Genomic DNA, 72,089 nt, shown 5'->3' on the forward strand with positions numbered 1-72,089 from the left:
TATGTATAAATCAAAGCAGAAAATATTCCCAGACTTCTTTGCAGGAGCAGCTCCCTCCATGCCAGCCCCCTCCCTCCCCGACACACACACACTCACACCGTAAAGACTTCCCATGTTGATGTTCTTCAAGGATGGGTCCATGGCTTGTGTCCCCATAACGCTATATATTTTCGAAGAAGTCTCTAGGTCAATGAGTCTAAATACACACCAAACACAGACTTATGTTTGGATTGTAAGTGTACCTTAAACACAAGTTTCCCCAAACTGAAAGGATCTTCTCCCCAGAACTGATCTCTTCCAGGGTCCTCTGTCTTGGTGGATGGCACCATCACTGATTAGGCACAATCCTGGGACACTGACATCTCCTTCTCTCTCACCCTCCATATCAAACTATTACTAAGTCTAGATAATTTTATGATCTGAGTATTTCTCAAATCTGTACATTTCCCTTTATCACCACAGACATCACCATAACCCAAGCCACCAAGTCACGCCTCAGCCCCTGCAATAGCCTTGTAACGGCTTACTCTGCATCCTCCTTGGTTATCTTCAGATAACTTCCCAGGCTACAACCAGAAAGTTCTTTATAAAACTGTAACACCTCGCCTGCTTGAAACTTGTCAGAAGTTTTCCACTTCTCTTAGAACAGAGGCAAAATCTGTGTATTTCCTATCATGGCAAAAACTGCCACCTCATTTCAGCCCTTGCTTTATGCCCTCCAAATTTCTCTTTCATTCAGTTCCTTAATTAAGCCAAAGTCACTCCCACCATGAAGCTTTTGCATTCTTAGCTCCCTCTACCTTTTCCCCTTTTCCTCTTATTAATTCCTACTAGGACTTCAAACCTCAGTTTGCCTGTCAGTTCCTCAGAAAAGTTCATCCCAACTATCCAGAAAAAACCTAGTTATACATTCTCACAAAACACTTTCTTTTCTTACAGAGTTCTTTTTGTAGTTCATGTCAGTTTATCCTTATGTCTTGGAGTCATAATTTTATGAATAGCTATCTTCCCCAAGACTCTAAGCTCCACGAGACCAGAAATGCTCACAGGACAGAGCAGAGTGCCTGGTTCATAGTAGGTTCTCAATAAACATTGCTGAATGAATGGATGGATGGAGGGATAAAAGAACAGATGGATGGATGAGCAGAGGAATTAACAAGGCAAATGAAAAATGGAAGGAGAATTAATTCTCAAAGCAAGATAGGGTAAGTTTCTTGAGGTCATGGCTTTTGAGCTGAACCACGAGACTAAGAAACAGGGGAAAGCTCTTTCAGGTTAAGGGGAGGGAAGCTTTTTAAAAGTCAAAAGCCATAAAACCTTTTAGATATGGTTGGCATGATAAGTTAGCCAATGTGGCCAGAGCACGAATCTGTGAGGCATTATATATATATATAAAGGGCATATATATATATATAAACTTCTAAGAATCTTATTTTGTAGACAGTGAGAAACCATTGAAAATTCAGAGGGGGAGTGTGCCACTATTTAACCTGTTGAAAGATAAATTGAATTTAAAGCATGGACTAGAGAGTCAAGAGAATGGAAAGAGAAAAACTAGTGAAAGGCTACTTGGGAAAGAGAGTGAAGGTCTCAGCCAAGGCTGTGGAATTGGAGATGGAAAGGAGAAAAGGGCGAGGTACTTTTTAGGGAATGAACCAATTGTACTGGGTGACCATTCAAATGGAGGAAGAAGGTGATGAGATTCAAGGTGACTTTGATTTCTTTGTCCCACATTTTAGAGGGTTTACCCTGGCCCTGGTCTGGATATGCTTCCTCTTTGGTGCAAGGAATCCGCAGATCTAAGAGGGATGTCCCCTGGGGCCCACTACCCATTACCAAATCAGCTCTGGATTCCTGAGACTGTAGATACCACACCCAAACTGCCCCAAATCCACTTCTGTAATTGGTGCAGTCCTCCTCATTGGGTCCATCCTCTGATATGCCTCTTTTAGCCTCAAGAGATGCTCAAAAGATAGCTGTTTGCAAGGGTACAGATGCAGCCTGCCCCTGAGGTATGGGGGTGCACAGGGTATTGGATGCAGCCAGGAGGTCAGGGAGAAGGAGCAGGTCTGGAATGGTTCTCATCCTTTGTTATGCCCTGGGGAGGAATTCCCAGAAAGCTGAGAGAAGTTTAAATTTGAACCTGACCTTCAGGATTTAATGGAGACATATTTGCCAGAAAAGGAGAATCAACTATACTCAACTGTTAAGATATCAGGTATCTGTTAAGAAATCAGACCTAGAGACACAGACTCGAGGGTCATCAGTGTGGAGCTGTTCACTGATGCCACAGATATGGAGGAAGTCCCCTCTGGACCAAGCACAGATTCAGAGTCATTACAGAAGACTGGATGTAGGACAGGCAGAAAGAATGGAACCAGTGAATGAGACATAGATGGAGCAGTCATAAACGTAGAACGCTTCTCAGATGAGCAGTCAGAAAGGTAGACACTTGAAAGCCAAGGGAGAGTTTTCAAAAATAGCAGGATTATTAATAACATCTTTTTATAGAGAGGTCAAGCTGGATGAGACCTGAAGAGTGACCAATAGATTCTAAATGACCTTTTAAATAATTGTTGCAATGTTTTTTATGGGCAGTCGTAAGATCTTAAGGGATTCAGAAGGAAATGAAATATGGAGAAAGAAAGGGTCATGAGTAATGAACATTTTCCTGAAAAATTTAGTAGTGAAAGGAATAAAAGAAAGGAATGGGCAAGTTTTTATTAGGATAGGGGACAATCAGACTTGTAGCCAATGATGTGGAAGACATGAAAGGTGCTCAGGAAAGGTACATAATTGATGGAGAATGTATCAACATACCTGGGAAGTAGCAGTGGGTTAAAGTGGGTTAAAGGGGCACCAGAGTTAGTCTGAAAAGCAGGGGCTGCCATTATAAGCGAGTTAGAAAGGAAGTAAGTATTAGCGATTGAGAGAATTTGCATCTGGTGTTCTCCAGTTTTTTCTGTGATATATAGAACATGTTGTTGGAGGATTGTTATATGAGTGGTTTAAGAAAAGCAGAAAACTTCTGGAAAAATCACTGTAGGAAAAAAAGTAGCAAGTTACCTCATTAAATGAATCAGTGAGCCACACTGATTGGCTAGCAAAGGCTGCTCTATGCATTGTCATCAAATAATTCAGGTTTGGTCATGTCTCTCTGGGCAGACTCAATGAAATGAGAGTGGACAAGTGAAGACAAGGAAATGGCAGCGAGAAAGAGATGGAGGCAAATCTTGACTATATCTTCCTGTTCTGAAATATGAAATATAAATTTGGGACAATCCGAAGGAATCCAGTTTTCCACTACAGTGGAGGAGCTGTAGGAGGCAGAATAATGGTCCCTAAAGATGTCCACGTTTTAATCCCCAGAACCTGTTAATATATTATCATACAAGGCAAAAAGGACTTTGCAGAAGTGATTAAGCATAAGGATCAGAAGACTGAAAAATTCTCTCGGATTATCTCGGTGGAACCAGTTGAATCAAATGTGTCCTTAAAATTTGAGAACCTCTTCTGGTCGTGGTGAGAGATGGCAGTGTGAGAATGATCGGACACCTCATCGCTGGTTAAGGGAAGTAAAGGACCACCGGCAAGGATGGAGAGAGGCTTTCTCTAAGGGGGCCTCTCAGCTGACAGCAAGGAGACAGCGATCTCAGTTCTACAACTGCACAGAGTCCTCCCTCGGTATCCACAGGGGATAGGTTCCTGCACTTTGATTCTGCCCTGGTGAGAGCGATCCTGGATGTCCCACCTACAGAACTACGAGATAATAGATTTATGTATGTTGTTTAGGCTAAGTTTGTAATCATTTGTTATAGCAGCAATAAAAAAAATACAGGGGCCATTATAGACATAAATTGAGACTTTATAGTAGTTTCCTGACAAAAGAATGGGGATTTTAGGGAAAACATAAAATATTTAGGAGGACGTCAATAAAGACTTTTCAGGTTTCCAAAAATGCATGGATAATTGATTTTTTTTAAAGTCATACACTCGTAACATTACACAGAGGTAAAGGATCTCACATTACATGACTTAAAAGAGAAATTACATAATAAAATGTGAAAAATCAGTTTGACAATTTGTCCTAAAAGAGTTTTTATAAGTTGAAATGAAAAATATTTCATATCAAGAACTCCACCACAAACCATTACTTTTTGTAATTAAAGAAAAACATTGTTTTGAAAATAAAATGGGATGAATTTCTACTGTCCTAGGAGATTGACAAAATGAAAAGGACTGACCTCTTGGCTCCTATTTAAATCTAGAACGGGTCTAGGAAAGCCTTGGTCTTAGTCCTGGTGCTGGGTCCAGCTCATATGGCAGTGTTGAAAATTGTTCAAGAAAAAGAAAGAAAGAAAGAAAGAAAGAAAAAAAAAAACCTCTTGGAGCCTTTTGTGATTTCATAGCAAAGATAAGTTTCATTCCATCCTGTTTCCATTCAAGTCCTACAAGTCCCGCTGGTCCGCGAAAATTGCTCTTGACAGAGGACTGAAAACAAACGGGAGCGGGCCTGATTTTGCTGATGTGCAGCAGAGAGGCTTCCCAGAATTTCCTCTTGGCAAAAGCAGATCTTTCAATTTACATAAAAAGTGACTGTGTTTTTCCTTTCACTTGTACCCTTTTGATTTACATTCTTCCTTATTGACTCACTTCTTCCTGGCGTGTTAAAAATCAGCCCTCAAATTCTAGAGTGACTAAGAATGCCTTTTGGCTGGCCCTTCCTCGGGCAGTGCTCCTCCATGACCACACTCTTGCTGGTCCCAGCTCCTTCACACCCATGACTGGTCTGAAGAATGGGGCTCATTCTGGGGTGGCCCTTGTGGACTCCTTTGCTCTGCATGTGGGGAAAGTAAAAACTTATTTATGACCCAAGACCCTGTGTGGTGTTTTAGTGCCTAAAATATTTTAAAGAGCATAATTTTTGTTAAAGAAAGCAAATGTAGTGAAATTTTAGTATACAAGGAAGTAAAGTGGCAATTTTTAGGAATAATGAAGGAGGATGGTATGAGGAAGACTTACCAACAAAATGAATTCTGTAAATTTGTGTCCATTTAAACTGATAAAGGGAAGCAGAAAGTAATAAGAAAAGGACCATAGTTTTGGGGACTAGATAGAACTACCTTTGATGTGAACACAAGTTTTGTGACATTACTCTGTGATCTTGGACTTAATATTTAATCTTTCGGAGGCTCAGGTTTATGTTTTCTGTTGTTCCCATCTGTAAATAGGTATGGTGACACCTACCCTACCAGGCAGTCATTGTAAGGATTGAAACACCATAATTCCTGACACATTGAACAACTGCTTGGCATCCTGCATGATCGTTGAGGGTAGGAAGGACGTCTTCTCATTTTGTTCTTTCCATGCTAGACACACAAAAGATACACACTGACGGGCTGAACAAGGGCAGCTACGTGAATAATCTAGAAAACAGACAATTGGAATGAACATATTCCTAGTGGGGAAACTTACATGTGGCTTTCCATGGAATGAGACTTAATTCATGGATAGCCAATATTTGCAATTGGGTTGCATACTGTGGGAAGATACAGGTTGACCAGAAAGCTACTCAAGACCTTCCTTTTAAGGTCTTGCAATTAAGAGACAACTGGCCTGGGACTAACGTCTTTATAAAAATAAATAGAAACCCTTTATACACATTCTTTTCTTTTTTTAAACACTAGAATCAATGGATCTAGGCTGTCATCCATTTAATATTAAACTGCATTAGGAGTTTATATTAGACAATGGGATTCTTCTCCTTGAATACCCAAATACAGTGAATATATTTGGTAGGGCAGTTTGGTAATTTTGGGGTTTTGATTTTTTCCTCTAAGAAACCCCTGATCCCAGAGTCCAGAAAAACTTAAAGCTAGAATTGACCAAAGATTAACTGGCATGATGGCTTGACTTTATTCTGTCTAATTCCCATGGTTCTTACAACAACCTCTTAACTTATTTGGAACTCTGTAGTAAGAATATTGTTGAGCTAAAATTTGGGCTCTTTCTCATAAATAAATATGGTAACTGGGAATAAGAAAAACACATTACCGGTAATCAGTAAAAGACTTGACTTGAAAATACATGGATTATCATTAGCATTATTTTTAATGTATTTTTATAGCCAATGTGGCTTGCATTCAACCAAAAATGATTCATAAATATTTTAAGGCCATATGTTTTGAGGACAGTCAATCAAATTTAAATAAAGCACTTGTTTTAAAATGGCATCTTTAAATGTTCAACTAAAAGAATAAGGGCTTCCTTTAGCCTTAAAATAACATCATGCTTGTTTTAGTGAAGCTAACTGCACCAGGGAGTGAATATGAATCACTTCTAATTTCATTAATCTATTTATGTTACTGCTCATTGTCTGAATCATCAAAGTATGATGATGTTCGGGCTTTTAAGGAGCATGAGGTTTTGTTCTTTGTTTTGCAATAGGTTAAGAAATTTATATCATGTATTACTTGTGAGTGCCTACTATGAGTGGAAAAAGTAATCAAAGACTTGCAGTGGCAAAACATTTCTGTACCTGATAATGTAAACTCAATGGATTTAAGTGATTTAAAATACTTAGCTTGCTATTTTGTAGCAGTAAATATGATGAAGAACAGAATTAGATTATAGTTTTTAACAGAAAACAGAACAAACTTGTTTGTATCTAATTAAATTGATTCATTAGCTATGTTATAATAACTAACACACTAAGGAAAGTATTGTTAAATAATTAAATATGGAGGCACTCAATATTACAATATTGCATTGTTTTAATCAAGGTGTCAGTTCCAGTAATGTAGATGGCCCTGGGTTATGGACCTGGGACAAATAAAGCTGAAGAGATTTAAGGGACAGAGATGTTGGAAAAGCAGAGAAGTAGATAATGAAGAGATGATTCAGTGGTGAGGGCTGAGCTAGGGTTCTGGAAGCAGGTCAGAAAATTGGGGAAATGGAAGAAGAGAGGTTTATAACTTTTATTATTAAAAGAAAATGTGGTGGGGAGAGTATAGCTCAAGGGTAAAGTGAGTGCTTAGCAGGCAGGAGGTTATGCATGAGGTCCTGGGTTCAACCCCCAGTACCTCCATTAAAAATTAATAAATAAAAACATAATTATCTCTCCCTCAAAAAGAAAAAAAAAAAAAAAAAAGAAAATGTACCTTGGAAATCAACATCCATCAGCTCCAATCTTAGTTCCACTGATTGCTTACAGCCTGACCTCAGGGTCACATCAGAGCCAGCTCTCTCATTTGGAAACTGGAGATAACGCTTGCTTCTTATGGCTGTTTCATGTGTACCCACCATTAGGCATTATCTTTGGACTGATCTCTTCTCTCCAGGAACTTACATTTTAGTAGAGGAGAGAACGTGCACTCAAGTAAAGACAATAGAGTGTGATGTATGCAGTGTGTGCACAAAGTCCTCCAATGACAGAAAGATGGGAGGGATGAGCTCCATGTGGACAGGGGAGGGTAGCCTGCACAGAGAAGGAGATACTGAAACTTCATCTCATTATTGATTGTCTAAGGTAGGGACCTGTCTTTGTCTGCTTGGGCAATAAAATACCATAGATTGGTGGCTTAAGTGACAGAAATTTATTTTCCTACAGTGTTGGAGGCTGGAAGTCTGAGATCAGGGTCCCAGCATGTTTGGGTTCTGGTGAGAGCTTCTCCTTCTGACTTGCAGACCGCTGCCTTCTTCCTGTGTGTCCACATGGTCTTTCCTTGGTGTACCTACTGAAGGAGAGAAGCTGCCACTGTCTCTTCCTCTTCTTAGAAGACCACCAGTCCGATAGGGTTGGGGCTCCACCCTTATGATCTCTTTGAACCTTCATTTCTTTCTAAAATGCTGATCTCCAAATATAGTTACATTGGAGATTAGGGCATCAACTTGTGAACTGGGCTGGGGGTAGGGGGTGGGGAATGTGATCCAGTCCACAGAGCATCTAGTTAGAGGCAGGCAGCAAGGCTGCAAAGATGAAGGGACAGTGGATACAGAATCCACAGAGAGAGGCTGAGCAAAGGAACAGAAGCTCAGGCAGGCAGTCTAGTCCACGGGCCATTCTTCACCAGAGCTGAAGTTCTTCACAATAAGGTAATTTTTCTCAGACTAGGACTTTTTGCATATTTCCAATTTTTTAGGGCAAAAGGGTGTCTCTAAGTGCAGCTATCTCAGGCCATCTGGTGTAGCTCAGTGGGAACACATGGCTGAAGAAATGATGCCAATATAGGAACAGATGACAGAGAAATGGGAAAAGCCATTGTCCTCTCCACCTTTGATTCTTCCATGGGGCCGGACACACTAGCAGATGTTCAATCTGAGCCAGTTAAATTAGCCTGCTAGGAAAATCCACAAACTATAAAAACAAACTTGAGTTTTTGGTCCAGTGATGATGGAATGTATCTTCTTTTCAGAAAAAAAGAAAATAAAATTACTGCTTAATATTGCAGGAAAGGTGAGGTATTTGTTTGGGAGTTTGAGATTTGCAGATACTCACTACTACATATAAAACAGATAAATAACAAGTTTCTACTATAGAGCACAGGGAACTACATTCAATATCTGGTAGTTACCTATAATAAAAAAGACCATGAAAAGGAATCTATGTATGTATACGTATGACTGAAAAATTACACTGTACACCAGAAATTGATGCAATATTTTAAGCTTCAATTTAAAAAAATCCAAATATTTTAAGCTTCAATTTAAAAAAATCCAAAGAAATTACATATTCTCCAGAAGCTCAGAAATGTTGAACTCAGGGAAGAGTGGGTGTAAACAGAGCACTGTGATATGAATGCCCTTTCCACTGTCTCTTCTGTGTGCACAAGAGGACTGGAATTCTGCCGCCTTCTTTCAAATTAGGGGCCAATGACCAAGCATTGGCCAATGGGATGTGGGCAGCTGGGTTGCAAGCTGCTTCCAGGCCCGGACCTTAGATCTCCCTTGAGTGGTCCACATACTCTTTCTTCACTGCTGTAGGTGACACCCTGTCTTGGAGACCACATACTGTACCTTCTGAAGTTGTGAGATAGAGGCAGCTCACCTAACCCAAACTGGCTTTATATGAGTGAGAAGAAAATTTTTTATTGTGTTCAAACCACTTAAATAAAGTATAAGTTAGTTTATCTAACTTATTACCCTCTCCATGTGTGAGGAAATGTGTTTTCTGTTCTGCTTAGTTCTATTTTATTTTAGTTTTCAAAAATGCTGGTCCTGACCTACTCTGCTGATTTAATGACCCCTAATGGTCCTGAGCTTTAGTTCAAAAAGCATCCCTTTAAAGAATGCTAGAGTTCAGGCAAAGTAATGCAATGCTTGCCACTAAAACAGTTGGTTTGAATCACATTCTTAAAGACTTTGGGGCCATGGTTCAGACTGATCACAATTAGGAGGTTTCATCATCTTCTTAGGTGGTTAAAATCCTACCTCAGTCTTCTCACTGATTGCTAACAATGGGAACTAACTCTGAAGACTTGCATTTTTCAAAATAAGGCAAATACCATTAAAACATTATAAATATTCATGACACACTCCATAGAAAAGACAAAGGAAATGAGATACTAGTTTTGAAATGATAGCGTTTTCCCCTTTCTTGATCTGTGAAGGTTCAGACTGCCTTATTGGGTTTCATTTTCATGCACCGTCTTCTTCAGTCTAGGATTCCAAAGCTTTCATTCCTATCTAAAGCTTTCTGGAACAGTCTGGCTGAGGCACATCTCCAGGAGCTGTTATCCCTCCAGCTGCTCTTCCTCCTTGAGGCTTACGTCCTCCAGGACAAACATGAGGCCAGTTAGATGTTGACCTTGTAATTAACTCAAATACTTAAGCTCTGAGAAAGGTTGTTCACTCTCTAGACATGTCACCGGGGAGCCAAATCTTTTCTCCCTGTGCTCATGGCACCCCGAGCCATGACTCTTTCATGAGACTTTGAAACTGTTCACAAAGAGAAGAATGTTGTTAGGGTAGCACCCTCTCACCCCCTTTTGTTTGTTTTTGATTCCTTGCTTAAAGGAATATACTGGTCAAGCAAGAGGGTGTTGGGTTTAGAGACAGCAGATCTCTATCGCTTCTGAAAAATGTAAGAAGTCTGGATACCCTGGTGTAGCCCAGGCTTAGATCTGACTCAGCCCGCCCCCCTATCTGTGGGTTTCAAATGATTTGAAACCCTAAGGAGATTTTTTTTTGGTCTATCCTGTGTCTACGTAAAACGTTTGATGACAAGGAGCCAAGTAAACTTTCTGTTGATAAGAACTTTTATTTAAAAATTTTCTTTCATTAAGCCACCTTATTATTTCAACATAACATTAGGAGCAAATTTAAAACAGATTTTGACCTCACTTCCTCACAGGTTAAAATTCTCTGATGTTACTTAGTTTTGGGGGAAAATGATTAGTAAATCTTTTTGCCTGAGTAGTTAAAAGCATGTGGTCATGGTCTTATGTGAAGATTCCATATTCTGTGGATTTGCAGAACAGGAAGAGAAATATAAGAAACTATCTAATAAAATCACAAAATGCTAGATAACCAGCAAAGTACAAATGAGGAATACTCAACTGTGATGTTGTCATTTACAACAAGGCAGAATCTACTAAGAGTAAAAGTGATCCATTTATGTCAGATATTTAAAAACAGAACAGAAGTCATGGAAAAACTTAAAGTTTTTCCATGCCATTCTGGACTTATTCTAACTGCAATAAATTAACCTCTAGTACTAGTTCCTACATTGATTATGAAGCATGATTATTGTTTAAGGCCACTGATATCTGGGATGAACCAGAAGCAAAGATAATTAGGTTATTATAGCCATGATGGCTGCTGACATTTGGGAGGAAGTAGAAAGCAGCAGAGTTAGAAAGGAGTGGGAATCATCTGAAGCACACAACCATGGAAGTCAATGGAGTTTTCACTGTAGAGAGCAAATGGGGGACAGAATCAAAGACTCTTGAACATCATGTCAAATGAATTAGATATTCTTCCTTTTACATGGAAAACCATCAAAAAGGCTTTAAAGCAGTGTAAAGCCCTATTAATTTAAAATTTAGATAGCAAGCCTCATTGTCAAAGACAGATTGGACGGCTGGACTGGAGGCCAGAAGTCCGACGTAGCAACCTAAACTTAGACGGGAAAAGTAGAAATGGGGAGTAGTGGGTAGAAAAGGATATGTAAGGCAATGCAAATGGAGAATTACCAGAACTAGGGGATCAACTGAGTGTGAGAGTGAAGAAGTGGAAATTTAAAAATGATCCCAAGTTCCCTTTCATGGTGACTGCAGAGATGGTGATACAATGAAAAGAACACAGTAAACAGATATAAACTAGATAAACAACAAAGACCTACTGTATAGCACATAGAACTACTTTCAATATCTTGTAATAACCTATAACGGAAAAAATCTGAAAAAAGCTGAATTGCTTTGCTGCACACCTGAAACATTGTAAATCAACTCTACTTCAATTAAAAAAGAAAAGTGAGTTTGGGGATAAAGATAACCTGTTCAGTTTTGAACCTGTTAAGTTAAATTGTCAAATCAGACCCAATTCATAATGGTTTTTGAAAACCAGGTCAAAGAATTCAAATTTCATACAGTAATTAGACAAGAGCTGCTGAAGAGCCAAATTACAGAAAAATAAAGATAGTGTTAAAGTATAATTTATTGTATATATCCATATATATCTTTTAAGAAGAAGAAATAGAAACATTCATCTTTGAGAAGCTAGTGATGTAAGCATGGTGATAGCAACAGAAAAACTTAGGAAGGGACCACAGAGGAGAGATTTGACATCACGTCACGTAAGGAACCCAGATCCCCTGACCTACATAACATCTGGGTCTGAATAAGGTGGCTTCTCCAGGTGGACTAAGTCCTACGGGAGGAAAGCTTCACGAAAATGATAAAAGACGTCCCCCCCGTGGTGGTCTACAGTGTCATGCTGCAGCTCAACACGTAGCATGTAGAGTGTGGCCTGAATTTCAGCTCCCACTCACAACCTTTGACCTAGTTTCCCTTGCAGTGTGGGTGTGGGTGCCAGAGGGAGGGAAGGTAAGCCTGGAGGCATTTGACCAGATAAGAGAAAAGGAAGGGAGACTTGTCTTTAAGAAGATAAAAGACTCTCTTGGGAAAGGAAGATTAGATGTTTTCAAATGGCTTTACTGGGCAGAATTTTGACCAGCAGACAACTATTTCAAAATAGCAGGTAAATGTTTTAAGTAAATAAAACTGCTCAAAAGCATGGTTGACTTTCTTTGGAGACAGTGAGCTCAGTCATTGAAAGTCATAAAATGGACTCTGGGTGCCTAATTGATAAAGATTTTATAGAGGAATCCTTCAAAAAATTCTTTCAAGGCTGTGATTTGATGATCACGTGGGTGTTACGACCAGTAAATCTATAAGCACAGAGGAGAGCTGAACCCCTGGGATGGAGGAGGCAGAACTTGGTTTGGTTCTTGTAAGAGGAAAGTTTTCTCAAATACAAAGATTCGGGAAAAAAAATAGAAGCTCCCCCCCAAATTACCTTTTAATATTTGCCTAGCTGTATAATGTCTGCAATAATTGACTATGATTTAACTAACGGTATCAGATCAGCTTTGTCCTAAAAGTCCTACTTGGATTGATGGATTACTCTAGGAGAAGTTGGTGTGGATGAAATCCTGATTTGACTTTGGCTAGATTATGTGTCTGCATTCCCCAGAATTTTCTAGTGTAGGTAACTGGAGAGCTAGTGTTTGCTGTTTTGTGTTTCTGTATTCAACCGCTTTGATTTGATATACTTCACATCTTGAACATCAATTTTATTTCAAAAGGGAGGTCTTCAGTATGATCTGACTGTAAGTAAGTGTACAGGTAGGAAGTAACTGTATTTAACTGGAGTAAGAAAGTAAGAGTAATAAGTATCAAACACCTTGTTTTTATTTAATGTTAAATTCATTGGCCAACTAATTTAAGGAAAATATGCCTTTTTTGAAAAAAAGTCAGTTGATAAAAATCAAGTTTTTTCAAAGACTTCAGCAATGCAGGAAGTTGAAAGAAAATGGAGAAAGGATAACAGCTCACCAAGAAGGACAGAGGGGGACCTGAGCCAGCAGGTCAGTTACACAGCTAACGATGCTTCTGTCTTTTCAAAGGATAAATAGAAGGTCAGGAAGATAACCATCCTGTTTCCTGGTTCAGGGAGTTGCTGTACATCTTGGAACATATTCTACCTTCCAACTCACAGCCCTCACTGGCGACTACAAACAGGTTCTAACAGATCAGTGTGTCTAAGAGTTAATGTTACAAGCAAAGTAGAACATCAGGTCTAGCAATCATGTAAACCCATACCTATTTTAAATGACAGCAAAATAATCAGAATTGTAAGAAATGGAGGAAAATGAACTTTCAAAAGATCAGTGGGACAGTAGACCCATGAACTCAGTGCAACCCAAATACCTCATCACTTTAAAAAAACGGATTCTCATTTAATTTATGAGAAATCCACTCATCAATCCTTATTTCTAGGATGCATTCCACTTGACAGGCACTTAAGATGAAACAACAGCAGCTGCAACCACCACCCAGTACCATTTTTTTTTTAAATCAGTTGTTGTCTGCCTGATATAACAAGCTAACTAACTGAAGTGCCATTTCAATTCAAGTAGCTTCATTAAGTGACCAGAAATGTGCATCTTTATCATAAACCATCTATTACTGGCTTTAGGATACTGTCATTGCTATTTAATTACAAGTTCTTTATGTCAACATGCAGAGAAGAAATTAAAGTAATTTCAACACTGCCTTACGTGGCAACATTTCATAGTCTCTTCCCATTTGGCATGAGTATAGCCTAAAACGAGGTTCAGCCCTATAAGGTACTATTGTATGAGTTATCTATTGCTGTGTAACAAATGACCATTTGAATATGGGGCCTTGTTTGCCAGTTCCCAGAGCTGCAAATGTTTGAGGTATCAAAATGGTGCTGACTCTTTAAGTACTCATCACATCAGACCCTTGCTATGCTCCCCGTAAAGACAAGAAGGCCTCTCTCTCCACTCTGACCAGGTTTTGTCCTTCAGGCCCCAGAGCAACATGGCTTATGCCTGTGCCTGACAGGGATCTTCTGGAGGACATTTCTTTTATCTTCTGCAAGCAGCCCCTCTATCACAGGGTGTGTTGGTTACTCTGATGTGTCAACTTGGCTGGTACCATAGTGCCCAGGTATTTGGTCATTTTCCTGGTGTTTCGGATGAGATCAACATTTCAATTGGTGGACTCTGAGTAAAGCAGAATTCCCTCCCTAATGTGGGTGGGCCTCACTCAATCAGTTGAAGATCTGAGTAGAACAAAAAGAACAGCCTTTCCAGAGCAAGAGAGAAATCTCCAGCCTTGTGGCCTTCAGATTGCGACTGCAGCATGGGCTCTCCTGGGTCAACAGCATGCTATGCACTCGGCAGACTTTGGATTTTCCATCCACTATGATGATGCAAGCCAATTCCTTATAATAAATCTCTCCATGTACATAAAAATATATATTTACATACACACATCCTATTGGTTCTGTTTCTCTGGAGAACTTTGACCAATACATAAGGTCTAGTTCATGAGAATGGGCAGGACACAGTGCCATTCTCTCCCTCCTGTCTTGGCTCCAGGGCATAAATCCTCTCCCTCTTCTTTTTGGACTTCGTTAAAACTCCTCAAGTGACTCAACATGCATGTCCCTAAGGTTTATTCCAGTTTGGACTGCTCTCCTAGGATAGATTCTGAGAAGTGGAATTCTTGGGTCAAAAGCCATGAGTATTCAAGACTCTTCATTCATATAGGGAAATTGGTCTCCTTAAATATACCTTCACTGGGCCTCCATCAGCAATGAATATTCAAATCTATATAGTGCATTGTTATTCTGATTAGCATTTATTTGATCGCTGGCCAAGATGAATATATTTTTATGTTTATTAGCCATTATCCTTTCCTTTTCTGAGAATTGGCTTTTCATGTCTTTTTACTCATTCTTTTCAGGGGAAAGGATGAGGACTGAGAAAGGACATTAACTTTTTATCTTTCATGTAATGTGAAAATATTTTTCTCACTTTGTTGCTTGCCTTAACATTTTCACGAAATTTTTTCTTTTTATTAAAGAAATATATATTTATTGTAGAAAAAATTTTAAATGTATAAAATCACATAGAAAGAAATAAAAATTACCCAAATTCCCCAGAGATGGCTATTACCAACATTTTGCTGTAAGTTCTTCTGGTCTTTTGTTGTGGATATATACAAATACATGCACATAAGTATTTTGCTTTTAGGAAAATATATTTCACATTTTACTGCTTACATTTTCAAGTTTAACTCTAGAATATATAATGAACATCTTACCATGTTATTAAATGTTATTTTATAGCATGATTTGTTTAACTTACTTCCCGTTGGAGATTGCTGATTGTTGCCAGTTTTTACCATAGTAAATAGGAATGAACATACTGGTAAATAAATCTCTCCAAATATCAGTAGTATTAAATAACAGAATTATAATTTCTTGTGAAAAAGGAGACATATTTTAAACACTTCTGATACATATAACCAATCTTTTCTCCAATGCTATGTATAACTTCTACAATAATATAAGAAAATGCTCATTTCTCTATACCCCTAGCAATATTTGGTATGATTATTAAAAACAGCACCACCAGAAAATAACTTTGACAATACGTAGGTAAAAATGTGCGTCTCTGATATTTCACCTTTTTCTTGATATTCATTCTTCTATTCATTCCACTAATAATTACTGAGTACCACCACAGACCGGGCACAATGTTGACTCCTGAGAAAACGGTAATTCTCCCTCCCCTCCCTGAATCATTATCTTCATTTTCTGGGTCAAAAGAAATTCTTGCCATGGACTCGTCCTCTCGAGTATCCAAGAATCTCAAGGATACGTTGTACCTCCCCTATTTCTCAATTATGGTAGAGTTACTCCTATAGGACAGTCTAACCCATGTCTGCTCTGTTATGGTCAATACTGTAAAGGATAGTTCCATCTGAGTAACTTTTTTTTTCAGATACATTCTTGATTTTTGTTAAGATCAATGTAATACAGGAGGTATGGGCAAATCAGTCAAACAATGAGCTTCTGGGAGAAATTATGAAATAAAACTGAAAGGCAGTTTGGTCTTGTAGAAAGAGGATAGATTTTGAGTTAAGAAAGATGTTGGTTCTCACACCTGCACTGTAGCCGTGAGCAAATTATTTAGTTGCTTCTTTTGTGAAGTCTGGCTTATATATAACACTTTTCTTACTGAATAAAAAAACCTAGAAGAGTACCAGCCACTGAGTAGAGCTAAGGGTTTTTGGTTTGTTTCAACTAGACTTTGTTACTTGGGTGCCCCCTTTCATAATCTTCTCTCTAGTCTTGCCGCCCTGTGTCTTCTGAGGAATCCTTAACCTTCCCTGTTGGCCCTGGAAGACTTGAGGTTGTTAATCTGCACTTTCTTCTTTAGATGACACCTTGTGTTATGAACCTGTCTTTGCCCGGCTCATGCACAAAACCCTGGTCTGACCAGACCCTGCTTTCCATGGTGATAAATAGTTTTCAGGAAATCTGTGAGTTCCTTGTGGGCAGAAAACATGTCCTGTGTTTCCTCTGTGTTTCTATCTTCAGCACCTCCAAGTGCTTAAGGATCATCTATTGAATGACTATTCATCTGAACTTGGATGTTAAGGGCTTATGTGTGAAATCTCAAGAGTAATTTTTTTTTTTTTGCATTTCAATGCCCTTCTTTTGTTTCATCTGAAGATATCCTAGCTACCTACTGAGAATGAACCCAAATGGTACCTTCCCCAGGAGGCCCTCCACGCGTCCCTGATGGAAAAATTACTCAGTTCTCCACACTTCCCATGCACTTAGTCTATTTGCTTTCATTGTCTCCTCCTTTGGTAGACTCTGATCTGCTTATTTTTGGATTTCCAAATGCTCAATGTACTGAAGAAAGCATTCAATAATTGTCTGTCTGAGTAGGAGAGGGAAGCTGTGTTTAATCCTCCGTATGCTTTAAAATTCAGTTTGTATAAAGAAGAAGCTGATTTAAAATGTCCTTGAAGGACAGACAGCAAAAAGAGGCAATGAGCAATCATCGGAGAGAGCAGGGGATGTGGAGACAGAGCAGGTTTGATTGGTGGTGCCGAAGTTCATGGGTGTCTGTATGGAGGCCAACTTTCCCCTATCTCCAGCTGCCTCTGGTCTCTGCCTGGTACCAGCAGGAAAGCCACTAGGGGTGGCAGTACCTTCCCTGTAATTTAGCAAATTAGAAATAATCCTCTCACTTTAGAGACATGTACTGATGATGGAATTCCAGGCACCACGGCAGACTCACGGCAGATATGTATACTTTTCAAAACACACTTGGAAGCCCCTGCCTAGAATGGTCCTGCTGAGACAAGTCCACGGGCCTTCCTGATGTAACTCATTAAAGGAAATATGTAGGTAACCAGAGCTGAGGTGGAAGGCAGAGGGGTAGATAAGGACCAGCTTCAGCATCTAACTGGTTATCACAAAAATCTGTCACTTCACCCTTGCAGTACCTCGTGGCTTTGTATTAGGAAATTTAATTATCATGCTTTTGATTCAACTTCTCAATCCAAAGACTGAGGTGTTTTTAAAAAGACTAGACTTTAATTTCCTAAGGTTTTTAGGAGATATTTAACCTTTTCCTTGCCAGCATTTCTGAGACATTTTTCATTGATCATAGATGACCTTAGAACATCACCCAGTCCGCAGGCCTTTTTTCCCTCTTAACGCTTTATTTTATCCTTAAGTGCCCATTTTCCACTTGTCAACTTCGCAACGCTGGACAAAACTAAACTCAGAGTGTCAATGGAGGAGACTTTCCCAAGGATCACCATCAGGAGTGCCACTGTTAACTGAAACACAGCCACTTTCTAACGGCCCCTTCACTCCCTCACTGCGGCTGAAAAGAGAAGGAAGTACACACTATTGAGGAAAAAAGATTCAGTCTTAGAAAAATTTTGTTTCTCTTAATGTTTCTAGTTTGACTTTGGGAAAAGGAATATGTATTATTGTTTTCAGACATCAAGTCATCTGTGCATTTTGAATTTTCCACCAGTTATCTTCCCACGTGTGGAATGAACAAATGTGGGAAAGAATTGGAGACTGATGATTTAATTTTTTAAAAAATAAAACTGATGAGACAGCAAATGATATTCAGTTCTATTAAAGGGACTAAGCACAGACCTTAAAAAAAAATCCTTACATTCCTTGCATTGGGATTGTGTGATATGGTTCCACAATTCAGGGAGATTGGAAATTACAGAACATCTGCAGCGAAATTGGTTTTCTGTGGAAAACTGATGAATCACTTACTGCCAACGACTAGAAGGAAAAGCACTTGTTTATGCCCTTATGTAATGAATTTTTATGAGGTGAAGTTTGCTGTTTATAAAAAATACACTTTAAGCTGCTGTAGATGTAAAATAATAGAATTCAGAATTCAGAGCAATGCATTACTGCAAAGACAGTCACTAGCAGAATATTATCTGCTTACAAAACACCAAAACAGGACTATTACTTCTATAATGGAATTAAAAAAAAATCTCATCTACCCAGTTGGATTCGAGAAGAAAAAGTATTTAAAGAGACATAGCTGAAATTGACAGCTCCAAAATTGCATGTATTTTCAAAGAAAAGTTATTAATTCTCTCATTGTGCTTCTGAATTCCAACTGTGTTTTCCCTCAAAGCAAGATTGCCACAGAACATTTTAAATTAAAAATGGCACTCCTAAGTTTCACCACAAAGACAAACTGGGAGTGCTGGCCGCTCTGTGGTCTTACAGAAATGTATGCAGAAATCTCAAAATACCCTCAGTTGTTCCGCTCAGCGTGAAGGGCTCCATGGTCAAACCCCAAACTCTCTTGCCTTCTCCACTTAGTGAGCATGCGTGTTGTGCCAGTCACTGTCTGGGGATGCAGTGTCACAGAACGGTGAGAAGGATACGGCCTCTGTCCTCCCTGAGCTCACGGTCTGTTTTGCCACTTGAAAAAAAGTCATCTGATCGAAACTGAGGAACATTTTAGTAGCTTTCAGAAGAGGTACTAAGAAATATCGCACACAATATTGGATGGGGGTCCTTTGCATGCCCTTTGTATTTGGTGGGGAGCTAAGCATTTTTAAGGCAATTAACCATCATTTCCACGAATGGAAAACCATCGTAGTATTTTATACTTTTTGTTGACTAAAAAGGCACTCCTGCAAACTGTCGGGGAGTGACGAGCACAGAGGCCGTCAGGGAAGGACGCTACTTCCTGAGGGCTTAGGGATAACGTTTACCGGGGAACCATCCCAGACACCTAGCAGGACGGTAAAGCCTCTGGCTCCACAAATTCAGAACTGTGACTATTTAGACAAAGTCTCAGCTGAAGTTCAAGTTTGCGTTATGTCTTATAGGCACCCAAACCATAGAAATACCTCAAAAATGTCAGCATCTCTGTGTCCACATCTGGAAAGAATACAAAAATCCTGGGTGAGACCCTGTGTCTTGACTCTTATTTGAGGACATATGGTCACCTTACAGGCTTAGGTGAATTGATAATATAAAGTATTTATGTCAATTGTTTTGATCTGGTGTACTAGTTTCAGATATTTTAAAGTAATTAAACTACCTTTGTTTACAAATACTGTACATTTATTTTTAAATACCATAGAAATGCTTTTGGAAAAGGAAGTGGGAACTTTTTATCTTTTTGTTGCCTACAGACTTCAACGTGGTTAAAAAATGTATATACCATATGGAGTCAGAGATATAATATGTAACTTAAAATGCATAAACTATTCAGACTCTTTCAACAGTTTGTGGTTTGCCATAAATAAAGTCAGGCTTTATTTACTGTAATGCAAAAATAGGCACTCTAAGGTTTTTAGGGTCTGATATCTCCTCAATTCACGCATTTAAGGACTTGTTTACTAGTTGTGCAGATGTTTTACCTTTGAATTGAACTGAGACAAAATTGGCCATGAGATTTTACAGACATAAGTAACTTGTTTCGGTGTAATTAAACAGTATTATATGCTGTTGTAGAAAACTTGGGAAATGTAGAAAAGTATAAAGAAAAAAATCAAAACTGAATTACTTAGACGTTTATTATAAGATACATGCGCTTGTTTATCTCACAGTTGAGATCATATTGTACTTAATTTAATATCCTACTACTTTCATTTTAATATATTGTAAGTACTGCCCTATGTAATTAAAGTTATTCGTATGTATTTCTGCATCAAAGTTTTTTCCATGGTATTTATAATATTGTTTGAGTCAATTAAAATGCTATACCAATTTATTTGTTTCCCCACGGTTGAACATTTGTGTTGTTTCACATCTTTATTACAAATAGAGGTATCTTGAACATCATTTCAATAAATCTGTACCTAAAATCTTATTATGATGTCCTTGAGACAGATTCTTAAGGTCAATGGACATAAACATGCCCACATAGCCACATCCATGTGATTTTCAAATCAGCTTTAAACAGATTTTTGTTTTACTGGCTCTGGGATTTTGTCGAAGGCATGAACCAAAACTGTTAATGAGAAAAAGTTACTTTCCTGTGAGTGAGAAGGAACAAGAACTACCTATTGAATACCATACTTTTGGGTTTCCTGGCCTCGGGAGTGACTTGGTTTGACCTTGTTTGACTTGTTTTAATTGCCGGAGTAACAGCTCAAAGCAAGATTCCATGAACACCTTTGTACAAAATGGTGCCTACCTTTAAAAAAATCTTTTTTAAATGACATTTTAAAAACCAAAAGATTTTCCTTGAAAATATCAAGAAAAAAAATAACAGATGACCCAGAAACATAAAGGTATATCCTGTCTTGTTTCATGACTGACGTACTCTTAGAAAGAAAAAAAAAAAAAAACAACATAGAAGCAAAATACTTGCCAACTTACTTGCGGGGAATATAAGTGTAGATGGCACACTCATTTTAGCTGCAGAGAACCACTGGGCAGCAGGACCGGAGAGAATATGGCCTATTGGTTTGGCTAAAAAAGTATGTGTGGAATTGTTCTGTTGCTGAAAATGTCTTTTCTTAATCCAGTAGCACTTCACTTACTGAGCGCTGTTAGGAAAAACAGCTTTTTTAAAAGCCAGTGTTCCAAATGAATCAAGTTGTTGGCTTTGAGGGCCGACACATTTTCAAGGTTCCTTAAATACAGCAATGCTCATGTCGTAGCCTCCTTAACCAATGATACAGATTGTAAAGTCACTTTTATCGATGATGCAAGGTCATTTTTTAAACCATAATTACTATTCAGTTAGCCCTCAGAGCCTGTGTGTCCCTACTCTAAATGCTACCAGATCACACTTTTTAAGTTTTTTTTCCATCGATACCAGGTTTTCCCTTATTTCTTGTTACTGTAAACATGCTTGCTTTTTAACAGTTTCCTCCCCCTCATCTGTTATTTTTAACCTGTCAGTGAAAGTTTATTAGAAATCTATCCAAAATAAAGCAGCCTCTAAGTGAAGACTCAAGGAACTACCCCGGGTGGAGAGCTTTGGTGCATGGAATCTATGAAAGTCTGTTTTGACTTCCCAAGGCTTGGCTGACTTTCGGGTCTCCGACCATTTCAGACAGTGGTGCTGTTAAGGTACCACAGACTGAGCAGAAATAATAACAATCATGACTCGTATCGATGGATTATTTGCTATAGCCTTTGATCTGGTTTCCTTGCTCTTATTCATACCTTCCCACATGTCAGCAACAGTGAGCCTTTAAAAGAATGTAAGTTTGATGGTATTTCTCTGTTTAAAATCTTCCAGTGGTTTTCTCAGACTTAGAATAAACTCAGGTATTTTTTCATCCCATCACGGGCTGGCCCCGGGCCCCCTCATCTCACTGCCTCCCTTCCTACCTCTCTTGCTTGTTCTGATTTCTTGTTGTTCCTTGAACAGGCAATGGGCTCTCATCTCTGAACTCGAGCGCTTGCCATTTTGATCTCCCGGCATTCCTCCTCTGCTTGGCTTTCTCTCTCATTTCATTCAGATCTTTTCAAATCTCAGCTTTGCAGAGAGGACTTCCAGGAGCATGTAATTCAATACAGCATCCCTGTAGTTCCCTGTTCCCTTAGTCTGCTGCATTTTCCTCAGAGCACTTCTAACGTCTGAAGTGATCTTACAACATGTGTTTATTGTCTAGCACCCCTCCAAGAATGTAAACTCCATGAGAGCCAGGGTTTTATTTTATTCATGAACGCATCTCTGGGTACAGAAGCAGCATGCCTGTAGGGGCTCAAGGAAGAATCAGTGAAAGGATGGTATGTTATTTAATTCCAATTCCAGTCCTAAGAGGTAGACAGGACTGAATGCTCATTTCATAGGCTGATCCAGCTGAAACTCAGAGCAGTTATATAAACTTGTTCAAAACCCACAGCCACTAAGTACTGAAGGCAGGGGTGCTGGGAACAAGGGAGCAGGACATGCCTCGAGTCAGCCTGGACCAATGTGCGAATTTTAGATCCAATCACTGAAGCCACTTAGATACACTAAATACACAAGTAGGGAACCTGACTTGAGAACCAGCTGCATGGGAGAGGAAAGAAAAATGGGGCTGGAAAGGTTCTTGTTTTCCCAAAGGGGGACACTCAGGGTTGCATGTTAGCGTCTTGTCGCTAAAGTGGAAACACATGATGTAGCTAAGTGTGACCCAGTTGTCGTGAACCTTGAGCCCTGAAGCCGCTAGGGAGCACGGACAGAAGCACCAGGGTCAAAGCGAGTCTCCCGGCAGCCCGCAGGGGCGCAGGGACCATGTGGAGTCTGGGGCTGTCACAGCAACTTGGCCTCGGGCCCGCATCTCTGCGGCGAGGTGAAGCTCCGAGGCAGCACTTGGATGGTCTCGGTAGTCCTGATCCACTGATTAGCAGCTGACCACCACCTGTCTAGGGTGTGCTCTCTGCCAAGGATCCTCACAAGCAGGAAAAACAAAAACAGGAAACTCTAAGGAAAAAGCATGGAGGGACGGTAGCAGGTGTGGGCCATGCTGGGGTAGCCACCTGGCCCCTCCTCCAAGGATGGCCTCACTGCCCGGCTGCGGGGAGTCAGGTCAGCAGGCAGCCTCTAGCCCTTTGGTGTCTCTCGGGTGCAGAGCTTCCAGGCCTGAGGTGGTGTCCTTCCCGGAGCAGCCACATCCAGCGTCTGAGAGGTGGAGGTGGAAAGGCCTGATGACTCTGGCCCAACCCCGGGGGTCCTGACAGACCGCACAAGCTCCCCCACTCTCCGTGCGGTGGCTGAGGCTGGCGGGCCTGTGTTGTGATTCTGTCTCGTCTGCTTCTTCGCCATTTCCTCTCACAGGTGTGGATCCCTAAGGGGCATCCTGCACTTCAAACCCCTTTCAAGATCTGCTTCTGCAGAACCCAACCTGTGAAGCTGGGTTTAGTCATTAGCTGACAGAATGTCTCCATTGGTTCACTGGGACTGAGACAGAGGCTCTGGTTTCCAGGGATGAGCAGAACAGCCACGGTCTCCAATCTCATGGCAGGTGGTGGTGGTGGTGGGGTCATTACTAGTCGGGGTAGCAGACGTTAAGTAAAAATAAAAAATTTAAAAAGAGACATTGTACCAAGAGCCATTAGGTCCGTGGGGGAAGAAAAAAACAACTCCCATAACATTGACAACTCTATTAGCATGCACGTAAAGCACTGTGTGTTCATGGTAAAATCATGACAGTGTGCGTACCTACTCGGAATTTGCTATCAAAATAACAGTTAACAAAATCGTTGGTATAACAAATCTTGCTGACTTTAATTCTTTCAGATCTTCAATCTAAGGCAATCATTCAATTACTTATTAATGTCCTTATCAAACTAGGTCACTGGTAAAATTAAAGGCTGCCCGTAGACCACTGGGGTAAGGAAGGTGAACATCGACACTAGTTGGGTTTTACTGTTTCCACCTGCCAGGCAGCCACCACTCTCACGACAGCATCCTGGTTTCCTGGGGGGCACTGCCTCCTCTCCCACTGTGGGTTCACAGGTGCTCCAGAGGGGGCGCCATCCACCCTGGAGTCACTGGGGGCGTGACTTCTCCGTCTTGGTTGGGGAATGTGTACACAATCCCAGGCTGACCAGTGACTGTGAGCTCCTGGACTTTGCCAGGACTATCAGGCAAGAAGCTCCAGGCCAGTGAGATCAGAGTGCTGGCAGAAGGTAGGTCCTGAGCTTCTGGTGGCCACCGTTTTGACCAAGAAAGAGGCTGACTGAATCCCTTAGAAACCGACTTTAGAGAGAAGCTTAAAATGACAATTGGGACATCAGATCTTCAGGTTTAAAGCAACAGGTCTTACTATTTGTCATTTTATGATGTTATGACATCATTTCTGAAAAGAAATGCACTCATCCCAGAACCTTCACAGTCTTTTATTTTTAGACTCTAACCTCTTTCCAGGAAGTGGCAAAATGAGCATTCTTAGGAGTCACTGGATAAAAATGATCCATTATTCCTGACATTAAAAATGAAATTTAACGATTAAAAAAATACATTAACACTCGCATAATCTATTTAGAATCGTGTGGTTTCTAGTGTGAGTAGAACTTAGTCATGCCTGGAAAGGAACAGAAGGCAGTGGCTGAGAAGCATGTGTCCTCGTAAAACAGGCCTATATTGTGTGCTCAGGATGACTAACACCAGGGACTTTAACATGACACAGTTTTTCCCAGAGGAAACAGTTCTAACTTCTAAATGGCATTCACTTCAGACATCTCGATCCCTGATTTCAGGGGCTGCAGGCTGTGCACCTCTGTGCCACACTTGGGACAGGCAAAGGACACGTCAAATAAGCAGCTACTCTTGATGCAATAGTAACAGAAGATGTGCTCGCAGCCTATGGTGTGGGGCATGGTGGGCCACTCCCCACACAGGGAACACTGCTTGCCGCTGGTGGCCAACGTGCTGTCACCGTTAGGAGCACCGGTCAGGGGGACACACCATGAAGAGAGCTTGGCTTTCAACTTCTGGACGTTGATAAGTGGCAAGAGAAAAATCAGAAACTCAGCGAAACCATGCCAGAGGAGCTCCCGGTTCATATACTCGAAGCCCACTTCCCGGACGTTTTGGGGCTTGCAGAATACGGAACGGATGCCGAGCAGACGTTCGGTCAAGGTCGCGAACTTGCCTTTATGGAGGAAGAGCAAGAAGTTAATCAGCCCACCGAGCTTCAAAAGTCCCACCACAAAATTCACGCACTGCTTGGCCTTCCTGAATGATGCGAGGTGACGGTTTTGAAACAGATCGTAGCATCGCTCTTCCAACCACTTTCCCCCAATGGTGCAGAAGGCGTACCAGAGCTTTTGGTTCTTACTCGGCGGCTGGTATCTCAGGCTGGGGGAGAAATCATTCTTGTACTGAATATTCAAAACCGACTGTCCCACTGTGGCATTTTTAGAGTAGACGGTGAATCTCCACAAGAAAAGCCACAAGAATGCCTTCACCTCTGGCTCAAAGCGGGCTAATAGCCCCGGCTTAAATCCATGAAAGCACTGAGTAAACTGGGACCAGACGAGCTGCTCCAGGGCCTTGTTTAGTTCAAGTGCATCCAACTGACTTATTCTCAGCACTCTGTCTGCCCCCTTCGTCTCCTCGTCTCTGGAAGCCATGCCTTCTCTGAAGGTCTCTAGGAAAAAGGACAATTAGAAACTATCATCAAACAGTCACAATCTTGTCCTGTCTTCTCGCCTTACACTTGGAAAACGGTGGCGCAGACGACCCAGGGCAAGAGATGCGCTTCAAAGCAGCACAGTGAACAGTCACTGCTTACATGAACCTCTTTCTCTTTCTTCTCTCCCTCTCCCCCTTCCTCTTTTCCTTTCTTTTCTTTCTATTCTTTGTCATCCCCCTCCCCTCACCAAAGGAATAACAAGTTTTTGCAAGTTGCATCCAATTTCCACAAATGTTCCTCTAGGTCAACCTCCTGGAGTGGATATTTTAACGGGAGATGATAAAATCCTGACGCTGACAGCGACGAGGCTGAATAATAACATGACTAATGGAGAGATACACGAACTTAATAAATACAATGAAACATGGGGAACGTCACGATGGATGGTAAGTCAAGACCTCTGTTTAATTTCCAGCACTTTTACTGACTCCAAAGGAATATTTTCAATAAGTCGTTTAATCTTTCTCAAGCACATTTTATGTTTGTAAAGGAAGTTAGGAGAAAAAAATAAAGGAATAAATGTTTATTATTCTAACACACTACTGCAGAAAAGAAATATGAGCACAAAGCAACACGAATGCAAAAATGTCATTATTAAGGTACTGGAAAGGTGCACATAGTTTTCTATGATGTAAAAACAGACACTGAGATCATTTTATAAATACATTTGGTGCTACAGAGACCACAATCTTATTTAAAATGCAATAGAAAAAGCTGATTAATGGTTAGCTGGGTATGACTGACTCACCTGAAACGCGTTTATTAAATGCCTGTTACGTGTAAGTCAACGCATCAAAACCACCCAGTTGCTGTTGTCAAAAGTTGAGAGACCAGTTTAGATATTTTACATTTTATGAATGGTCTGGCCAATCCAAACCATGACAAGAGATCTGTTTAAATTTAGTTTTTAAAATAGGCTCAGGACACACAGAGCTTGGTCATGATCTCCGTCCCTTCGAGAAGCCTGACCTGCTCAGCAAACACCGACTTAACAGATGGAGATGGGGGTCCCGCGGGGGTTCAGTGACACCAACCATGTGGCTGTCGTGATCTTGGCCAAGTCATTTCACTTCATCTCTGCCTTGGTTTCTTCCCTTACAAAACTAAGGGCTGGAGACAAAATGACCTCTAAAGTTCTTTCAAATTCTATTTTATATATATATATATATATATATATATATATATATATATATATATATAAAATTTTTTTTTTACAAAATTATACAAAAATAGGAATCAAAAATGACTGTGAAATCATAGGTTATTTAGAGCTGTTTTCTTCTTAAACCAGGTATGTGACAGGAATGCTTCTCACCGACAAATGCCAACTGTCTTCTGGGGTGATCTCACCTTTGTCCCCATCCTGCAGCTCCCTCAAGACTTGCCAGCCTGTGGCTACAACAGTGCAGATTTTCACTGTAAGTTCTGTGAAATCCTGGCCTCATATGAACCAGGAACCACAGGAAAGAAAGGGGGTTCAGACAGAATTCCCTTTCCTCTGTTTTTCTAATCCATTCACGACTCTATCCGCCCAAACCTTTTCCGAATGCTGACAGCTCTCAGCTCTCTCTTGGACGACGTCTACTTGGCCTGTCCCACCTCCTGACTCCGTCAATGCACCTCACGCACCGCGATCCTTTGACAACACAAGCCTCCTCCCATTCACTCCATTTGCTCTGCTTCCTAACATTTCAATCTCTGGTCATAAAGTGCCCAATTCTCCTGGTCACAGTGGACATCTGCTCTCTGTTCCCTTCACCTTGAAAGGGCTGTTCTTCTCATTCTCTCAGTGAAAGACTCACCTGGTCCTAAGTTTTTAAGTCCGAGCTTAGGGGACACTTCCTTCTGGCTCCCAACTTGAGCCAGCTGCCTCTGCTAACTGTTCCTTTCATGCTCTGTTCTTCCTCTTTCTTGGCCTTCCTGTACTGCAGAAAAACTATTTTGATATTTCACATAATGCACTGCCTTTTAATTATCAATTTCCTCCACTAGAAGATAAGCCTCTAAGACTGAGTCTTCTCACGGCTGAATGTTAGCAACCAGCCCCGCGCCTGGCACACGGGCCGCGTCCTACCAGCCAGCCCCGCGCCTGGCACACGGGCCACGTCCTACCAGCACGAGATGAGCAGATTAACGACCAGGATGAAAAGTCCCAGGTGGGTGAAGAGTAGAAAATACAAACTCCCATCCAGTAAAACCCTGTCAAGTCCCCACAGCCAGATTGTTAATGGCTACTTCTCTCAGCGTGTTTGCTGTGCATCTGCTACTCCCCAGAGCACGGGTCAGAGCTGGTGATGAAGTGGTAGACCAGACAGTCTCAACGATCATCTGACCAGACTATCATCTAGTGAGTGGGAGGAGGGGGAAAGGAAGATGTCCTGCAGATCATCCCCAGGCAATGACAATAAGGTGTGGTACGTGATGAGCGTTGTGCTCACAGCTGGACCTCAGAAGGTCCAAGAAGGCTTCGTGGAAGAGGCAAGATCTTTGCAGCCACCTGAAGGATTAGCAGTGTCAGGCGGATAAAGGCCAGTGAGAACATGACTCCAACAGAGGGAACAGTGGGGGCCAAGGCTGGGAGGCACAAGGACAATAGAGAAGGCTGGAAAGGAAAGCAGGAGGCTCAGGCTCCAGGCCCTAGAAGCCAAGCTGAGGACGTTATATTTGAGCAAGAAGGTAACGGAAAACAAATACAAATGAACTTATTTACCAAACAGAAGTAGACTCACAGACATAGAAAACAAACTTACAGTTACCAAGGGGGGAAGAGGGTGGGGAAGCATAAATTGGAAGTTTGAGATTTGCAGATACTAATATATATAAAATAGATAAACAAGTTTATACTGTAGAGCAGAGGGAACTATATTCAATATCCTGTAGTAGCTCATGGTGAAAAAGAATATGAAACGAATCTATGTATGTTCATGTATGACTGAAGCATTATGCTGTAACAAGAAGTTGACACACACTGTAAAGTGACTATACTTCAATAAAAAAATATACATATAAGGAAAAAAGCCTACATTCTAAGTGAAGTAAGCCAGAAAGAGAAAGAAAAATACCATAAGAGATCGCTCATATGTGGAATCTAAAAACAAACAAACAAAGCATAAATACAAAACAGAAATAGGCTCATAGACACAGAACACAAATTTGTGGCTGCCAAGGGGGCGGAGGGTGGGAAGGGATAGATGGGATTTCAAAATTGTAGAATAGATAAACAAGATCATACTGTAGAGCACAGGGAAATATACACAAGGTCTTATGGTAGCTCACAGAGAAAAAAATGTGACAATGAATATATATATGTTCATGTATAACTGAAAAATTTTGCTCTACACTGGAATTTGAGACAACATTGTAAAATGATTATAAATCAATAAAAAATGTTAAAAAAATTTACTATTATAAAGTCAAATTGATGATTATAAGTGTCTATATTCTGGAAAAAAAAACAAGGAAAAAAAGTCTATAACCAAAAAAATAAATAAATAAAGGTAACAAGGAGCCACTGAATAGCTGTAAGCAAAGAACAATACAACCTGCATTTCAGAGAGCTTGTTCTGGACACATGGAGAACGCATTAGAGGCTGAAAGACTGGAGGCACAGAGACTGATTAAGATGATCGTTCAGATGATTTAGTGAGAAACTAACGATGTCTGAATTAGGAAGGCATCAGTGGGGATGGAAAAAAATAGGTACCTTTCAGAGCTACGAGGTGGAAGAACTGACAGGACTTAGTGAGAAGGAAGCCAAGGAGGACTGAGCTGAGTCACAGAGGGGATGGTAGCGCAATTCTCTGGAACAGAAAACACATGCAGAGGTACAGGTCTGAAGGTTCCCCTTATATATATTATATATATGTATAATAAATAAATCTGTGTAGTTTTCGAGATCTGAGGCTCCTATGAGACAGCTTAGTGGAGAAGTCCAGGAGGCAGTTATGGGATGTGGGAGAGAAAATCTGAGTGGAGATTTTGAGTGTGAGCTCCCTCTCCTGGGACTCATCTATTATAAATCTACTTGATCTACTTAAAAGCTAAGATGAGGAAGGCAGAGGAGATGGTATTGCACAGTTCTCAGAGGCAATGGATACAATTTCAAAACTATCTCAATAGAAAAAGGATTTCAAAATTTATGCAAAAAATCATCAATGAATAAGATTATATTTCTCACCTTTCTTGGCAGTTTACAAATTTTCCCTAATCCGCATATCCTTTATGTAATTAATTAAAAGACCTAAAACATTATTTTAAGAAACCTCATAATCAAACCAAAATCTATACAATTACTTGCTCATACTTAACAGATCATCCTTCTTACCTCTTCACTGTCCCTGGGATAAAGTGCACACTTCTCAGACCTAACTTAGCCCAGTTCTGCCTCCATCTCCATAACCACGTAACCATATAAACCACCATCCCCCAGCTGAGCCTTAAATTCCCGACCACCGTTCAGTCCCACCTCAGGCCCTTTCCCCCTGCACCTCGAACACTTACCTTCTTGACCTCCCACTGCCCTCAATATCTGCCCTAACGTTCCAACCCTGGTCCAACATTCTCCATGAAACCTTCTTCATTATCTCCAACTCCCTTCCATGACCGCCATTTTGAACTCTTGACAGCCCTCAACTATCTGTCCTGTGATTTCAGCTGCGTGAATACATCTCTCCCTAACTTGACCGTAAATTAATTTGGGGAAAAAGCACCTTATCTTATACCTCTTCCTCAAAGTGCCTGCCACCTCTAAAGTGACTCTGATACCTAACTCAGTCTTCCTCACGCAAAGTCCTGTCATCACTCAAGAGATGCAGGAATATGGTCTCTGTAACTCTTCTACTGTAACCGTGTCTGCAACTTGGCATCTTCCCCAGATTTCATCTTCTGGGGTCAGCGAGATAAGGGAAGCTCTCCTATTTGTCAGCGTACCCTGGAGAGGCTCGGACCGTAATGGACTTCAGTACCAAGTTCAACATGACCAGTTCCCTCCCTTCGCCCCCTCCCTGCCCCCGGGTTTCAGATGAGGATCAGGTGAAACAGTGCGTGTTATAGGTACCAGTTTGTGTATCTTTAAATATTAGAATCACAACTAGTTCTTATTAATCTCACAGAACTTATCACTAATGCAGGCTGAGAGGGGCTGCTCAGTCGCTGTCTGTCCACGCCATCTGCAGTGGGAGGAGCGGCTGGCCGCTCGCCGACGTCCTGACCGGACACCACTGAGAGCAGCGAGTCGGGCTGGGTGGTGGGGGAGGCGCCCTCTTCCTCAGGTTCCTCACTTATGTTTGGGGAGAAACTGCTCAGAGAGAGTGGCTGCTCGAAGGAATCATCTATTTCAAATCCCTCATTTCTGGAGGAATCATACTTAAGAGCATTTTGTAAAGACAGGAGATTTTAATGGCTGCCAGAAAAGGGATTTCACACACTCTCTAACCCATCCCATATTTAACAGTCCTTATTATCAAAAAATTCTTTCTTATCCCTTCTGTTACAGTTTAACTTTTTTTTTCTTTCCTCGTTTTCACCCCAGGCCTGGCCTCGGTGCAGATTAAGAACAGCTGGGCTCGGGCTCCTCCCTGCAGAAGACTCTTTCCTAGACCAGCAGACTATTACTAAGCTGCTCTCCAGCCTCCGCTCTTTCAGATGAATAATTTGTTTCTCTACTTTTCTGTTTCAGGTTTTCGTTTCCAACATTTTAGTCATTTTTGTGACTTCTTGTAGCTGTAAACACAGAACAGACACTGTCCATTACGGCCCGTAGGCCGTTAAGGCTGAAGGCCCCTCCGATGCACGGACTCCTGTGGGCAGCCGGGGCAGTGGGGAGAGCGCACTGACAATCAGATAGACTTGGGCTAAAGTTCCTGCTCTGTCATTCAGTTGCTATGCGATCTTAAAACAGTCATTAGCGTCAGATTCTCCTAAAAGTTGGAAATAAACAGCTTCCTCACAACACTGCTGAGATTAAACCAGAGAATTGCGAAAGTGGTCTGGAAATGGGCAAACTGTATTACTGGTGTATTATTGCTACTTTGGCTGTGGATGAACATAAGAAGAAAAAGACTCAGCTGATTTTGCCAAATCTCATTTCCAAAGACTGAAATCTTCATTATTACTCACTGAATGGCTCAACCAGCCTGCGGTAAAAGGATTTCTCCCCCCCAGGAAATACTGAAGACACCGATAAAATAGAATTGTGGCAGTTGAACAGTGAACATGATGTCACCATGACATGGGCAAGTCTGGGGGTCAGGGAAGGGGCAGAGACACAGTTCAGTGGAACTCCTTGTACCCTTAACTGGCACCTTATCTGAAAGGTGATGCTGGGGTGGGTATTCGGAGACAACAGGGGTGGGTCCCAGCATGACCTGCTCTCTGGTTGCTTAACCCCCATCCACATGATTGTGCCTATCATCTGGAAGCAAAGAAACCTCAGGAACGCATGCTGATAACTTCTGACTCAAGAGTGCTTTGCTGAACAGGGCCTGGTACAGAGCATCCAACCTTGGTTCATCACCAACACGCTACGCGCAATTCCTCTTCCTTCCCCTCTTCCCTTTCTGGCAGTATTCTAGAATACTGGCTTTAGAGCAGGGCAGTGCTCAGGACTAGAAGAAACTGATAAAAATCAAAATAACCAGAAGTTCAATTAACCTGATTACGGAACTTCTTCCTTCCACGATATAACAACATTTGCCCATAACAGGTGTAGAGGACAGAAAAATGCCATCAATAGGTTTAAATCACATAAAGTTATTCTCCATTTAATGTGAAGTCTGTGTTTCAGTGAATTCTAATTCTCTGACAAGTGGCTACTCAATTTAACCAGTATTCACGGAGTGTCTGCAAAATGCCAGGCATTCGCCTAGGTACCTGGGATTCAATCCAAAAATATTTTAACTTCCAGTTAACTTCCTTTTACTCAAGCATTTTTAAAAAAATGGGATGCTACTGTAATCAAGACTAGCCATTGATCTCTGAAGCAAAGAATGGATCTAAAACGTGAAAACACTATAAAGGATCACAAAACTCCCTGGGGCAGAGAAGGGACAAATGGCATTTAATGTTGTGCAACCTCCAGAAACAGGGAAGCACTGACCCTGGCGATAATCTATCTGGGGGACGTGCGGATGGGTTCCAGTAGGAGCTGCGTCCTGCACTGCGTCATCCCTGTCAATGGGGTTGCCCTTGTTAGGAGTCAAGAAACAAGTCATCTGCTTGACCAGGGATGGGCTAAAGATCAAGCCCCAGTAGAAAGACCCCATTTGAAGGAAGCTGCATTGATTCTGGAGGCAGGAGTAATCACTGAAGGGAAGCGATGTACCAGGGTATACATGTCACAGGATGACTCCAATGGCAGAGTTCAGTAAGACTGAAAAGGAAACTGCAAACTGGAAGACCAGTGACTGGACTCCTGTAGTGTTTCAAGGCCTTAACTCAGGTGCCGACTAGTAACTTCCTGAACGAGTTAAAGTAATTTAACTTGCTTCACTGAGAACTCTGAAAATAAAAATGATGATGGTGTCCACACATTTTTGAATCAAAAGTCCCCAACTCTTCTGGGTGAAGCCCAGCCCTTTGCTTTCCCGAGCCCTTTGCACTGATGGCCACCCACACCCGCCTACTGGCCGCCCACTGGCCAGGCTCCTAGTTCACTTTCAAGAATTTGAGTGTTAAAAATTCCACATTATTGGTTCTTGGGGGTTCCGTATGTAGTTTCACCAAAGTTAAACTTGAATAGTTAAAAAAAAACAACAACTAATCTTTTTTTTAAAAAAAAGTTGGGATTGTTTTGAATTGAAACAAATACCATCAGATTTAATTCAAATTGTTCTCCCAGAATGCCAAAAACAGGGGATGCTTTTTCCTATTCTGCCATGAAATCTCATTGTTTTAATACACAGTCCTATCACCGTCTCCCTCCCTACTCCCCATTTTCCAAACTATACTAAGTTAAGATTCTAAAATGCTGACCCAGGAGGAAACATTTATGGCCATGCAAAGAGACTTATAAAAATAATTAATTAGTAAAGTACAATCGGCACTGAATAATATCAGTGTTTCATGAAGGATACTGCTACGTTAAGGTATGTGAAAAAGATGCTCAAGGCAAAATCAAGACCAGATAGATACAAAGTACAGCATCCACGAGGGTTAGTGTGATTAACTTGTCACATAAATATGTTTAAGACAAAATGATCTAGCACTAAAAACTATTAAAAAGGTCTCCTGCTGACACTTTATCACGAGACATGTCACAGTGCTTTTCTTTCACAGGAAAAAAAACAACTGAAAATTCGTTTACTAAGAGTGGCAATATATAACCTTATCCCTTAAATAACTCACGCTTTCCTTTTAAGCTTTTCATTCCCCAAATAAAACTTTATCATCTATGCTGCATTCCAAAACCAAAACAAATGACTGCATCTCACTAAAGAGGGAAGAATTTTTCAGGACATATTCTCGAGCTTTTATTGAGTATAGTACAAATTATGACTGAATATATTTTATTTAAAAACACGTTATTGACAGAAATCTATCAATAATAATGTGGGTATTGTCAAGGGCCTGTCAATATTAATGTAATTATGATTAAGGGGATAACATGGATTTTTAGCTATAACACCAAGTAACATCTCGTACATTGCTGCTATCAATATATACACGATTATTGACCTGTTCCAAGGCGCTCAGTACTAGATGTATTACCATTAGGCATATTTGTCAATGTGTACTGCCCACAAAAATTCTACATTTAAATTTACAGTCCTATAAACTTTGTCAGCAGAAACATGTGATTCCCAAGTAATCTCTAAGGTTTCACATCCATCCATGCACCATCCCCTCCCCACCAGGCTGTCCTTTTCCAGATCCACAATAACCAACTAATTTTAACTATGACAATATGGCTACCACACTATTCTAAGCCTTCTAGGAATTGAATTGGATGAGAACATATGTTCATTTTTTTTTTCCTTTTAGGTTTTAAAAAAATTTTAAGCAACATTTCCTATTTGGAGGTTGCATGAATCAAGTTCTCTAACTGGAGTTTTTAAGCTTTGAGCCTATCCCCTCCTATTTTATTTCCTTTGTGTAGTCAGATAGATTTACTGTCCATTGTATTGAAATCAATACTAATAAATAGGACATGCATCAAAGAGAGATTTAACAGGACACTGATTCCCAGAACACATTTCAAACATGAGCAAAAGAGAAAAAGCTATGCCCGGGACCCTTTAGAACACTGACCTCTGGCACTGTCAGCAGGCCCAGAAATTGACACCTGTAAGTTCAAATCCCACTTCTGCCACAGGCTTGATAAGTGCGTGTCTCTGTGCTTTTCTTCCTCTCTTTCATCAAATAGTAAACTAAGTTTCAACAGATTATAGATATCTGTTGTTATAAATCCAAATTATGCTCATCTGGATACAGACAAGAGGTGTAGAATTTTAAAATTCCCTTATGGACACTAGACCTCTAAATTACTCTTAACTTACATGCAGTCCTCATCAAAATCCAAATAGAATTTCTGTTTTTCAAAGTGGTGGTGGGTACACAACAAGGTACTTCTAAAATATATCTGAAGGATAAACTACAAAATAGCGTATGTTTTTCAAAAAGATGAACAAGGATAAGTAACTTGCCCTAGCAGAGGGGAAATATTCTTTTTATTTGGAGAGAAGAGGGAATTCAACTCAAATACTCCAATCTTTAAGACTCCAATTAGTCTTACACAATTGAGCACCTTACCTATTTCATGGCTGGTAATATTTACTCAAGTATCTAAAAAGTAACAGAAAATGCTTTTTTTAAACCCGAAGACAGAATTGCCCATACCTCAGCCTAGCTTCACAAATCCATTTCTAGGAGAACAGCATGGCACTCGTAATCTTTCCTTTCACAAAGCTGATGCTCCTGAGTCTTTCAGAGAGAAAGCACACTGTGGAAAGAAAGAGCAGATGTTTGCATGAACATGGGAAGTAGCGGTAAACTGGTTCTGCTTCTGGCCCCGCTTCACCACCAGGCTGTGTGACTCGGGACCAGTCATTTTTTTGCCCCCCTATAATCTGCAGCAGTTAAAAAAACGTTCTTTTAAAGAGCACTGCAAAAAGTCTACATCTCTAGAATCCTTATAGGAATTGTTTTAGGAAACCTTGGAAGAGGAAGAAAACAAATAAATAAATAAAGGAACAGCCATTCCCAACTGCAGAAATGGTAACGTCAAACATGAGTTTGGAAAAGGCTAGAGAAAGTGGAGAAATCAGAATGGTACCCATGAGACACAGGTTCAGTCCTCATGGAATAAACAGCAATGCCTGATGGGAGACAATCCCAACCAATCTGTGACTTTACAACCACAGTAAACCTCTACCACTTACTTCCTGGTTATGGAGCGCTAACAAGGGACTACCGCAGCTAAGTGCCCTTTGCAAAATGAAATAGTGAATCATTTAATCCTTGCAATATTAGGAAAGAGATTCTTGTATTATTTTTGTTTTAAAACAAGGAAGCTGAAGCACAAAGCGATGAGCTGAGTTGTGGGAAACCACACAGCTAGAAGTGGTGGGGCCATGCTCTGTACCAGCATCCTCTGCTGACACAGTGACGATGGGCCTACAAGCTGAACATAATAAACACTTTAGGACAGCACCGCAGGACATGCAGATGGGGCTATTTTCAGAGGCTAAGTCCTAAGAGATTGAGAGCACAAGCATGAACTACAGCAAAAACTGCGATCCGAGGATGAGCAAAGACCCACATGAAACTTAACGGAACAACTAAGTCTTTAAGTCCTCTATAAATCTGGAAAAGGACTTTAGGATCTGATGCCTACGAAGAGAATTCTAAATGACTTGAAGATGACTGGAACACACGCTTAACTGCACATTTTATGGCACTCTAGAGAATGTGAAAATAGCCCTAAAGGAACAGAGGTATTAGCGAGGGACAAGCAGGAAGTAGCATGTGATACCTCCTATATATGAGGCACTGGCTTCCCTATGGTTCTTTCTCTCATTTAATCCTCATAACACAGTCAGTATCACACCCATTTTAAGAAGTCAAAAATTAAGAGATTGACAACCTGTATAGCACGCTGATCACCCACTGTGGATTGGGTGCCCCTGAGGAAACACAACTGTCACGCAGATTTGGGTGACGTGGCGATCAACGTGTCAAGGTCAAGCTGGCAATTAGTAAATTTCTGGTGAATGCTAGGGAAATGGTGGAACACACAAAAGCAAGTCAGCAGTAGGGATATTTGGTAAGCCTGGATCAAATGCAATCCCACAGAGCTCAAAGCTAAATTTTTTCCCTCAAGATCATTCTCAAAACCAGACTGCCAGTCAAGCTCTCAGGACTGCAGATGCAGAAAGAAATTAAAGGAATGTGGTCAGGTTGCCCCTGATGCCTGGGATGTACCTCATCAACATTCCCACGTGGTCAGAGAACCGTTTAAAGAGACTGAATGTCAAATCTGAACAAACGGAATACGTCAGTGAAAAAAGGAGACTTGAACCCCCATCTATTATGAACACATATGACACGCTTAGTAGAGGCCACGCCAACTCACCTACCTAATACCGGAAAGGAATGGTATACGTAATCAAAACAGGATTACTTCAGAGCTCTTGGTTTTTATCTTTTAATAGTAAGAAGAAAGAAAAGACAACTGGGATGAAATTTTATCTCACTGTATTGATAGGCAGGTAAGAAGGAAGAGCTCTGAAAAAAAAAATCAAATAAAACAAAAAGCAATCTAGAGAAAGGCATTTTGATCCATAGATGGGAGAAGGCTGGGAAGCTGACTGACAGACCACAGAGGGAAGGGCAGAGGCTGCTAGACGTCCTCTTGCCAGCCTCCATGTCCATGTCTAGAAATTTGCAGGGCCGGGATTACAGATGTGGGGCAGACGGAGCAGTTCAGGGCTTTTCTCCTGAGGTTTTTTCCACATTCCAAAGGAACTGAAGGGGAACACGGGAGGTTTAGAAACTGCCGTCATTTCACAGTGAAGACAAAAAGGGAGCATCCAATTTGCTTCTAGGTTGTCAAACCCAGATAATCAAGGGAGGAAAAAAAGAAGCCAGGGATTCAGAGCAGAACTTTGGTCCAGAAAGAAAGAAACTGCAACTTGCATCCCTTTTCCCTGTGCTATAAGAACTGGTAGAACATAAGAGGGAACGAAACTTAAAATTTGATGCTGTGAGGAAAATGTGGGGCCGGGACTCAGAATTATACTAGCAACGTGATGTTGGGCAAGGCTGCTAACATCTTTAAGGTTCAGCTATCAAATGTGTAAAATGGAAAATATCTGCCCTTCCTATTGCAAAGACTATATTACAAGCTTCAAATATAAGCAAAAATTTTATGGCTAATATAAAATAGGGGGAAAGGAGAAAAGGAAAGAATTATGATTCTGATCATAAAGAAAGAATTATATTTAAAATTTGTAGCTATTAAATAAGGTGGAATATAGAGAAGTTTATGGCTTTTGGTAATGAATTAACTGTGAACAGATATATTTTATTATTTAAAAAAACTAATAATCAAATGAATGCATGCTGACTACAAATGAATAATTATCCTAAGAAATAAAATTTTAATGCTAGAAGGAAACAGATCATCTAGTCTAAGATATGAATTTAATTTCCCTAACAGGACCCCTGTTTTTCAAGCAGAACACAAGCTGTTCTTGTAAAATACTGCTGAGGGTCGGCTTGCTTTGTCTCTCCTCTGCATGGCTCCAGGCCATTTCTACAGCAGCTCTTCTATGGAACAGTTTTAAAGCCACAGATTTTGACTGCTACTCCTAATTTTTAAAAATGAGGAGAATAAAGCCAAGAGGTAGAGCTGGTCAAATGAAAACCACAGTCAAGAGTACAACTCAATTCTCTGGACTTACTCCAGCATTCTATGTCCTTTCTATTTTCTTTCCTTTCCTTTTTTTTTTTTAAAAAAGAAAAAAGGGGGGGGCAGATTTCTCTTTTTGGCTTTTAAATAATTCCACTCTCCCTTCTTTTTCCAAATCTCCTTCTGGCTCAAGATAATCCAACTCTTGATTTCTCTGGATACAAGTAATGGATAATATGGGCAAGATAAGGAAGTAGATAAAGCGAAAAAAAAAAAAAAAAAGACAGAGCAAGTCTGCCCCTAGTTTATTCTGTTCAGGCTTAAGTAAAGGTGACTCATAGGGGAAGGTGTGTAGACGACAAACTGGTGTGGATGGAGCCTCAGCCTCCCTGTAATTGCTTGAAACTGTCCAGGTATAAAGTGTTCCGGGGGCAACACAGAACACCAGGCATGTTAGACGTGAACATTCAACAACGCGGTCTCATTCTGTGACCAGCTTTTTCACTAAATGTAGTACTTCTGGAAAATGGGACCTAAAGAAATAGGTAAACAAACAATAACTTTTAATTTAAGGCCTCAAAAGAGAAATGATTTTCACTTTCTATTTTCTTATCAGAAACCAATGTTAAACGTAACAAAGCCCTCGTAAGCAATTTTCCAAGAAAATTCTTAGTAGTTCTCACCAAGAAAATTAAAACTGCTTTTGAGATCATAGGCTTTCAAAAATGTTGGAAACTTTACTTTTGGTACCAAACACAACGTTTTACATGAACTATCAAACATTAAGTAAAGTTTGGACCCTGCAATAATTCCTAAGCGGTTCTTAGGAGTTAAATCTCACCACCGCCAAGTGCGAGGAAAAGACTTCCAAGTGTGTGTCTAGAAAGTCGCTTCGTGGAATGCAAAGGAGCTCAAGTCTAGCTGCCTCTTTTTCTTTTAATGGTGCGATCCTAAGACTATTTTTAGGGGTTGAGGTTCGTTCCACTGCCTTTCCCCAAATCAGACTTTGATTTGCCTCCTCCAGGAAGACAGAAAGCCCATGAAACGGGGAAACAAGCAAAGGGCGACAATTACAAGGTCGTGAAACTCCGCGCCCTCCCAGCTGTGAGCAAGAGCTCGGGTTTGCGCTCCTGATCTCTCGGGCGTCACTGACCTTAGGCGTCTGCGAAACGCCCGGCTCCGCGTAACTGTTTCTCAAACATTCTCTGGGAAGCGCGGCTTTTCCTAGCAGAACCTGGGCTCCCCGGGCTTCCGGAACTCGCGGGTTCACGCAGTGACGCAGGACCCGGAAGTGCCTGAAAAAAAAAGGGGGGGATTAAACCACCGAGGACTACGCTTCAGCGCGCGGCGGAAGGCCCGGGAGGGCCCAGCCACAGCGAATGCTGACGAGCCGAAGGGACGAAGAGCCGACGAGCCGAAGAGCCGAAGGGCCGAAGAGCCGAAGAGGACACCCGCGCGCGGTGATTGGCCATCTGGCCGTGAGGTAAGCCGTATCTGATTGGCAGGAGAGTCGCGAACCCGTCAGCCCCGGGGTCGGGGGCCGCGCGTGGAGAGGCTTCGGTGTCAGGGGCCGCGGGGAAGCCGGGGCTTTTGAGGGCAGGGCTTTCCCGGCCCTAAGACGCCTGCGGCGGGCTGCTGGACAAGCGCCGCCGGGTGGCGACGGGGCGCCTCCGCGTCTCGGGGGCTCTCCGCTCGCCCCGGATGGAGGGCCCGCTGCGGGGCAGGGAGCCTCCGTGTGCGGCGGCGGCATCCGGGCTGGGGCCGTGGGGGCGCGGGTGGCTCGTCGACCGCTGCAGGCTCCCGGAGGCAGGTGGCCGCTCTGGTCCGCTGTCCGCCTGCGGAGCCGCGGCCCGGGAGGCCTGCCGGGCGAACTGCACACGCCCGCACCATCGGGCCGTGAGCTCGGGGCCGCAGGGTCTGTCCGGATCACCCCGGAGCTCTCAGAAACGCGGACAGCCAGGTCGCCCCGCCCTGGGAGCCCAGGGAGGACTTCTAGGGCTGGGGTCCGAAGGAACGTACTTCTTGAGCGTTCACCAGGCAATTCTGTGCAGCCGGCTCTGAGACTCGCCACTGCCTACTCAGTCTACAGAAGGGTTGGCTGTGTCTGGCTGGCTGGTTTGCTGTAAGGTTTGAACGAAGTCTGGGTGGGTAAAGCTTCCTGCCCACAGTAGGTCTTGAGAACATTTTAGCTCTTGTCTACCCCCTCCCCCGCCCAGCCTCCTCCCCAGGAGCACTCAGTCCTAAGATGGCTGTATTGTTGGACATTGGAGAGCGTGTCCTGTAGAGGCAGCGTTACAAGAAAGCCTCCCCCCGCCCCAATTATCCCTTGCAAAAGTTGTTACTCAATATCCCCGCCCCAATTATCCCTTGCAAAAGTTGTTACTCAATATAGAACATTATGGATAAGATAAAAGAACATTTATCAATGAAGTCTAATACTGGTCAAATTAGTTTCTACAGTAAAGGTATACAGTTTGACATCACTTAGACCTGGAATTTTGTTGTCTTCCATACATTAAGGAGATCTCAGAAAGGTCAGGCCTCGGAGGATGGTGATGGTTCCTTGAATTAGTGAAATTTCCGCCATGTGAACCAACCGTACAGATGAGAGAATAGGAGCTACAAGTTGCTCACTTAGGTACAGGAGTGGGGGTTTCCCTGGAGCTCAAGTTGGCCGACACAGTAGCGGCCTGCAATACGGGTTGGCCAGATTACGGTCTGCTCTAAGTGTAAAATGCCCACCGGAGTTCTGAAAAGTAAACAATAAACTATTTCATGTTATACTGGTTACATGTTGACATAACAATGTTTCAGAAAATTTAAAATTACACATGCGGCTCCTGTTATATTTGTATTGATAGTGCAGTTCTAGAGGATAAGAAAATCTCTGAAGAAGACCATGGCTCTCATTTAGCAATTGTGAAGGAGGCATCCATGTGGTACTTCTCAGTGCCAACTGAAAATTGGTGCTCACCACCTGCCTCTACAAGGGTAGAATCACGTTGGCACTTGCCATCTACCTCTGCTTGCATTAAATCAGAAACTGATGACCTCCAGTACTCCTGAGAGGAGTTTAGGGTGGAGATCAGGCTTGAGGCACTCTATACTCTGGGAAAACTGGTGGAACAGGCCTTCAGGTAGAGTTTTTCAGAGGTAGATTTTATGAGCCTAAATTCTTACCTCTCATTTCTAGAAAAGCACTAGAATCATTCAGCGGTGACACATCTGCTCTTGGTGACTAGCAGCAAGCCTCTGCCTAAATGTGTGCTTGACCACATGTACCCCACCTTGATTGAAATCATATAAGATACCGAGTTCCTCCTGCTTCCTCAGAGCAATTCCTCAAAGCTATGTGAGATGATGTCTCCCGGGCTATAGTCCTCATTTTGCCCCCAAATAAAACTTAACTTACAGTTCTCATGTTGTGTGATTTTATTTCAGTCAATATCAGGTAGGCCTGCATTTGTACTGTGCTTTACTTAATGTTTATGAAAGGGAGAGAAAAGGACCAAAAAAAAAAAAAAAAAAAAGGCTAACATAGAGGATATTTTCAGAACGCAGGTTCTAATTCATGGAGTGCTACATATGAATGTCATGGTAATCTGTTAATAAAAAGATACCAAGCTATTGAGAAGTACAAATTATGTTTCATGATCTGATTAAGAGGGCAAAACATGTAGAACATTTAAGATTTCTGTTGAAATTGGTTCATGTAGGTTCTGGATTTTATCATTTAATCTCTAGACACAGTAAACTGTTTTCATTTTCCAGTGAGCTAGTAAGCTGAGGTTTAAGGGAAGCTTTGTTTCCAGTTTGTTTATACTTGCTTTAAAAATATTTTTCAATCATTTATTATAACAAAAGCCTACCAGGGGCCAGGAATATGGCTAGGCAGTGGATATAAAGGTGAACATCCAGACATGGCCTCTCTTGGAAACAATGAGTATCAATTCAGAGACAATGAAAAAGTACACAATAACCAAGGTATAGTGTATTTTGCCTTTGAGTAAGTGCTTACCTATGTAAATTCCACACATTAATTATTTAAACCTACAATTTATATATTCCTGCTGACACGTTAATGAAGAGTCTTGTTAGAACTTGACTATGGGCTTAAATATGTTAGTAAAAAATCAGTATATTTCATGCATCTGTTAATTATGAACTAAAAGAAGAAAAAAAATTAAATTTGAGTATTTACCTTTAAATATAAAAAAAGATTAAAAATCACAATAACATCTTATTTATGATACCCTCTTTTAGCCTTTCAGCACCTTTTAGGTTCTAAGGAATTTAATAATAGAAATGTAAAGGAGACATTGATTTATGCCCCTAACATAGTTTAAAATTGCTGACTTTAAAAAGGTACATTTATTTTAGCATATTACTGAGTTCTTAAATCAATCTATTTGAATCTTTTAGGAAAAAGCTAAACATAAATCTCATGTTAGTTTACTTCTGCTGCTGTAACCAATTACCACAAAGTCAGTGGCTCAAAGCAAGACCAATGTATTATCTTACAGTTCTGCAGTCACAAGTCCCACTTGAGTCTCACTGGGCTAAAATCAAGGTGTCCACAGGTCTGCGTTCCTTGCTGGAGGGTCTAGGGGAGAATCTTGGTTTTCTGTTTATTCAAATTGTTGACCAAATTCAGTCCCTGGTTCCTGGCCGGCTGTTGGCTGAGAGATGTTCCCAGCTTCTAGAAGCCACTCCCAGTCCTTGGGTTGTGGCTCTCTCGCACCATCTTCAAAGCCAGCAGTGGCAGCTTGAAGCCCTCTCATCCTTCTGATTCCTCCTCCCTTTTCTTCTGTTGTTTCGTCTCTTTGATTTCAGTCTTGTAAGACTCTGTTCAGGTTGGGCCTACCTAGATACTCCAGGATAATCTCTCCCCATCAAGGTCCATAACCCTAACCACATCTCTCAAGTCCCTTTTGCCATAATGAAGTTATATATCCACAAGGGTCAGGGTTAGGGTGTGGACATTTTGAGGGGCCATCCTTCTGCCTGCCACAGACCTTAACTGGGCCCACATGGTTTACCCATCACTCTTAGTTCTCTCAGTACTGTAGAATAGAGTAATGGTTATAATAACAGTACATTGTATTAGATGTATAATACGTTCCAGCCTCTATTCTGAACCCTTTTTCTACATTTAGTCATTTAGTCCTCGGAAATGCCTAGGAGACAAACACTATTATCCCCACTTACAGATAGGGAAACAGGTACGGACTGGGGAAGTGACCTGCCTACTTTTCACAGCTGTTAAGTGGTGGAATGAGGAGTGGAACCTACGCAGTCTGATGCTCTGACCTCTGCAGGCTCTGAAGCACAGTGTAGTGGAAATCATTTGTAAACATCTGGATTTACTGAACATGCTCTAGTGATACAGTGACTACGAGTTTCAGCTCAAGCATCCTGATGTTCGGATTTATATTCTACCTTTACCAGTTACTGGATGACTCTGGACAAGTTACCTAACCTCCCTAGGTCTCAATGAAGAGTAAACTGAACTAACAATAACACTGCAGGATTAAATGAGGCACCAGATGTAAAATACTTAGCATAATGCCCCCCGATAAGCTATTGCCAACTCTAATTATTGATGGCAATTCAACTTTTAAAAGCCATCGTTTATTGTAAAAAAAGGAATATTTCCTTTAGGCAAGTTCAATCTCTTTATGGAACAAAAACTGAAAATTAAAATTTTCCTTTCACAGCAGCACAATGCTGTCTCCTTTCCCAGCCTTGAATTTCCCTCCAGTCTAGTCTACATCTTTCTGGTGGTGTTACTTTCTAGCTAGTGTTTTCTGATTGTAGATTGTAGACACTTTGTCCAGAGTTGCCCCAGGTTAACATCCTGATTCCTTAGAAAGGCACCAGGACATAAAGTCCAAATACCACACCCTCACACACACACCCCCGCTGTCATCCTCTGCCTGGTATTTACACAGCCACTGTTCCTGACTTCTCCCTGTTCCTTTTTGTTATTATGATTCCTGGAGGGAGACATGGCATATGCGGGGTCTCTGGTCATAATGCCTTTCAATGCAGCTCCAAACCTCACCCTCTCTTCTACTAATCTTTGTTGTCATTGCCTTAATTCAAACCCCCATGCTCCCTGTACTTTAAATCATCTTCTAGCAAATTCCTGCCCTCCAGCCTTACCACCCTTCAAGCTTACTCTCCCCTCTGTTCACCAGAATAATCTTTCTAAAGTACGAAACTCAACACGCTGCTCTGTAACTCTCCTTCAAACCCTGCGTTGTCTCTGCCCGGTCCCAGTACCTTCAAATATGATTCTTTATACTATGTCTCGTAACCCCAGTTAGGTGCTACTGCTGTAGCATCCAGGGGGTGCTTCCTTAAGGACTCGTCTTTCCATCTGAATCATGAACTCATTGGTAGAGAATAAGAGATGCTTTTGCTCCCAAGAATTTATGACATTGTTTTGTCACTGCCTATTTACCTGTCTGTCTCTTGTCACTAAACTGAACTCTTTCAGGGGAAGCTTGTTGTTTTATTTCTTTTCCTCTGTGCCCGAGAAGTAGGAGGTCCTTCGTAACTGTTGAATGAATGGATAGGGAAAAATAACCCAAAATACATACAATAGAAAAAAAAATTCTGCTTAAATCTAAAAAAAGTATCTAAAGCAATGTACTGGCAATAGATAAGGTTCTGCTTTTAGAAGGCACTTCACTGAAGATGAAAGCATGGACTCTGGACCCAGATGCTTGGCTGTGAATTCTGGCTCTGCCGCTTACTGTCTGTGCAGTCTGGGGCTAGCTAGTGAACCTCAGATCTGTTCTTTGTCTGTAAAACAGGGATGTTAATAGTAACTATCTCTTAGGGTTCATGGAGCCGAATGAGTTCATGTGTATGAAGTGCCTGTAATAGTGTCTACCACATAGTAAATATTCTTTAAGTGTTTGGTAATTAAAAACACAATAGGTTTATATTCTCGTTGCTTTGAATAATAGCTAATGCCCTTATAATACAGTGATTAAAAAATAGCCCAGTGTTTTGTAATTGTGATATTTAACTAGAGATTTCTTAACTTGCAGTGATTTTTAATATTTTACATTGTAGAATGGCCATATATATTCATTTAATATTTAGAGAGTGCTTGTATATACCATCCCTTTCATGAGTAACTTACATAATTTCTATATGTATTATGTTTCTCTTATCTGCTAAGTTGTGGCTTAAAACATTACAAATGTATTATCTCACGGTTCTATAAGTCAGTCGTCCAACACTGACCTCACCAGGCTAAGATCAAGTTGTCAGCAGAGCTGCATTCCTTTCAGGAGACTTCAGGGCAGAATCTAGTTTCTTGTCTTTTTCAGATTCCACAAGGTGTCCACACTCTTTGGATCCTGGGCCCCCTTTTCCATCTACAAAGCCAGCAATGTTGTATCTCTCTAACTAATCTGCAGTCACCTCTCTTTCTCTGATTACAAAGGAGGGTTCTCTGCTTTTAAAGATTCCTGTGAAAAAAAGTAGGTCCACCATGATAATCTAAGTGAATCTCCCATCTCTAGGTCCTAAACTTAATTACATCTTCAAAATCCCTTTTGCCATGTAATTTATTCACAGGTTCTGGGGGTTTGGGGAAAGGCATCTTTGTGGGACTATTATTCTGCCTACTACACTCTCGTACTGTAAATGAATCCCTAATGAAAGGTGCCAGGTTGTACTTTCTGAAAGTGGAGACAATATTAACTAAATTGTGAACAGTTGTGTCAGTATCATGTATCATCTGTTCCTCCAGTGGTTAGTGAGAGCCGCATCCTCTTAGCAGAGTGCTAAGGTACCGCAGGGCTCACTGATCAATGTCCTTGTTTTCAAGAACTTTTATTCGAGTGAGGAGGGGAGAATAAACTTGTATGAGTTGAATTTCTGCTATGGACTAAGTGCTGTGTGGTGAATTTCAGATATATTAGCCCCATTTAATTTCCACAATAATTTTACAAGGTATGGTAGGCAGTCTAAAGAGACCCTCAGTGATCCCCACCACACAGTATTCATGCCTTTGTGCAACCTTGTCCCTCCGAGTGTGGGCGGGTCTAGTGACTCTCCCAAGGAACTGGGTAGGACTTTCATGATAGGATATCATCTCCGGGATTAGCTGACAGAAGACTGTGACTTCCCTCTTGTTGACACTCTCTCTGTTTCACTATTCTTTGCTTGTTTTGATTTAAAAAAAAAAAAGCAAAAACAAAACCAAAAAAAGTTGCAATGTGGTATGTTGCCCTATACAGATGCCAAGGAGCCAAGTGCAGCTTCCAGCCAACAGCTGGAAAAGAACCGAGGCCCAAGGCCCAATAGTTTGGGAGGAACTGTATCCTATCAAGGACCACAGGGTGAACTTAGAAGTGGATCCCTCCCTAGTTGAGCCCTGAGATGCCTGCACCCCCATGAACACCTTGCTGGCAGCCTCATGAGAGATCCTGAGCCAGAGGACACTGCTAAGTGCTAAGGTTCACCCAGGTTTTTGACCCATCACACTTAGGAGATAATAAATGTTTTCTAAAGCCACTAAGTTTGGGGGCCATTTGTTATTGCAGCAATAGATAACTGATACTAAGATGTTAATACTATTTTAGTATAGATTAGGGAAAAAAAAACACTTGGAAGGATATGGCAACTTTGCACGTCTCATAGTTTCTAGTAAAAGCTCTTTCCACTACAAATAATGATAATAATAATAAGAAAATTAGAATATAGGTAGTAGATAACATTTATTGATCATTTACAAGGTGTTAGGCACCTTTCAAATTATTTCATGTAGATATTATCTAGGATTATTACAGCAACCCTATAAAGATAGGTATTGTAATTCTCTCCTTTTTACAAGTAATGGGTTGGAGCTAAGAGAGGTGAAATAAAGGACATGCCCAGGGTCGCCAGTTGACTGACAACATATTGGCAAGATTTAAACCCAGGTTGTGTGACTCTAGAGTTTTTCCTCTTAACCACCGTAATAAATTGTTTCCTGAAGATCGTGTTATAAGGCAAAGGTGATGGGTGAAGCTGGGAGAAAGGGTAGGGCACCGAGAGTTCACAGGCAGATGAGATTCATCATGACCAGGGGTACTAGGAAATGCTAGGGTGCCAGGAAGGCATCCGATCTGAGTCTGAGTAGGATTTCAGTGTGTGACTCTCAGAGGAAGGAGTGCATCAGATGAGCAAAAGAGGCAGAAAAGCAGGAGACACAGATGAGAACACATCACCTCACACTGTCTAGAGCTGGGCAGGGTGAGGAATAGTGGCAGATAAAATTAGAAAGGTATTTTGGAGCCTGGTTATAGTTATGTAAAATATTATGATTATTTTTAATAAAAAATCAATTCTGGAGTTTTTTGACAGTAGTTTAAATCAACTGCATCTTAGTTTCAACTATACAATGGAACTATTATAGAGATGATACTCTGGTGAATTTGAAATAGAGAGTCTGATTGTATGGATTGTAAGAAAATGTGAAATTTAGTTCCAGTGAAGTGCAAAAGAAAAATGGAAATACATGCAGAACATTTTGTGTGGTTAAATTTCTTGACACATTCAAAGACGTGTTCAGTTTATTTTTAGTTTCAGTAAAACTGCAAGAATATGAAAATTTGTAGGCATCTTTATTTCCTTGTATAAATAATACTATTAGTGGTTATATTCAAAACACATTATTTCACTAAAAATAGAGCCTATAGAAATTAAAAAAAAAAAAAAAAGCTTTGTGATTGTGTTTTCACAATGTTACCTGGGAGTGGGCCTCAAAAACAGTGCTATGGAAGGAAGTCATATGAAACAGAGCTTAAAATATTATGCTCTCTTTTTCTCAAACCATCATTCCAATTCACTAGATGGAAATTTAATTTTGTAGGATGTCTGTACCGTTCAAATTTGTTTATGGTGTGAGCTTTCAATTTAGACAATTTATCATTACTTGGAGAGGAACTTTTTCTCTTAAGCCAGATTGAGTTTCCTTTCCAGGGAATAGATGAATCCAGGAAAAATGTTTCCACAGCTCATCCCTAGCCAAAAGCAGTGGCCATGGAGGGATGGAGAGCTCATTGAATAATGACAAAAGGAAAATATATAATCCCTTTTCCCGTAGCCTCTCGTGTCCTTGACATGTCTCAAAACTCTCCACTCCACAGAGTCAAGCAGTGTGCACTGTGATTCTCAAATTTAGGGGTTGAACTTCTGTTTTACAACAAGATTAAGTACCTACAGAGGCCTGACTCTGGTTTGTCTGACAGTTGTGGGACCTTTGGAAGGGCTCTTAACTGTCATGAGCCTGTCTTCTTTATCTCTCATCTGTTTCATGTGTCCTCAAAGATTGCCTTTAGTTTCAATGGACTCAGATTCTAAAGGCCAATTTTGCATGACTGCAGTTTCAATCCAATTCTACACTTAAACATGTAGGTCTGTGTGTGTGTGTGTGTGTGTGCGTGTGCGTGTGCGTGTGTGTGTGTGTGTGCGTTTTCCAGTGGAGATCCTGGGTATTGAACCCAGGACCTTGTGCATGCTAAGCAACGAGTTTTACCACTGAGCTATACCCACCCTCCTCTGTATAATTTTTGAAGCCTTCTTTTCTTTGTCTGCAGGTTTTCTGCAATAACATAATTACACCCGTCAGAGAGGCTATGTCCTCCATTTGGCTCCTCTTCTTGTTATTTTTGATTTCACAATTTAGGAGTGGAGACTCCCTCTATTTCTAGGGCAGATAGATTCTATACCAGTGCCAGAGGAATAAACTTGAAGTCATTTCCTTGTAAAACCTCTCCCTCTTTTGCATGTATTTAAGTATTTGTACTGTATGCCTTATGGCCATCACAGAGGAAGTCAGTGAGGAAAAGAGAAAAAAATACATGGCAGTGATTGACCCTGATGCCATTAACCTTAGCAACCTCATCGTTCAATGCCCAGCCTCAGCCCCAACCCACAACTCCCACCCTGGGAAATTGCAGTGACTCTTAGAAGCAGGGAATTTCTCCAAAAAGAAGCCTCTGAAGCCATCACAAGCTGTTCTAAGCAAGAGCTATTTACTCTTTACATCAGAGGTTCAGGGCTGGTCTGCAGTTGATATTCTTGTATCCCTCAAAAATGTAGTTAGTAAAGGTTTATGTTGGTACACCGGGATTTCACATATAAACAGTCTGGAAGGTGTCCAGAAGTCTTGATTCTTCCTGAGTTTCTGAATTAGTGCATTGTTCCCCCTGTGACTCATTTGAGAAGGATCTAATAACTAAACCTTGCTCCGGATTATCTCTGGGTCATAGAAATTCCCTGAAAGTTGGGGAAAGGTAATGCTCTAGAATGACAAGAACTGAGCTTAGAGTTGAGGGCACCTGATCACTTATGTCCACCATATCCACTGAGTTGAGTGCCCTTAGGCAAATGGCAGAATTCTTTAGGGTCTTGCACATCATGTGACAATGAAGAGTATGAGTCAGATCAATGTTGAGACCTTTTGTGTTTCTACATTTCTACAATTCTAAGAGTAGACTGCCACATGCCTGTGGGTACTTTGGATGAGACCCAAACACCAAGGTAGATGAATGTCAAAAGTTAGTGCAGCTTAGCTGGGCTTTGACATTGTAGAAGAATTGCAGAGGCATAGGATTATCTCCTTTGATTCCAAGAACTTCTGAAGAGAAGAGTAGCCTTCAGAATGAACATAAGGTCTGCTCTTGTAGTACCATCTCTAAGTGCTTTGTTTTATAGTATTCAACTTAGATTTAATAACTTCAAGGTGTTCTTTTTAGCCATTATCACAGAAAGACAGTATAAGATCTATGATTCCCATATTCACTCCTTTCAAGCTCTATCATTTAAAAATTATCCCTGTTATCTCTAGTAAAATCCTAGTAAGATTCACTAATCCAATGACAATCAATGATGAGATTTTTACTGCCTTTATGATGCTATAATTGTCACTTTGGAAAGATGAAAACTTTTTTGAGAAAGCACTTGCCCTTAGGTAGCTTGTATGCTGGGAGAGGGGGAAAAAAAATCAAGAAACAAAAATATGAACAGGAGTGAAAAAATAAAAAAAATCCCACAATGTTTTACAGGAGAATGGAATTAACTGAAAAGGGAAAATACATGCCTTGGTTTTCTAATAAAATAATTTTGTGAGTACTTTGTTAAATTAAAGATGTTCTACGTAAAAGCAGGTTGAAATCTTTCTTTTCCCAGTGTGCAAAGCTTTCTTTAAAGATAAACGTTGCAGTGGTATTTTTAATTATTGAGGTTGGAGACTTATTTCCTTCTTACATTCATTTCCAAAGGGATTTGGAACACGGAAGAGTTTCATAGCTGTTTAGAGAAATGAACACTTAGGTCTTTATAATTACGAACATTACTTCCCAGTTCTATCTCAGTTCAGACTCTATTCTCTGTAGTATTGAACCTTCCAAGCTGTGTTACACCAGCATAATGTATGATCTGTGTGTGCTGGAACATCCAAACACTGGTGAGTCTCTAGGATACATGAAGGCAAGTTTGTTTGAGCTAGCTTTAATTTTTTTTTCTATGTGGTTAGGAATTACCAAATAAACATATAATTTAGGAAGTAAAATTTTATAATGTCCTTCTCATTCTTAAGGAACTGTAGCTCAAACACAAGATAGCAATATTGTAGTGTGGCTATCTAAGGGCTGATTACCTGAGGTAGTGTCTGAGCACATTAATCATAAGCTTAAGATGACCAGGAAATGCTCATTTTGGGGTAATTTTGATAAGATTCCTGCTCACCTATCAAAATCTTGCATTAATTCCATGTATGTATAAGTAGTGTTTAGTGAAGGCAAATATTGCTCATTTGTCATATACAATTTCTTAAAATCATGCTAATCTATACTACAGTATTAATTTATACTAAAGTACAGGTGGCTTCTATTTCTGATTAAAGTTAGACTCCCTCTATTTTATGAAATAATATTAATGGTTAATATGTCTAGTACCAGCTATATACTGGACACAATTCCAAGTGTTTTACTGGTATTAGCTCATTTAATGTCCACAACAGCACCAGGTAGGAGGTATTGTGATCATCACCATCCCATTTTACAGATGAAGAAAATGGGGTTCTGAGAGATTAAGTTGCCCCAGATCATAAAGGTGACGGGATGGACTTGCACTCAGGCACCCTGACTCCAGACGCTGCTGTCCATGCTCTTAATTACCGTGATATGCTTCTTCACCAAACAGCCTGCACCTCAGCTCCCCTTAATTTTGAAGCCTGGAGCCACAGTCTGGGACTTGAGCAGCTGCAGCCAAATCCCGTTTTTCACTTAATCACTCAACAATAAATGAGTGAATTGGGAAGAACTAGCTTGCAGCCAACACTGGCTACATACTTTGCAGAACTCAGTCCAAAATGAAAATGTGGGGCCTCTTGTTCACAGAGTAGGAAAAAAGTATGATTAAAGGTACTAAAATATAAAGACTGTTCCCTTCCTTCATGGTCTCTCTCCTGTCATGGAATTTTTAATTTGCCATTTAATGTAATGTGTTCTAAGTAAAGACACATTAAAAATTGAAATGACTCGCGTGAATGTTACCATTCATTTTTATATTGTGCAACATCTATTTTCAGTGCAAACAGAAGAGCATTTAACTTTTATGTGGAATCCCCAAAATTGCACGATGCTTTTTTTGTAGCTTGTACCTGAATCTTTTTTTTTTTTTCCTTACCAGAACGGTGGAAACTCTGCATAAAACTAACTCAACTGTTTTTATTTCACTTCTTGACACACACATTTTAGCAACACTTTCTACTTCTGGCTTAACTGATGAGTCAGGAAGGACTGAAAAGAAAAGGAAATATGATCTGTCCTCTTTGTTTGTTTTTTTTTCCTTCCTTTCTATATCATGATTTTCAATGTAAAGTAATTTACTAATACCTGGAATGAATCTGAGTAAGAAAGGATAGGGTGAATTTCCTTGATTGTTCAGATTTCTTATCACACCATTGTTTTTCTTTCTTTTTGAAGCAATTCTGGTTTGAGCAGGAACCACAGTGTCTTGGGGCGATTGGTGTCGCTACTTGGGTTTAGACGTAACACACTCACTGTGCAATTGATTTCCATCTCTCAGAACTTTCACTCATTGTGAGTCCCCTGGAGTCCAAGGCTCATGGACGCACAATTTTACACGTGAATTGGGAGGTAAGGGACGGTACCAGCTGATGGGCATTTTGCTTGTATCTTCTCTGCTCATGGCCTACTGGGACATGAGCAAATTCAGCTATGAGATCATTGACAGTTCGCAATGGCCATAGCAGAATCCTTTTGGGTACAAGGCCTTGCACAGGTCATGTGCCTGTGAAGTAAGCCTAGCTTTGGGCCATTAGATGAGATAGAAACTGGATTGGACTGAAACCATCTTTCTGATCAACCCCAAACATGCCAAGCATCACACTAAAGATATAAGGGATTGGCCAGCGAGGGTTCAGTATGGTGACAGGTGATCAAAACGGGCCACCATGCCTACAAAGCCGGTGGAGTTGGCTGGCTGCTGCTGTACTGAAATGAGGCCCTGCTGCAGGATGGTGAAGTGCAGCCCACCACTAACAAATGCTCAACAGTTAAGCATAAAAATGGAGGTTTTGGGTAGTCTCAGCATATTTGAAGGGCAGATATAGTCAAATGGCAGAGAGGATTAATTGTGAGAGTTGCTGAGATGCTTGAACCCTCAGCCCAGGCAGACCTGTTGGGTGAAGGTCAGGGCCCTAGTAGGGAAGACTAGGGCTTATGAGGCATGGGAGAGGCACCCTGCATGTCCCTGAGGATGCTGACTTGTCAACCCTTCTGAGCCCTCCAGATGTGCAGAGGTAGCCACCCTTCCCTCCATAGAAGGAGCTGGCACTTCAGCTGTGCTGGAAGATGCTACAGAAGCTTCTCCCCATGGGGCAGTTGGTGCCCTGTTCATACTCAGCCCTCATCACCTCTCCTGGCCAGACCAGAAACTAATGATTGGATTTTTAAGAGGGCTTGGTGAACAGACCAGAATATATGTCTGAATAAGCAAGACTTTATTAGGATAGGGGCACTTTCTTGGGAAATAAGGATTAACACCCTAGCAAAGACTCTAGACATGGGTCATGTGTACAACTGTGGGAGCTTTTAGAAACCCAGAAAAACAATGGCCAGCTCTCAGTGCTAGAGATGCCCGAGTTGGTCTGGCAGATGGTGGCTGAAGGGGAAAGAGTACACTTGGGACAAGTGGGTGTGTTGAACTGGATATATTATGTGAAACCACAAAAGTCACCATGAGATTATGTGCCAGGAGAGAGGACAGAACCGTCCACCAAAAGTCACCAAAGAGAGGCCCACAGGCCAGCTGTGATGATGACCATTATCAGGTTCCATTTTAAAGTTGTTGGAAAAAGACTATAGTTGGTTGGGACCTGGGTTCTAGCCCCTTATTCTAAAATAATTGGGTGGTTCAGGGAAGGGTCTTGGTTGAAAGAATATCTAGGCAAACCGCTTGGAAAATTTCACCTCTGAAAAGAGAAGTCTTTGTAATTTCCTCAGCTGTATGGATGTCTGTGCCTCATTGCCCTCAGCTTTTCACCCAGTTTTTCAATTGGCTTTTTCTTCCTGAATATCTGAGGAGGTGGATACTATTATTCATATTTTAGAGATTAGGAAATGGAAGCTAAGAGAATCTAGGTGACTTACCATGTTTTAAAGTTGGTAAGAGAGAAAACAACTTAGTATTGAAAACCATGAATCCAAGTGGCCTCTGTTGGGATCACAGGTCTGTAACTTACTAACTATCTGACCTTGGACAGTGACTTAAGTCCTAAGACTCAGTTACCTTAACTGCAAAATGGGGCCAAGGGTGATATTTGAAATATGGATTACTGGAAACATTACCTGTGATAATCCAGATGAAATGCATTAGTATTCCACTAGCATATAGTAGGTATTAAATAAGTATTAACTTCTAATAAAATATATCTCCTTTACTGTTAGCATTGGGCTTGCCACTTGTATCCAAAGCATATATCAATTGCCTGTCTGGTCTTTCAAACCCCATTTTTATTTTGAAATTCTAGTTTCTAGAAGATATGATGAACTATAACTTTTTTTTTTTAAGAAACAAATTAGTGTAAAAGTAAGAGAAATTTTTATCACTTTCTATCAGTTTCCAATATCAAAATTGACCAATCAGTGCAGCCCAAATTTGAAAATGCGCAGAGAGGAAGATGACCATTAAATCACCTCCTTTATTTTCTCTTTCAAAAATATATTTTTTAAAAACAGCAGGATAAAGAAGGAAAATTGTGTTAGAGAGAGGCCTGTTACCCCACTACATTTCTTCAGTGACTGGTTGCATTTTCTCCCAGGACTTGAAGAACCAGAGAAGAGAACATGAGGGTTGATTGCATCAAAGGTGTGACACGAATAAAGGAATCAAGAAATCACATATGTCTGCAGAGAAGTCAACAAATAAATCAAAAGCATGTTCTTAGCTAAGTCAGATGTTTCTTTGAAAAAGCATATGGTGCTATTCCGACATATTCTATATTCAGCTACCTAACAGGCTGTTGCTTTCAACTAGTGAAAAATCTAGCAGCACAGATGTTTATAAGGCTGGTAAAACATTTTAACTTTATTTTATCCCCTGATTAGCTATTACTGGCCTGAGGATTATACTGTAAAACCTAAATCATAAATGGAGAAAGTAACCTGTAGGTAGGAGTGAACACTAATTGTTACAACATCCTGTATTATGTGTTCGTAGTTTCTTTTCAGAAGTTATTTTGATGTAAATTTAACAAGTTTTATTTCATCCCATATCATCTGTATTTTTTTTAATTATGGATTTAAATTTCTGCATTACTTGTAGAGCTGAGAGTCATAAAGCTAACATATGTCATAATCGTTTTAACCAAATCAAATTGTCGTGAGAGTATCATGTCCTAATCAGGAAAGAATAAAGATGATAACTTTTAAAAGTGCTAAGATGACTGTATCTTACTATTAAGAATAAGTAAATCCAATTATAATTGAAGAAAACTAGTTCACGTGGATTTTTAAACTTTTGATACTAAAAAGTTAATGACTATGTGAGGGTTGCTGTGGGTGGATGTAACTTTGAGGCAAAGGAGAAACTTGTTAGACTATAATTAATTGACAAGGGTGGGAGGAATTTGTTTCAGTAGATCATTATTCTATTTTTCAGGATTATATTTAATTGCCATTATATTGCAATGTCAATGTTAGGCAATGTCAAATCTGAAAGCTATATTCCTCCCCCACACATCCCTTGACCAAAAAAAATGCAGCCACTCCTGTTTGCTGGTTACTGACACCAAGGAAGGACAGTCTTCTAAGGGAAATGAGGGGGCTCTGTATTTTATCAGATTTAAAAGGGAGGGAGAGCAAGAGAATACTTGTGAAAAATTGGGGAATAGAAAACTGAAAAAGGAGGCATTGGTTTAATTTTCTAACCAGTTCTTTCACTCTCTTTACGTGTGTAAATCAGCAAGTTATTCTGAATGGAAACCAAAGCCTCTCATCTTCAATGGCCACACTTAGCAGCGCCCATGGAGTTTTCAAGGAGTAAGAGCTGACTCCTTCCTACATGTGGAGACACTTAAGTGTTCTGAGAGGGTCCTGGAGCCACTTTGCCAGGATTCTGAGATCCAGTTTCTCTGGCTTATTTCTTCCTTTCATTAACTCTCCTCATTGCTTTCCAAGGCCACTAGTTCTGTGTGCAGTGTCTGCGCACGGCTCTTACTGTTTCACAAGAGCCCGATGCTGTCAGCAACAGCCAGACACATAATGGAAACGCTGCGCCAAAGAGCCAAGTGGTCAGACGTGACAGACTGGCTGGCTGTTGCAGAAGCACTGTGGGTGTTTCAGCTATATGATGTTTTCCCCCCATCTGGCTCCCAAATCAAATAATCGCAGAAAAGAAAAAGGACACGGCACTTAGGAAGATAGACACTTGGCACTCACTGTCTTAATCGTTTCCACTGGTCCACACCCAAGACCAATTGTGTTCGTAGTTGAGACGAATAAACGGGCCTTGGGATACTAACTTGCTGACTCAGTGTCGGGCCATCCCGTACGTCAGGCCCTGCCCTTGGCTTATGCCCCAGTTGCAATAAGTGTTGTTGTCAAGCCTTTGAAAAAATGTGACCTTTCCCTGTCTCCTGCTTACTTCCTCCCTGATTTGTTCTTCTGCCCAAATCTTACCCATTTTGCCCAAACTTCCAGTTCCTTTGCATCCTTTCCTGTTTGCTTGTTTATTCAGGGCTTCCCACAAATGATTATGTTCCACATTTAGCTGCCAGGATCTTCCTACCATTAATTGCCTGATTGCTCAGACTTCTCTCTTTGCTGTAATTCCCTAATGTGCCACATGTGGAATCAGAATTACTCTCTTTTCCTAGTTTGGGGTCCATCCTAGTTGCCTCCTCTTTTCATTCAGGTCAGCCTGGTTTTACTGTCTGACCTTCTCCGTGTGCTCTGGTTCTTTGATTGCAGGAAAGAGGAAGAAAAAATGGGCGGAGGGCGTGGAAACACGACAGCAGTGAGAAATCTGAACTTTAGAGCTGTCTCTGCTTTGGAGCTGTCCTGGGTAGATTCTCTCATCCTTTGTTCCTTTCTCATTGTATGGAGAAAGGATTCGTGAAGTGTTGATTAATCTGAAGCTAGTGTGTATCACAGCTCCCAGGTAGTGATTTCGGCAGCTATTTTGAGTTTATCCACATATCAGTCGCTGTAATTGTAAGCTTCTTTCTTGTTAATTCCTGGAAATGCCTCTCCTCTTCCCCTGCTGTGAAATTTTGTCCCTCTCCAAAACAGAACACATTTTTTTTTCCTGATGCGCAGAGCACACTCATTAATTTCTCACTTAGTGATGATTCATTAATCATGGAAGGGCATGTGAGCTGCAGTTAAAGCAACTCCTTTAATTTAATTTAACAAACATTTATTGAGTGTCTAATGTGCTGAGCAAAGCGCTAAGCATGAGACCCAAAGAGACCCAGTTTGGATGATATGTAAATTATCTTTTCATCAGGATAAGTGTTTAATAAACTTTTCTGAATCAAATCTAATTGCTGTAGGCTTTATTATGGTTTTGTGTTTAAACTAAAATTTAGTTCTAAACATAAACATACTGGGATTATTTCTACAGAGAATGAATAACTTTTATTTAGGTAACTTCCTTATGGTTCATATTCTCATGAAAACAGTGCCAAATCAGAAATTAAACCCTGAAAAATAACACAGGCTATTGCCTCCTTTTGTATACCCTTTCTTCTCTGTTGATTCCACTATGTAGGAATAATACACAGATAGAATCTGGGAAATGGTTAGAAAAGGAGTAATCTTTGAGCAAAACTAGGCTATAGTGTGAAAGTCATTTTAATTTAATTATATCTTGAATTAGATCTTACATAATTTAATTAGATTACAGAATCATGGAATGTTAGAACAGATAAGACCTGAAGATCAAGTTCATTTCAATCATTTTACAGGTAAGGAGGCTGAGATCCAGAGAGAAGACGTAATTTGCTCAAGATTGCCCAACTAGTTGGAATTAGAAACCAGCTTTTGATCCAAGTCTGAAGTATTAGTCATGATTCTCTGAAAGGCAAGAAAAAGAAAACAATTCAAACTAACTTGAAAAACTGCTGGTCATGCTTTTGAAAAGTGGGTAAATGCAGTTATGTCTTGATCTAAGGGTACCAACTGTTTCAGTTTCATTCGATTATCTTTCTACTTTCTCCAACTCCAGAATCAGCTTCTGTCTTTGGTGGCCTCAGTTCCTCCTAGTGGGCACAGACTTCACCCATGCTGCTGAAAAAGATGTTCATAAGTGGCCACTGCATTCTTGGCTTACCGACTTAATGAGAAGCATGAAACAAAACTATTTCCTATTATTTGTGTATCAGTCAGGATCCTGACTGCCCCAGCTTGGGTCACATGTTCACCACCATCCCAGTCACCAAGCCCCAAAATGTAGGGGATCGGAATTGGCCAGACGTGGGTCACATGTCCACTCTCTTTGGCCAGGGATGCCCGTCTGCTACCAAAATAAGGGAAATGCTGGGGAAAATGTTCTGGAGAGACAAAAACAATGGCTTCATAGCTCACTATATTGGGGAAAAAACTTAAAAGATTTAAAATGACTCATGTAATTGAAAGAAAACATATAGTTGAAATCTAATTTTATACTTTTGGAATATTGAAAAAAGTTGGAGATATCGATTAGGATATTGTTTGCTCTATTAGATTTTTTGCAAACAATGAATAATTGTTATCAGTGTAAATTCTCTCTCCCTTTTCCATAACCCTTCTTCATTCCCTCCATGATCCAAACTTGTCCACTAATAATTAGCAAATCTGACTTTCACATCTTTCTTTATCCCTCTTATTTTCAACTGTAAAATGCCAGATAAACATCAGAGAAAATTCTTATGAATGAAACATTGAGGGGCTCTTATGGTTCATATTTATTTGATTCTTTGTTATTGATTATGCTTATTATATTAAATGAATATTAATGAGTTAATGAAGTAATGGGTAACTTGCTTAGAAGATTGCTATATACACTGAAAGTGCTGTAAGTGGTTTTAGACAGAGTTTTTTGGAAGTGTATCCTTCTGAATATAATGAGGTTTGTGCCTACGCCTGATCAAGTTCAATCCTTGTAGTTCAGTGATTCAGACTCACACAATGTGCGTATTCGTTGAACACTTAGGAAGCTCCTCCAGAATGAGTTGGCCAATAAATGGCTACATATAAGCATAAACCCATGCACACGGTCCCAAACAAGTACCTAACTTTGGGGCAAGGATCATTAACAACACCCCCACCACTCCTGTCCTTACTGTTAGCCTGTGATTCTGTCTCTGGGAGGTAGATATTATTCCTATTTAAATGATTACGTGATTAGCCCAGTATAATATTAATAGTAGAGGATTTGTCTGATGATATGGGCTTTCGTCCCAGCTCTGATTCTTATTATTTAACTTAACTTTGCTAAATCTTAGTTTCCTCATCAGAAAAATGACAATATCAATGGGACCTAAACACGTGGCTGGCAAATAACAAACACTTGAGCTTGTCTGACTCAAGTTTTTCTGAGGACAAGTTAAGTAATTTCACTAGTAAATAATTTACATGGTAAGAATCAAAAGAAGCATAGATATCTTGTGGCTTCCCAGTTCCCTTTTACCCCAGTCCCTCCCATTAATTTGGGTGTTCTAACCAGATCTTAGACTTTCAATTCCTTGAGCTCCTCATTTCCAGTTGTTTTCACTCGTACTTCAGCGTGATCATCCCATGCCTCAGAAATTCTGAGTCTGGAAGAATGTTGAATTCCTCTACCTCTGAAAGGCAATCAAGTACTATCTCACTCTCACAAGCTAACTTAGACATTGAGAATTTTGAGTCTAGGAATCTCTTCTTTCTCCCTATTAGCTTCCTTCTTTACAGCCTATGATTTAGGCTTAGTTCCTCTCTGTGCAGACTGTCAGTCTCCCCATTTCTCTTCTCCTATTATCTCTTACACTCTGTGCACCATGACCTTCAATCTCTCTCCATCTCCCCAAACTTTGTACTCCAGCAGAGCTAAAAGTACTGGAAGTGCCTTGAATGTGCCCTGCTGTTATGGGTTTTTGTTCCTTTGCTTGTACCACTCTCTACTTGAAACACCTGTCATACATTTAATTTTAAAGTCTTTCTGGGAAAAATTTCTACGAAAACTTCCATGATCACCCCCCTAGGTTAACAATGCTCCTCACCCATTTGGTACCCCACAGTGTTCTGCATCTGTTACAGCAAGGCTCATGTTCTGCTTGTTTCCACTTATTTGATTTTTGTATCCACCTTCGATGGCTGCTTAATTTCTGAATGCTCAGCATCAGGGCAGTGCCTAACATGTAGTAGGCAATGAATAAATATTTATTGGGTGAATCTATATAATGAACTAATCAAAAGGAAATACTGTCTCTCTGGAAAAATTTAAAGTTTTTATTTTTTCCAATAGTAAGGCACTTGAAACTCTCCTCACCTTTTTCTCCAGCTATTGGGAAGTACAGGGCCAAGTGTGAGAACAAAAGTTATTAGCTATGTTAACCCTCATTTTTGGTGTATTTAAATTCTTTATTTCCCTCTATGGAGAGTTTCACATTAGTGACTTTAGATTATATAATTAAAAAAAATAAGGGGTATGTGTGTGTGTCAAAAGAGGTGGGTAAGTAAGTAATTACAACAAATACCATTTCAGGAAATAACAGTATCTTCCTTGGCACTTTTTGATACTTACAGGTGCACCAGATTATTAAGGTATTTTTTTTTATCATGCTGTAAAATAAATAAGATGAACTTTTCATATGAAGAAAATTTTCACATGAAGAAAACTGTATTCCAGCACCAGGAGAATAAATCTCCCCCTTTTTGAAATGTATAATTCTAATCAGTGCACAGAAATCTGAATATATTTACTATATCCAACATTTAATTCTATAAATTTTAAATAATTTTCTTGACATAAATATTATGTTTCACTCCTGCAAATACCTAGTCAAACATTTAGATCAAATATATAAATGGTATTGTGCTAAACATTGAAGTCTAAGGTCTGTGATCTAGATTTTTGAGAAATTTAGGGAAAAACATTGAGATATACAAATTCATTATCATATAGAGGAAGAATATCTAGAAAAACACATGCCAACCCACTCACATAAGTTCTCAAATTTGGTAAATCGGTTTTCACACCAAAGACAGTTAATTATGTCCGACACTGAATTTGTTTAACAGCCTTATAAATAATAATGAAACAGGTCAATCGTGTAATCTATTGTAATTAGGATATGTATCAATTATGATAGAATTTGCAATCAATACCTTAAACTAATGAAATGTGTGCACATGTAACTTGGGGAAATTCTGAATGAGTGAATTCATGGTTTTGTTATACAATTCATTTTTCAAACAGAGCACAATTCCTGTTTACTGATATTGGTATTGTTATGTTTTATATAATTAGCAGATGTCTGCTGATATATGTTTAACAGCCACTCTCTGGGGGGAAAAAAAAGTCTTGATTTGCAATGTTTGCCAATTTCCATGGTGTAGATTCTCCTACCACACCCAATTTAAGCTACCAACATGAGGTTGCTTCATACAGAGTTAGAAAGAAAAGTTCACAGTTGGCTCTCATGAGCTGTAAGCCAGCTGCAACACACCACAACCAAACCCTTATCCTTCCATAGATTTCCAGTAGAAATGCACTGTTTTAATGGAGATACGTCTTTTAATAAAATGAATAAGGTAGCCATATATGTGAGGCAAATTACCTCAAAGAGCTGTACTCAAGGATTCCTTTTTTTTCTCTCTGAATTTCCTCAAACAATGAAAGGCAATAGAGTTCAAGTTTTTTTTTGTTTGTTTGTTTGTTTATTTCTAATTAAGCCTGAGGTGATAATTTTCTAAGAATTGTATTTAAAATTTCAAATGCAGGAAAGCTTTGCCCATCCCTTCTGTTGTCTGGGTTGCTTGAACATTGCTCTTAAATTGGATACCATAGTCTGTTTTCCTTGATAGGTCTCAGAAAATAAGAAAATGCCAGCTTTTGAGCAGGTTCTGTTTGAATGTACATCTGTAATCGATGCAGTGTATTCACATATTAGTGTTTGCTTTTCTTTCTACAGCTTTTGAAACTTTTCCAGATGCCACTATAAGTTAGTTCTAAAAGATCAGGTCTCTGAAGAGATGCACAAAGGTTTTGCTGAGAAAGGATATGAGATTTCTTCATCTGTAAGTTGAAGACAGCATAATACTATGGAAGAAAACAACTTTGATTTTCTGGTCAACGTCTATTGTGTAGAAAATATCCCCTACTTAAATAAGCAATATTTTAGGTAATATTAGTAAAAATCGTGCAAGGTCACTGGTTACTTAAACTAAAGCTTCTTTGAATGTTTGCTTTAAAAATATTCAGATGGTTGCAGCTTCATCTGTCACATATATTTGATCTTTTGGGGATTTTTCAGAGTGATGTACAGGCAAAGGTATAAGTGTGAAAAATGTTTGAATCAAATAAAACCAAATGTCTTCCTGAGTCATTGAAGTTTTTATATTTTTATTGTATTTTTATGAGTTTTCTAGAAGGGATTGTCTTCCAGAACACTGTAGGTTCATCAATCCAGAAAATATTTCTGCAATAATAACCTTGCTCTTTAGATTTCTTTAGACCTCTTTCCCAAATTGTGTACCAGAGCACACAAGTGTCCCATGAGATGCTCCTGAAAGAAAAGGGGGGGCAGAAACAGTTGTATACACTGCCCCTCCCCCATTAAAGGGTCAAGATGTGCATAAGAATATTAAGGACTCTGAAAAGTCCTGCAGAAAAGAAATCTCTCAGTTGTATTGACTATGGATCCTCCTTGTAAGTTTTCCTACTAACATGCATGAAACATACTTTTGGGAATATCTTATTTACAAAATCTTTTTGAAAAAAATATTGAATTTATACTGTTCTTATCAATATTATTCAATGCATAGCCAACTCAAAAGTTCAGAAACAAGTTTCTAAATTTTCTAAACATTGAGAATAACAAAAATGGACTCAAAAGTTAGAGATATACTAAATAAAACAATGATCATGGAAGGAATTCATTATGTTGTTAATTCAGGGTGTTGCCTTAAAAATACCACAGAATTTCATGGATGAATATTTTCAAACCTTCAAAGAACAGGTAATTCCTATGCAATTTAAATTGTTTCAGGCATAGAAAATAAAGCATTCCAATTCTTAGGAAAGAAAAAAAACACAACTCATATGACATTGATTCCAAAATCTGACCAAGACACCACAAAAAAAGAAATGATAAATCATCTGATTTATGAATATTAATACAAAACAGCAAATAAAATCCAGAAAATATAATCCAACACTACATTAAAAGAATAATATACCATGACCAACTGGGATTTATTTCAAGAATGCAGGACTGTTTAACAATATGAAATCTCCTAGTACAATTGACTTCAGGTCAAAGAAGAAAAACTCTTCATAAAATAGGAAGAGAATGATACTTCTTTAAATAAAATTATATGCATATCTTGAACAAGTTGCTAACATTGCTCTTGGTGATGAAACACTTCAAGCATTCCTCCTGAAGTCAGAAATAAGGCAGGTGTATGCAGTTTCCCCATTACTGTTTAATATTTTTCTGGAAATGTTATAGACAATTAAATTAGACAAAGGAGTGAAATAATGATGATAAACATTGGAAAAGGAGCAATATCATTATTTATAGATAATATGATTGTATATTTGAGAAACTCAAGAGAATCAATAGGAAAAAATACTAATAGAAAGAATAGAGGAACCCAGTAATGTGGTCACAAAATATGTAGACTGGCTTTCATAAAACCATAAGCAAGAGAATGATATAGGGAAAATATTCCAGTTATAATTGCAAATAATAAAAAGTAATATGCCAATTAATTTACCTTAGGATAAATGTAACAAGACATATATTGTTGTTAAATGAAGAATGAGATTTGAATGAATGGTTATGTATACCTTTTTTTCTAGATAACAATATGCACTATTATAACTATGAAAAAGTTATTCTAATTAAGATACATACCCATTGTAACTCGAATTAAAATCTCAACAGAACAACTCTGATACTCACCTGGAATAAAAAATATGTAAGAATAGGCAATCTATTTTAGTACTTTTCAAGTTTCTACCATGAATAATATGATGGAAAATAACATTAGCCAAGTAAGAGAATATCCCTAAGGTCTCACTGGCTTCATATAATGAAAGTTTATATGTCATTTTAAGTCACAGTCCAGTGTGGGCGTGCCTTGTTGGATGTATCTCTTTGTGCCTCAGGGAACCGGGCTCTTGTTATCTTGTGGGTCATCTCTGCTTAAGTCTTCCCAGTTCTACTTGTTAGAGTTGCTTCTTAACATCTTTGCCTATAAACATGCCTCACCCTCAGGACAGATCTCAGACACACAGTCTTAACTGTTTGTGAAGCTTGGGCATGAAATCTAGCTGTGTACAATGAAGCTAATGAAATCTATTTTGACAAAGCAGAGCAATCTTGGCAACATGTTTATGATCAGAAACAAAAAAGCAGATTCTAAAATACATAATGTGTATCCCTGTATCTGTCTCAAAGAACTATTGATGATCCAGTGAACTAAAGGGTATCAATGCTTTTTAAAATAGAGGTAGACTTTCCCTCTTAGACTGAATAATACTATCTTGCAAAGAGAGGCTGATTGCTTTTAGCCTTATGGTGTGTAGAAACATGCCTTAGCATTTGTGCACAGCTGGGCTAACTGGAGAAGCTACGTGGGGAGATTTTCTAGTAGTTCCCAGTGCCTCATACTGTTTAAGAAACAAAACTTCACTGAAAGCTTGTGTGGGCTTGGTGCTTGCTCCTACATCTGGAACATAGAATGAACAAAGCAGATGGAACTCAATCTGGTGAGTGTATGGTGCCGAAGACATCTTGAGAACACGGGTGTCTTTCAACAATTGTTACAGTCTGTGAACATTGATTTTATGTTGTACAAACTGTGAGCTTGGGAACTTACACAAGGATGTTTCCTAAACATGTATTTTAAGTGTAGCCACTTCATAAGGTTTTTGTAAGAAGCAATTATAATGACATACGCAAAATTACTGTTTTGTACAAGCAACGCACACTTCGGCAGATCTTTTAGATCTTTATTCTTTCCTCAAATATAGATTGAGAGCTTATAGCACCCAGACACTGTTCAAGGTGCTGGGGATAGTGATATTGATGAAAATGGACATACTTCCTGCTTTCAGAGTTTCCAGTTGGGGGTGGATGGAAAGCAGGGGGCAGAAAATGAATATATAAACAAAAAGAAGAGATAATTTCAGATAGTGATAAGTGCTCTGAGTGATATTAAACAGGCTAATGAGCTAGAGAATGGAAGGGAGCATGGTCTGACCATGTGAACTGGACAGGCGTGATACATTTGAGAAGACAGCACTGGAGAAGACATCTGTATCACAAGAGGGACAAGTTTTGGAAAAAAAAAAAACACTCAATAAATGTCTGCTGAATGAATGTGTCTCCTTATTTATTTTTGGTTTAAATTCATTTTGACACCCTGAAGTCAAAAGTAAACTGTTTTCAACAGCTTAAATAGCTCTAAATCTACATACAAAGGATTTTCGTGAGCTGAATGAAGTTGTATATTTGGACATCAGGCAGAATGATAGCTCAATCTGGCAGCTTTTTTTAATGAAAAGAGACACTTTAAAAAGGAGTCGAATTTTGAATTTTGTGATGGATGTAGCACTTGAATTTCGCCACAGATGTAAATGCAACTTCTACTTCTGGCTACTGTCCCCTGGTCTCTGCTTTCACACTCACACGGATCACTTCCTTCCCAGCACTATCACTTCCATCACGTCATTCTTTGCGACTCATCCCTGCGGCTCCCCCACCATCCCAGCAATTAAACAATGGCACCTGTTTACTCATCTATAAATTTGGACTAATAATTCCTTCCTAGTCACTCGGCAGACTGATGTCAGAATCAATTAGCATGATTTATGTGAAAATACTATGTTATCATAAAGCATTATTTAGTTTTTTTCTAGGTTTATAGAATACTTTTTCCAAAAGTACTATTTTAAATTATTTTGTATAACGGATACTTCACTACACTTATTCTGTATAATTGCCTGACATTTTAGGCAAGCATGCAAATATCTTATTTAATCCTGCTCATTTATATCAATAGAATGGATTAAAAATGCCAATATTTCAAAACATTCAATATTTTCAAAGTCAAATTCTATTGTTTTGTATAATATACCTGTGATTATTTTTGAAAGACACCCCAGATATGGATCTGTTTTGTGATAATATACATCTAATTGTACATGTAAATACAAACAACAAAATCTAAACCCCTGTGTTCCTTTCAATTTAAACAAAGATATAAGGTAATAAAGTTTTCAAGTGTAGGTCACCCTGCCTCATCCCCACCACTAACATCTGTCCCAAGTCCCCCACTCAGGACACTACATACTTGATCCTGTTGGAAATTCTTAGCAAAGGTGAGTTTTCTTTTTATTTTTTTAAATTAAAGTATAGTTGATTTACAATGTTTTAGGTGTACAGCCAAGTGAGTTAGTTATACATATATATATATATATATGCATATATATATACATATATATATATGTTCTCTTTCACATTCTTTTCCATTATAGGTTATCAAAAGATATTGGTGCTTACCTGACAGGGGAGATACTATGATCAGGAAGCTGGTTTTCCCAGAAAGAGGCTTATCCATTGCACTCTGGATATGCTGACCCCCGTGATTTCCCCAAACTCGACTGCATAAAATGTGATAGTGGGGGACTGTGTTCACGGTTAAAAAAAAAAAAAAGAATATTGGATATAGTTCCCTGTGCTATATAGCAGTTCCTTGTTATTTATCAATTATGGTTTGTAAAGCATTTTAATGCACCAGTGTCAATTCACTAAATGGGTATGTTGATTTTCTCCACTGTTTCATTCACAGGAAAAAAAATGAACTTCTGGTTAATTAAATGCATATCTAAACATTAAATAAAGACTATTTCCCAGCATTCCTTTAAAACACAGTGTGTGAGTGAATCCTAGTGTCAACTCTCAGACTTTTGTCTCCTCTGCATCTTGTCATCACTCTGTCTGGCTGTGTCTTCCATAGAAGTGTTTTAGAAAATTTTGGTGATTATCATCCACTTCATGAATATGAATACTTGGGGTTGAAAAGATCACAGAGCAAATGAAAATAAGCAGGAAAAAACAAAGCCCATCACTGTGTTGATAATTCTCTGACAGGAGGGCATAAGTTGATCAAAGAGAGCCCTGAAATTTTGCTCCATGAATAACTTACATAACTTGATTTTAGAGATAGAACATTCCAGATGTTGTGTGATAAGGATGCTGGCTACCCTTCGATAAGCCTTTTAAAGATGTTACTGGTTTAATGTTTAATATACGGTACAATTTGGTCAGGTAACATGAAGTTACTTTTGGTAAAGCCTTTTTCTCAGCGTTAATGGCAACTTTGCTAGGAAAAGCTAGTTAATTCCTTAACTCCATTCTCAATTATGCCAGAAATCACTGTGATTTTCCACCAAGAGCTATTTAAAGAATCATTGGTAAAAGATTCTAGTGCAGATGGAGAACTCTTACCCAGAATTAAGCCCTCTGTCAAACATTACTATGGATTTTCTCTCTTTTTTTAACCAAGACTCCTTATTTCTTAGGAAATGGGGCTGTGCTCATTTCCATTCTTTCCAAGTGGGTGTCAATTTTGGATCTATAAGCATAAATTCAGGCCAATTCCTGGATTTGCTGTCGGTGAAGAACCTATGTGTCAACAGCCCTGTGGAAGAGTGGTTCAGTTTCCCCCAGAAGAAGCATTCTTTTTAGGGAGAAAATTTATGTTGATGATTTTCAAATTATTGGAACTCCTCGGGCAGTTTTCCAGCTGGCCAACCCCTATACACTGACTTAAAAAGTGCCAATTTTGGATTTTTGGCAGTCGCTAGCATGACCTGGTCAACTTCAAGAGGCAGCTCAGGGAGAGATTTCAGCATCCACATTTTAACACAATTACCAGTTTGCTTCTGGATGAAATCCAGCACTTTATTTTTAATATATGAGGCTCAATATCTCTTTAAAATCACTTTCTCTTTATGTTCTCTATTTGTGAGAAACTGAAGAGGCTCTAAGTTAGGAAAAATCTAAAATGAAGTCTTCTTTCATTTGTAGATTTTAAAACTACTTTCTTTGATTGTCTGACATGATTGCTTACTCTAGGAGGTTCAGATTTTCTCTGTTCAGGCAATTGACTGTATGGATTTTAGAATGTTAATACTCAATGTTCAGAATTCTAAAAAAGATGGCGATTACTGCAATATTTATAGAAAATGTGAAATAAAGGTTAAATATCTACTAATTTTAAAAAAATAACCCATTTTAAAATGTTTCCATTCATTTGGTGATCACTTTGTATTTTTGGTGGAATTTATTTATAGATTCAGTATAATAATGATTATCTTTCACCTCTTAAGCAGTCTGTAAATACTATTACAAAGGAATGAGACTGTGTCTCTGAAAGAGAAGAACTGTGTTTTCTCTACCTTGTAGCCCTGCAGGGCACCACAGTGCCTAGCTTTGAAATACACACACACACACGCACACGCACACGCACACGCACACGCACATGAATGAATGTTCACCATGCATATCTAATAGCCTCTGGGAAGAGCAAATGTTTATCACTAATGATAATAGAATGCAAGTGGGATTGAAAAGTTCTAAACTGCTAGAGAACAGCTTACTGGTGCCCTTACAGATGCTAAAGAAAAGAGAGACATAAATCACCTCTGAAAGTGTGATCATGAATAGATGACCTACTTTATCCAAGTCTTAGTTTCCACACCTGCAAGATAAGGATAATAATACTCAACTTATGTGACCATTATGAGTATGAATCGAGCACAGTGCCTGGTACCTTGTACTTATTTAACAAATGGTAACACTTCTGAGAAACAGTATGGGCTTTGAAATCAAAGTGTCCTGGGTTTGAATTCTGGCTCTATCATTTACTGTCTGATGATTGGGCAAATTAATGAATTGTTCCTCATTTTTCATCTAGTTTTAGATGAATAAGTGAAATAAAGTATATAAAGTATGCAGCCCAGGTGTCAATACATGATGCTTTTATGATTAATAGAACATGATGAGTTTGAGGATGTCCCAGTGGTAAAACTTGGTGGCCCCAGCTGGTTCAGGGCTGTTCAATTTGCCTCCCACGGTGCTAGTTTATTGAACAGACACTCTCTCTACTTTATTTGTTTATGTAAAATGTAAAATATATTGCTTTTCCGCACGAATTTTCATCTGAAGGAAGAGTTGTGTCACGAAGAGAAGCTTGAAAAACATCCACTTGTTCCAAACTCATTAATTCACAGATGCAGTAATTGCAGCTCAGAAAGTTAATAACGAAGCAGTCAGGACTGGAATCCAGGTCAGCAGAATTCTCACTCCAAGTTAAATGATGTTTCCACTATTTCATTCTCCGTTGTACTTTAGTTTTCACTTTAATTATATGACTTTGGGAACGGAGACAACTTTTGCAGTTTTCTTCTTGAACTATGTGCTAATTAAAAAGAAATGTTTCAAAATTTGTTTTAAAGAATTGCTGAGAAAGAAATGAGGGGAAAATAGTGTTATTAGGTGTATTAGTCTGGATACTTCAGGGAAACAGAACCAATAGGAGATACATAGCTCTGTCTGTCTGTCTGTCTATCTATCTATCTATCTATCTATCTATCTATCTATCTATCTATCTATCTATCCATCTATCTAAAGAGATTTGTTATAAGGAATTGGCTCATGCTTATAGAGATTAAAAGTCTCAGGATCTCCTGTTGGCAAGCTGGAGTCCTAGGAGAGCCAGTGGTAGAGTTTCAGTCTGAGTCTGGGAGTCTGAAAACCAAGAGAGTCTACGGTGTTAAGTTTCCATCCAAGTTTGAGTCCAAAGGCAAGAAGCCCCAGGTCCCAGCTTGAAGACTATCAGGCAGAGAGAGCAATTCTCTCCTGCTCAGAGTTGTGCTCTATCCAGGCCTTCAGTGGCTTGGATGAGGCCCACCCATTGGGGAAGGCAATCTGTTTTACTCAGTCTACCAATTCAAATGTCAGTTTCCTCCGGAAACACCCTTACAGATACATCCAGAATAACATTTAACTTAATATCTGGGCACACCATGGCCCAGTTAGGGTGACGTATAAAATTAACCTTTACGCTAGGTAAAATACATCTTTATCATTGATTCCAAGTACAAGAATACCTAGTTTTATTGCATTTCATTTTATTGTGCTTTGCAGATATTTCATTTTTTACAAATTGAGGGTTGTGGTAACTCAGCATGGAGCAAGTCTACCAACGTTGTTTTTCCAACAGCCTGTGCTCACTTCATTTCTCTGTGTCACATTTTGGTAATTCTCAGGATATTTCAGATCCTCCACTGGCAAAACGATTATGACTTGCTGATGGCTCAGATGATGGTTGCAATTTTTAGGAAGAAAGTCTTTTTAAAATTAAAGTATGCACCTTAATTGCTTTTTTAGGCATAATACTATTGAATGCATAATAAACTACAGTATATGGTAAACATAACTTTTATATATACCGGGAAACCAAAAAATTTGTGTGACTTGCTTTCTTGCAATATTTGCTATATTGCAGTGGTCTGGAACTGAACCCACAATATCGCCAAGGTATGCCTGTATAGATTTTTAAGCTGTGCACATATTTACCAATATCAATATTTGCTCATTTCAATACATGAAAATTTAATTTTCCATATGTCTGAAATAAATTGTCTATATATTCTAATGTGTTCCCCCAACATAAAATACTTACATTACATTGTATGAATTTTTCTGCTTTATGATAATTTACTGCTTAAGTGACCTGTCTATCAACTAGGTCAACATTACTTTATTATATTTAGAGCTATTGTTATTCTGATATTAGTTCGGTATTTAATGGTAGTTCCCTTAAGTCTTGAGTTTCCCTTAAGTCTTCTTGGTATACACAAATATTCTGAAGGAAAGAAGTCAAGTAACTCAAATGGATTTATTTTTAGTCCAGAAGAGAAATACTACCATGGCAACTGTAAGAAATAAAGTGATGGCAAGGATTTTCTGTGGTCATTCGTACATAGCAAAACAGAAAAGTGTGAATTAATCAGATCATCTGTCTACACTATCCAGCTCCTGAAGATTATTATACCGTCCCTCGGAAGAGAAAGGGGGAAAAACAATACTTTCTTTCCTCTTATATTTGACATTTTATGGAATTATAAAAACAATTAGGAAACATGTCATTCAATTCTTATGTTGATGGTACTTGATAGCATATTCTATCCCATAGTTGATAAATTTTGACATCTATTTATTAAGATGTATATTAAATTTTCCAAAAAATTGAAAGGTTGCATGTTAATAGATGCATTTCTACCTCTAAAATATCAGCTTTAGTAACTGTCTAAATATTGAAATCGTTACTCAATGAAAACCCATCTGAAGTTATGCTGTACTTCTATTTGAGCAAATTATTATTAATTTCTACTCCACCAATTCAGCATTTTTTGAGTATTTGACAAGGATGTGGATGAGGTTCACAGAAGGTTTGTGAGTAGCAAAAGTTGCATCCTGATGGACATTTAATAGAACAAACTTGGAACAGTTGGGAAGCACTTTTCTATGTGTAATACTTTTGCTTAGAAATTTGGTCAGTAGGCTATTTTCCTTCATCTCCTTAAGTCGTTAGCACTGGTAAGCACCCTCTCTTTCTTAAACATTCACTTCTCCTGGATTCTGTGGCACCACATTGCTATCTGGCAACAATAAAAATCCACCCTAGTGTCTCAGTGGGAATACACACAACCAAGCCTCCAGACCATCTGTGGCATCTTGCCTCCAC

General features: G+C 39.7%; 1 protein-coding gene and 1 pseudogene across 2 annotated transcripts; one reads left to right on the forward strand and one right to left on the reverse strand.

The window, feature by feature from the left end:
- Positions 1–24,386: 24,386 nt before the first annotated feature.
- Positions 24,387–39,917, reverse strand: PEX2 (peroxisomal biogenesis factor 2). Of its 2 annotated transcripts, XM_010979408.3 has the most exons (3): positions 39,701–39,914; positions 35,535–35,637; positions 24,387–25,655 (listed from the first exon to the last, which is right to left on the reverse strand). In XM_010979408.3, exon 3 carries the CDS (start codon positions 25,636–25,638, stop codon positions 24,721–24,723), a length of 918 nt encoding a protein of 305 aa, XP_010977710.3. In that variant the 5' UTR covers positions 25,639–25,655; positions 35,535–35,637; positions 39,701–39,914; the 3' UTR covers positions 24,387–24,720. The 2 variants fall into 2 exon arrangements, with proteins under 2 accessions (XP_010977710.3, XP_064336965.1); XM_064480895.1 differs by lacking the exon at positions 35,535–35,637 and having other exon boundaries at positions 39,701–39,917.
- Positions 39,918–66,827: 26,910 nt separating this feature from the next.
- On the forward strand, positions 66,828–66,976 carry LOC116149695 (U1 spliceosomal RNA; annotated as a pseudogene).
- Positions 66,977–72,089: the final 5,113 nt, after the last annotated feature.

This window comes from Camelus dromedarius, chromosome 30 (genome assembly GCF_036321535.1).
Source record: "Camelus dromedarius isolate mCamDro1 chromosome 30, mCamDro1.pat, whole genome shotgun sequence".
In the NCBI taxonomy this organism is placed as follows: domain Eukaryota; kingdom Metazoa; phylum Chordata; class Mammalia; order Artiodactyla; family Camelidae; genus Camelus; species Camelus dromedarius.

What these genes read in the sequence shown, in the direction of transcription:
- PEX2 (XM_064480895.1), bottom strand. Translation starts at nt 25,638, where the DNA reads ATGGCTTCCAGAGACGAGGAGACGAAGGGGGCAGACAGAGTGCTGAGA.